Source organism: Musa acuminata, chromosome BXJ1-1 (genome assembly GCF_036884655.1).
Source record: "Musa acuminata AAA Group cultivar baxijiao chromosome BXJ1-1, Cavendish_Baxijiao_AAA, whole genome shotgun sequence".
Classification (NCBI taxonomy): Eukaryota; Viridiplantae; Streptophyta; class Magnoliopsida; order Zingiberales; family Musaceae; genus Musa; species Musa acuminata.
In genome coordinates, this window is record NC_088327.1 from 18,514,469 (window position 1) to 18,580,000 (window position 65,532).

At 36.8% G+C, this 65,532-nt stretch overlaps 5 protein-coding genes across 7 annotated transcripts; 3 read left to right on the forward strand and 2 right to left on the reverse strand.

Annotated features, from left to right (window-relative positions):
- Nucleotides 1-36,379: 36,379 nt before the first annotated feature.
- LOC135676658 (acidic endochitinase-like) lies at nucleotides 36,380-37,697 on the forward strand. The gene has a single exon (XM_065188073.1). It carries the CDS (start codon nucleotides 36,588-36,590, stop codon nucleotides 37,557-37,559), a length of 972 nt encoding a protein of 323 aa, XP_065044145.1. The 5' UTR covers nucleotides 36,380-36,587; the 3' UTR covers nucleotides 37,560-37,697.
- Nucleotides 37,698-39,322: 1,625 nt separating this feature from the next.
- LOC135587357 (sialyltransferase-like protein 1) lies at nucleotides 39,323-40,849 on the reverse strand. Its single transcript, XM_065078664.1, has one exon. The coding sequence runs from the start codon at nucleotides 40,607-40,609 to the stop codon at nucleotides 39,437-39,439; it is 1,173 nt and encodes a 390-aa protein (XP_064934736.1). The 5' UTR covers nucleotides 40,610-40,849; the 3' UTR covers nucleotides 39,323-39,436.
- A 2,198-nt stretch (nucleotides 40,850-43,047) lies between these two features.
- On the forward strand, nucleotides 43,048-49,674 carry LOC103973811 (nifU-like protein 4, mitochondrial). 2 transcript variants are annotated; one of them, XM_009388472.3, is made up of 7 exons: nucleotides 43,048-43,255; nucleotides 43,348-43,406; nucleotides 45,120-45,281; nucleotides 47,954-48,129; nucleotides 48,567-48,670; nucleotides 48,773-48,884; nucleotides 49,411-49,674. In XM_009388472.3, exons 2-7 carry the CDS (start codon nucleotides 43,355-43,357, stop codon nucleotides 49,474-49,476), a joined length of 672 nt encoding a protein of 223 aa, XP_009386747.1. In that variant the 5' UTR covers nucleotides 43,048-43,255; nucleotides 43,348-43,354; the 3' UTR covers nucleotides 49,477-49,674. The 2 variants fall into 2 exon arrangements, with proteins under 2 accessions (XP_009386747.1, XP_009386746.2); XM_009388471.3 differs by having other exon boundaries at nucleotides 43,052-43,255; nucleotides 43,348-43,580.
- Nucleotides 49,675-50,668: 994 nt separating this feature from the next.
- LOC103973810 (uncharacterized) lies at nucleotides 50,669-54,616 on the reverse strand. The gene is made up of 5 exons (XM_009388470.3): nucleotides 54,226-54,616; nucleotides 54,016-54,122; nucleotides 52,364-52,868; nucleotides 51,780-51,895; nucleotides 50,669-51,191 (listed from the first exon to the last, which is right to left on the reverse strand). The coding sequence occupies exons 1-5, from the start codon at nucleotides 54,448-54,450 to the stop codon at nucleotides 50,987-50,989; spliced, it is 1,158 nt and encodes a 385-aa protein (XP_009386745.2). The 5' UTR covers nucleotides 54,451-54,616; the 3' UTR covers nucleotides 50,669-50,986.
- Nucleotides 54,617-55,282: 666 nt separating this feature from the next.
- On the forward strand, nucleotides 55,283-57,287 carry LOC135587362 (GDSL esterase/lipase At5g03610-like). Of its 2 annotated transcripts, none has more exons than XM_065078678.1 (5): nucleotides 55,283-55,349; nucleotides 55,434-55,646; nucleotides 56,173-56,453; nucleotides 56,541-56,832; nucleotides 56,928-57,287. In XM_065078678.1, exons 1-5 carry the CDS (start codon nucleotides 55,301-55,303, stop codon nucleotides 57,146-57,148), a joined length of 1,056 nt encoding a protein of 351 aa, XP_064934750.1. In that variant the 5' UTR covers nucleotides 55,283-55,300; the 3' UTR covers nucleotides 57,149-57,287. The 2 variants fall into 2 exon arrangements, with proteins under 2 accessions (XP_064934750.1, XP_064934745.1); XM_065078673.1 differs by having other exon boundaries at nucleotides 56,916-57,284.
- Nucleotides 57,288-65,532: the final 8,245 nt, after the last annotated feature.

The following is a 65,532-nucleotide window of genomic DNA, read 5'->3' on the forward strand; positions in this document are numbered from 1 at the left end:
CACTTTACCGCTGCACTAATTCACCCCCCCCCCCCTCCTCTTAGTGCCGCTCCGATCCTAACACATTGTTTATTATGTTGCATAGAGTTTATCATGGTTCCTTTAGGAACCCAAATCAGTTTGTTCGGGTTAATTTTCTTGAATGGACAATGATACGTTTTATGTCCATGTTTATAACAAAAGTTGCATTTACTTTGGTGCCGAACATATAAGATAGGGCCTTTTATGAAGGTGGTTGGATTTTAGTGAGGACTTCTCACAAATCCGATTCCACTTCTTTTGGGAACGTGACCCTTATTTGTAAGGATCATGTTCAAAGACTTGCTACCAACCTCGAACTTCTTCAAGGCGTCCTTAAGTAGCAAGTTCTCCTTTTAGAGAGTTTCTAGATCATGACATTTTTCACATTGAGCTAAACTATCATGATATTCGATTTTTAATTTATCAAAATTGCTAACAAGATTATCATGCTTATTTTTCAGCAATTTATATTTTCTACTAATTGTTTTACATTCATCAAATAAGTCATGGAAGGCATTTAATAATTCATCAAATGATAAATCTGCATCAATTAAATTTGTTACCTCCTCTCCGATGGCCATTAAGGCGTAATGAGCAACTTGCTCGGTGTTGGACTCCTCTTCTTCGGACGCGCTCGAGTCATCCCACGTTGCTTTAAGCGCCTTCTTCTTTGATGTTCTCTTCTTGGCTTGGAGACAATCACTTTTGTAGTGTCCCAGCTTTTTGCACTCATAGCAAATTACTTGATCCTTTTTTGGTTCAAATTTATTTTTTGTGTCATTTTTAAACTTATTTTTCTTAATGAATTTTTTGAATTTCCTTGTTAGAAGTACCAAGTCATCGTCACAGTCCTCATCACTTGAGTTTTCTCTCAAGTAGTCATCTAAAGTTCTAAGTGTCATATCCTTCCTGTTCTTTGGAAGGATGTCTTCTTCCTCTTCATAAGCCTTGCTAGTCATTTCATAGGTCATTAATGACCCGATTAGTTTCTTCAAGAGGGAAGTGTTAGGATCGGAGCGGCACTAAGAGGGGGGGGTGAATTAGTGCAGCGGATTAAAACTTCGATTTTAACAAAATCTTTCGTACGTTAAGAATGAAACTTGAGAAATTTAACTTGAAGGCGTATTCTTAAAGTTGCGCAGCAAGAGTAATAAGGAACTAAAGCAGTAAGAAGATTTGCAGTAATGTAAATGACAATAATAAAAAGCAAACCAGAGATTACGCCGATTTTTAGAGTGGTTCGGTCAAATGACCTACTCCACTTGCGAGGCCCCTCTTCGATGAGGCTCCCACCTTCCACTAGCAAGTCTCTTGAAATGGAAGGGTAAACACCCCTCTTACAACCTTTTACAAGCAGCTCAACCTCTTACAAATTTTCAATAAGAAAGAAGGAGGAGAACTCTCTAGCAAATTGAAAACAAGACTTGCTAAGACTTTCTAAGACTTTTCTCTCAATCAAAATGCTTCTAAAAAGTTGTAACCTCAGCTGAGATTTGAGGGGTATTTATAGGCCTCAAGAGGATTCAAATTTTGGGCTCCAAAATTTGAATTCTCTTAGGGTTCCCGGTGCTGGCGGTTCCACCGCCCAGCCAGGCGGTGCCACCGCCCAGCGTTCGGGTGCTGGGCGGTGCCACCGCCCAGCCAAGGAGGTGTCACCGCCCAGCACTCGGGTGCTGGGCGGTGCCACCGCCCAGCCAGGCGGTTCCACCGCCTGACTTTCCGATTCATTGGTTTGGCTTATTTTTCGCCCAAACCAAATCTGATTTTGGCCCCAGTTGGCCCCTAACCAGGATATAGGATTATCTCTTAATCCTAATCCTAATTACAGGTGAACTACATAAAAAAAACATCCTAAGCAAGTTTTTTAACCGCGAACGTCGAGTCTTGTTCCGGCGAGCTTTTCCGACGAACTCTTCCGACGGACTCCCTGCAAGCTCCCAATCTTTATGATGACTTTAACGAGTAGCCGAGCCTTCTTGGTGATCTCCGCGAGCCTCCGACGATTTCTTCGGCGAACTTCCAACACGTTCCCGATTTCTTCTCGGACGGTTCCGGCAGCATCTCCGATGATTCTCCGGTCTCTTAAACGTCTATCAAACTCGACTCCGGTATCCTTGCTTTATGTTTTCTGATTATCGTAGTTAATCCTGCACACTTAACTCAATAATATGGATTAGATCAATTAACCCACCAATTGATTATATCATCAAAATCCGAGATTCAACAATCTCCCCCTTTTTGATGATGACAATCAATTGATGACGGAGTTAAACATAACTCCCCCTATCTATATGCCATATTATGAGAAGATAAAACACTTGAATTTCATCATTGAATTCAAGTATAAACCTATAAGCTCTAACCGTAGAACTTATCGTTATTCTCATTAAGCATAATGTAAATGCGAAACTTTGATGAAAATCTTTTTCAAGTCGAAAGATAAGAGACAAATTTTACTATTGACAAGAGATAAAGATTTTCAACTTGAATTGCATGATTATACATTTTAGACATGCATTCAATATGATCAATCAATCTTACAATATTTTCAAGGATTTTGCAAGGCATATAAGATAATCATCGATCGATCACTTTTCTCAAGGATTTTGCAATTCATATTTTGTCATGCTATTAAGAATGATATAAGTCATCACTTTTCTCCCCCTTTGTCATCAACAAAAAGGAAAATGAGACTTGAAGCACATATTTTGTCATACAACGATTTTATCATTGAAAATTAAGTATGCAAAAATATTTACGCAGAGTTCATTTTAGAGGAAAATTCAGCATGCATTCATATTATCTAATCTCTTCTTCCTATGAATAACAGAAATTGTAGATGTATAAGAGAGAGATTGGGATAAAAAAAAAATTCAAGTAGTAATTTCACGAAGTCAAGATCATAATTCGAATACAAACTCATTCAAATCGTCAAATTCATGAAAATCTCAACATTACTTTTTAATCATCACATAAGGCATTTAAAGAATTTTTGAAACATAGGAGAATGATTAATTTAAGCATACAATGTTTCAATCAAATTCAAGTCATGAATGCCAATACTTTCATATTTGTAAGTATCAATTCATGAATGCCAAAAGATATTATTTGTGATTCCAATTTTGCAAGATCAAGATTATGATTTAGATAAAACTTATTTAAATCAAATCGCTAACTTGAAATTCATTATCAAGTCATCAAAGTCGATTTCGAGATTTCACAACATGTCATATGGAATGAGAGATGGAAAGAAGATGAAAAACTTTACGGAAAATCCAATCAAACAAGTTTATTGTTTAGGGACAATTTAACATACCTAATTCCCTTCTAATGAATTCAAATTGGTCTTCATTCAAGGCTTTTGTGAATATATCCGCTAATTGATGCTTTGTGTCAATGAATTCTAGAACAATATTATTGTTAAGGACATGATCGCGTATGAAATGATGCCTAACGTCGATGTGCTTAGTTCTAGAATGCTGAATTGGATTTTTAGTAAGACATATGGCACTAGTATTATCACATTTTATGGGAATATTTTTAAAGTGAATTCCATAGTCTTCTAATGTATTTTTCATCCAAATGACTTGTGCACAACATGCACTTGCAGCTATGTATTCGGCTTCTGCCGTAGATAGTGCAACTGAATTTTGTTTCTTGGAAGTCCAAGAAACAAGTGCATGTCCTAAAAATTGGCATGTTCCGGATGTACTTTTTCTATCTATTCTGCATCCGCCAAAATCGGCATCCGCATAGGCTATTAAATCAAAATTTTCAGATTTTGGATACCACAATCCTAAATTTGAAGTTCCTTTAAGATACCTAAATATTCTTTTAACACTCTTAAGATGAGATAATTTAGGATTAGATTGAAACCTAGCGCAAAGTCCTACACTAAACATAATATCCGGTCTAGTCGCAGTGAGGTAGAGTAGACTACCTATCATTCCCCTATATGTTTTTTGATCGAAACTTTCACCATTTTCATCCATATCTAACTTAGTCGCAGTACTCATAGGGGTGTTTATTGCTTTTGAATTATCCATGTTAAATCGTTTTAACAATTCTAATGTATATTTGGATTGGTTAAGAAATATACCATCACTAAGTTGTTTGATTTGTAATCCCAAAAAGAAAGTTAATTCACCCATTAAACTCATTTCAAATTCAAGACTCATACATTTGGCAAATGATTCACATAGTGATTCATCCGAAGAGCCAAACACAATATCGTCAACATAAATTTGCACAATAAGAAAATTATTTTCAAAATGTTTAATAAACAATGTAGTATCAACCTTGCCTTTGGTAAAATTATTTAAAATAAGAAAGGAACTAAGCCTTTCATACCAAGCTCTAGGAGCTTGTTTTAAGCCATAGAGAGCTTTAGTCAATTTGAATACATGATTAGGAAGAAGAGAATTTTCAAATCCGGGAGGTTGTTCGACAAATACTTCTTCGGAAATAAAACCATTCAAGAAAGCACTTTTAACATCCATTTGAAATAGTTTAAAATTATTACTACTAGCATAGGCAAGGAGCATCCTTATGGCTTCTAATCGAGCCACGGGAGCGAAGGTTTCTTCGTAATCGATACCTTCTTCTTGGTTGAAACCTTTGGCCACTAATCTAGCCTTGTTTCTAACCACAATACCATTTTCGTCTTGCTTGTTTCTAAAGACCCACTTAGTACCTATGACTAAGTGGTCACTTGGTCTAGGAACAAGCTTCCATACCTCATTCCTCTCAAATTGGTTCAATTCTTCTTGCATTGCAATGATCCAAAAATCATCTTTTAAGGCTTCGTCAATGCATTTAGGTTCAATTTGAGAAAGGAAGGCGGCGTTAGCACAAAAATTTTTGAAAGAAGAACGAGTTTGAACCCCTTTTGATGTATCTCCTATAATTTGCTCTTTTGGATGAGCATCTACATACTTCCATTCTTTTGGTAAAGAAATTTCGGAAGAAGATGCATTCAAATGGCTATTTTGAGGAGAGGGTTCATTTAAATTCAAATTATCAAAACCAAGATCATCATCAAAATCATTTTTCTTTAAATCGGAAATTTCATTAAAAACTACATGAATAGACTCTTCAATTACTAAAGTTCTTTTATTAAAAACCCGAAAAGCTTTAGAAACGGAAGAGTAACCAAGAAAGATGCCTTCATCGGATTTAGCATCAAATTTTCCTAAAGCATCCCTTTCATTTAAAATAAAGCATTTACAACCAAAAACTTTAAAATAGGAGATGTTTGGTTTTTTGTTATTCCATAATTCATAGGGAGTTTTGGATAAGGATGGTCTTATTAGGACTCTATTCATGATGTAGCAAGCCGTATTTACAGCTTCGGCCCAAAAGTACTTAGGTAAACTTTGTTCATTCAACATAGTTCTTGCCATTTCTTGTAGGTTTCTATTTTTCCTTTCAACTACTCCATTTTGTTGAGGATTTCTTGGAGTTGAGAAGTTGTGATTGTACCCATTACTTTCGCAAAAATTTTGAAAGTCACGGTTTTGGAATTCACCACCGTGATCACTCCGAATTGATGAAATCATGAAGCCTTTTTCGTTTTGAGTGAGTTTACAAAATTTAGAGAAACACTTGAAGCAATCACTTTTGTGAGCTAAGAAATAGGTCCAAGTGTATCTAGAGTAGTCATCCACAATCACAAAAGCATATTTGCTTCCACCTAGACTTGTTGTATCAATTGGTCCAAATAAGTCCAAATGGATCAATTGTAATGGTCTAGTAGTGCTAATTTGATTTTTTGGTTTGAAGCTTGTTTTTATTTGTTTGCCTAGTTGACATGCATCGCATACTTTGTCCTTAATAAACTTTAAATTTGGAATTCCTCGTACTAATTCTTGAGATGAGATCTTAGATATTGTTTTCATGCTTGCATGGCCTAATCTCCTATGCCAAAGCCAAGCATCATCATTTACGACGGAGAAGCACATTTCATTACTTAGTTCATCAAGATTGATGGTATAGACATTATTTTGTTTTAAAGCAATCATAGTCATGTTATGATTTGGTTTTTCAATAATGCACATATTTGATTCAAACCTAACGATATAACCTTTATCGCATAGTTGACTTATACTTAAGAGATTGTGTTTCAATCCATCAACTAGTAAAACATCATCAATGGAAAAACTAAATTTGTTACCAATAGTTCCCTTGCCAATGATTTTGCCTTTGTTGTTGTCTCCGAAGGTGACGTACCCTTCTTCTTTGCTAGTGAGCATAGAGAAATGAGATGGATCTCCAGTCATATGTCTTGAGCATCCACTATCGAGATACCATCTCTTGCTCCTAGCTTGTGGGTTTTTCTACAAAAGAGGATGATTTTTAGGTACCCATTTGATTTTGGGTGCCTCAAAAATTGACCCACTAACTTTGTTATTTATTATCGAATCCTTTATAGTTCCTTTAGGAACCCATATTAATTTTTGTGAACTCATTTTCCTAAAAGGACATTTGTAGGCAATATGTCCGGATTTGCAACAGAAGTTGCATTGCATATAAGAGGAAACATGTAATGTAGGTCCTTTTATGAAAGTGGTAGGATTTTGATGTAATCCTTTTACAAATCCAATTCCATTTCTATTTGCGATGTGACCCTTGTGTGCAAGGATCATATCTAATCCTTTGCTACCAACCTTAAACTTGTTTAAGGTTTCTTTAAGAAGCAAATTTTCATTTTTTATTGCTTCTAAATGCTCACACTTAGAGCATGGAGGAGTTTGAATATTATCAAACTTATCTTGTAGCAAAGCATGCTCTTTCTTTAAGATACTTAACTTCTTGCTAACAGTTCTACATTCATCAAATAATTCATGAAAAGCGATAGAGAGTTCTTCAAAAGATAAATCTTCATTAAGTAAATCACATACCTCTTCTCCTAAAGCCATTAGCGCGTAATGAGCAACTTGCTCGGTGTTGGACTCCTCTTCTTCGGATGCGCTTGAATCATCCCACGTTGCCTTGAACGCCTTCTTCTTTGATGTCCTCTTTTTGGCTTGAGGACAATCGTTCTTGTAGTGTCCCGGTTTTTTGCATTCATAGCAAATCACTTGGTCCTTCTTTTGTTCAAATTTATTTTTTGTATTATTTTTAAATCTGTTCTTTCTTAAATATTTTTTAAACTTTTGAGTCAAAAGTGCAATGTCATTGTCACTGTCCTCATCACTTGATGTTCCTTTCAAGTGGTCTTCTTGTGATTTGAGTGCCATATCCTTCCTGTTCTTTGGAAGGGGGTTCTCGAGCTCGTCATGAGCTTGACATGTCATTTCGTAGGTCATTAGAGACCCAATGAGTTCTTCAAGAGGGAATGCTTTAAGGTCTTTGGCCTCTTGAATGGCCGTAACTTTTGGATCCCAACTTTTAGGGAGGGATCTTAAGATTTTAGTTACTAGTTCAAAGTTAGTAAAATCTTTACCAAGAGCTTTGAGTCCATTGATGACATCCATAAACCGGGTGTACATGTCTCCGATGGACTCACTTGGTTTCATTCGGAAAAGTTCGTAAGAGTGCACAAGGATGTTGATTTTGGACTCTTTCACTCGGCTAGTGCCTTCATGAGTGACCTCAAGAGTTCTCCAAATATCAAAAGCCGAATCACAGATTGAAACACGATTAAATTCGTTTTTGTCTAGTGCACAAAACAAGGCATTCATAGCCTTTGCATTTAAAGCAAAAACCTTCTTCTCCGATTCATTCCATTCGCTCATCGGAAGAGAAGATTTTTGAAATCCATTCTCGACAATAGACCAAAGCTCAAAGTCCATAGAAATGAGGAAGATTCTCATGCGAGTCTTCCAATATGTGTAATCCGACCCATTAAACAAAGGTGGTCGTGCAATAGAATGGCCCTCTTGCATGCCGGAGTAAGCCATCTCTCTTGGGTATTAAACCAAATATGAGAGATAACCTTGCTCTGATACCACTTGTTAGGATCGGAGCGGCACTAAGAGGGGGGGGTGAATTAGTGCAGCGGATTAAAACTTCGATTTTAACAAAATCTTTCGTACGTTAAGAATGAAACTTGAGAAATTTAACTTGAAGGCGTATTCTTAAAGTTGCGCAGCAAGAGTAATAAGGAACTAAAGCAGTAAGAAGATTTGCAGTAATGTAAATGACAATAATAAAAAGCAAACCAGAGATTACGCCGATTTTTAGAGTGGTTCGGTCAAATGACCTACTCCACTTGCGAGGCCCCTCTTCGATGAGGCTCCCACCTTCCACTAGCAAGTCTCTTGAAATGGAAGGGTAAACACCCCTCTTACAACCTTTTACAAGCAGCTCAACCTCTTACAAATTTTCAATAAGAAAGAAGGAGGAGAACTCTCTAGCAAATTGAAAACAAGACTTGCTAAGACTTTCTAAGACTTTTCTCTCAATCAAAATGCTTCTAAAAAGTTGTAACCTCAGCTGAGATTTGAGGGGTATTTATAGGCCTCAAGAGGATTCAAATTTTGGGCTCCAAAATTTGAATTCTCTTAGGGTTCCCGGTGCTGGCGGTTCCACCGCCCAGCCAGGCGGTGCCACCGCCCAGCGTTCGGGTGCTGGGCGGTGCCACCGCCCAGCCAAGGAGGTGTCACCGCCCAGCACTCGGGTGCTGGGCGGTGCCACCGCCCAGCCAGGCGGTTCCACCGCCTGACTTTCCGATTCATTGGTTTGGCTTATTTTTCGCCCAAACCAAATCTGATTTTGGCCCCAGTTGGCCCCTAACCAGGATATAGGATTATCTCTTAATCCTAATCCTAATTACAGGTGAACTACATAAAAAAAACATCCTAAGCAAGTTTTTTAACCGCGAACGTCGAGTCTTGTTCCGGCGAGCTTTTCCGACGAACTCTTCCGACGGACTCCCTGCAAGCTCCCAATCTTTATGATGACTTTAACGAGTAGCCGAGCCTTCTTGGTGATCTCCGCGAGCCTCCGACGATTTCTTCGGCGAACTTCCAACACGTTCCCGATTTCTTCTCGGACGGTTCCGGCAGCATCTCCGATGATTCTCCGGTCTCTTAAACGTCTATCAAACTCGACTCCGGTATCCTTGCTTTATGTTTTCTGATTATCGTAGTTAATCCTGCACACTTAACTCAATAATATGGATTAGATCAATTAACCCACCAATTGATTATATCATCAAAATCCGAGATTCAACAGGAAGTTATTTAAATCTTTAGCCTCTTGAATAGCAGTGACTTTAGGGTCCCAACTCTTAGGAAGGGATCTTAAAATCATATTTACAAGCTCAAAATCCGAAAAAATTTTGTCGAGTCCTTTTAGACCATTGACGACATCCGTGAAACGGGTGTACATATCGCCAATAGTCGGTTTCATTCAGAAAAGTTCAAAAGAATATATCAAAAGATTGATTTTTGACTATTTCACTCTACTTGTGCCTTCGTGAGTTACTTCGAGTATATGCCAAATATCAAACGCGGTTTCACAAACCGAAACATGATTGAACTCATTTTTATCAAACGCACAAAATAAGGCATTCATAGCCTTTGCATTAAGAGCAAAAGTCTTCTACTCCAATTCATTCCAATCGATCATTGGAAGAGAAGACTTCGAAAATTCATTTTCAACAAGATTCCAAAGTTCGAAATCCATTAAAATAAGGAAGATCCTTATTCAGGTCTTCCAATAGGTGTAGTCCGTCCCATGGAACATGGGTGGACGTGTAATAGAGTGGCCCTCTTAGTTTCTAGCGTATGCCATCTCTCTTAGGTTTTAATCCATTTGAGAGTTAACCCCGCTCATATACCAATTGTTAGGATCAAGAGCACTAAGAGGGGGGGGGATAGTGAATTAGTGTAGCGGAAAACTTTCGACGATTTAAAACGACATTCGTATGATAAAAATGATTTCGGTAAGAAAGCTGATTCAGAGATCACTTTAACTTGTGATCAAGCGAGATGCAGTTAAAGTAAAGATATAGAGGCAGATTGCAGTTAAGATAGAGAACAAAATGTAATTGCAAACCAAAATACGATATTTGTACGATAAAAGTGATTTCGGTATGAAAGCCAATTCGAAAGTTGCTTTAACTTAGATTAGGAGAAGTGCAGTTAAAGTAAAGCTATGGAGGCAGTTTGCGGTTAAGATAAAGAACAGAAAGTACATGCAAACCGAGATTTAGAGTGGTTCGGTCAATCTTGACCTACATCCACTTTTGGCTTCCTCCTCCGATAAGGTCACCGATGTCCACTAGAGGCCTTCCTTCAATAGACGAAGGCCAACCACCCTTTTACATTTTCACTCCTTTTGACGGGCTTAGGAGACAACCCTTACAAACTTTTCTCTCCTCTCTTGAAAGATCAAAACTTGGAAGAAAAGAGGGAGGAGAACTTCTAGCCTTTACAACACTTTTGAGCTCTAAAAATCATAGAGTAAGCGGTACCCTTTCATGTAGGAAAGGGTGGGGTATATATAGGCCCCAAACTGGTTTGAATTTGGAGCTCAAAAATATCTTTTCTCGGATTTTCGGGGTTCTGGCAGTACTACCTCCTGACTGGGGCGGTACAACCGCTTGGCAACTCGGAGACTAAGCCTCTGGGCGGTGCCACCTCCTGACAGGGGCGGCTGCACCGCCCAGTCTCGCTCGGAGACTGAGCCCAGGTGGTGCCATCGCCTGACTGGGGCGGTTGCACCGCCTAGTCTCGCTCGGAGACTGAGCCCAGGCGGTTGCACCGCCCAGCTTTCATGGAAGACTATCTCCTGGGCGGTGCCACCGCCGACCCTGGCGGTGCCACCGCCTAGTAGGAATTCTGGTCCGAATGAGTTGATCCATTCGGCCCAATTTGGGTCTATCAAGGGCCCAATTGCCCCCAGATTAAGTTAATGGGATCACCTCCTATTCCTAACTTAATCTACATGCTAAGTACGATATTTCTTAAGACATTTACTATAACTTGCTCTGGTGCGTCAATCGCTTCTTCCGGCGAGCTTCCGACGAACTTCCGGCGAACATCCGATGAACCTTCGACGATGCTCCGGTGGACTTCCGACAAACTCCTGGACTTACGACGATTCACTTGGCGAGTTCTAATGAGCTTCTTTGGTAAGCTCCTAGACTTCTCGGATTTGTTCCCGTAGAACCTCCGACGATCGTCCGGACTTCCGTCGAACTCTCGAACCCCCAACGTGATCATGGTCTTGACTCCGGTGCAACTTCTGTTGCATGTCTTACTTCCATCGTAGTTAATCCTGCACACTTATCTCAACATATGGATTAGATAACAAATGACAATTGACTTAATCATCAAAATCCGAGATTCAACAACCCCCCCTCCTCTTAGTGTCGACCCTGATCCTAACAATTGGTATCAGAGCCACGGTTTTCTACTTTGGGTTAACACCCAAATAGAAATGGCTCATTTCGGCTTTCAAGAGGGTCAATCTCTCATTCGTCCTCCCTTTTTCAATAGGACGGACTATACTTATTGGAAAACTCGAATGAGAGTTTTCATGCTTTCATTGAATCTTGATTTATGGAACATAATCGAAAACGGATTTGAAATGTCTTCTCTTCCAGTGAACCATTAGAATGATTTCGAGAAGAAGATGTTTTCTCTAAATGCAAAGGCTATGAATGCCTTATTTTGCGCCTTAGATAAAAATGAGTCTAATCGTGTTTCTACTTGCGAAATGGCTTTCGATATTTGGCGCACTCTTGAAATCATGCATGAAGGAACTAGCAAAGTTAAAGATTCAAAAATTAACTTTTTAATACATGATTTCGAGCTTTTTCGAATAAAGCCAACCGAAACCATTGTTGACATGTACACTCGTTTTACAGATGTCGTCAATGGTTTAAGAGCTCTTGGCAAATGTTTTTTGGATTTTGAAATCGTAAACAAGATTTTGTGTTCTCTTAATAAAACTTGGGACTCTAAAGTAACGACCATACAATAGGCCAATGATTTGAACCATTTTCCACTCGAAGAACTAATAGGGTCCTTGATAACCTATAAAATGATGTACAATGCATGTAAAGAACTTGAGAACCACCTTCCAAAGAATATGAAGGATTTTGAACTTAGAACATTTGAAGACCACTCGAGCATAAGCTCAAGTGATGGTGAACATGAAGTCCTCACTAAGAAATTTAAAAAGTTAGTGAAACAAAAACTTAAGAACAAAAAGAATGAAACTACTTGCTTTGAACGCAAGAAGAAGAACAAAAATTGGGATGAATCGAGTTCCTCTGAAGACAAAGAGAAAATCAAGAAAGGCGAGGTGGCATTCAACGATGAGATAATCGAAACCCCCTTAATTTATTTTGAAATTACTTGATGTTTTCCATGATGTATTTTTATTTAGTTTAAGAAAGTTAAATATTCTTGAAAATTATATGTTTAATAAAAAAATGCAAAAATCATGATCATGATAGTAATTTTAAAAATGATAATAAAAATTACATATTTAATAAAAAATTGATTTTAATTAAAAATACCTTATGAAATCATGCTATATGTGATTAAGAAGTAATAATGTGTATCATGTTATTTTCCATTGTTATTTCTCGATTTTGATTAAATGAAATCATGTTTGATTTGAAGTAATGCATAATGATGATATGAAAATATTAAATGTTTTGATACCATGATTGACGATTTTATGCATGAGATTTTAAAGTTATACATGATGATTTTTGTGATTTATTGGTCTTGATGATTTTTATGACGAAATTCATTTTTTGATCATAAACGTTGATACATGTTTTTATTTGGCATAAAAGAAAAGAACATGCATCACATGAATTAAAACAACTAAAAAGTAAAAAGGTTTCTCCTTGAAAAAATTATTTTTCTGACTTTATCGATTTTTCCAAAAAGGAGATTAATGAATCTATTTATATCATCTTTATGAATCTCTTGAACCATGAAATTGATTTTGATGGTTTGAATTTAATGGGTTTTATCGAAATCACGATCTTGATTTCTCGAGATTTATTACATGAAATCTTTTATATAAATCAAGATTTTTCATGATCTCCTAAGAATTCTTTACGTTATTTATTTAAGAGGAGATGTGTCAAAATGAATCATGTTTTTGGTTTTCACATGATCTCATCTTTTATGACATGATTTTCTATCTTTGTATAACTCCTTGTATTCATCACCCAATTAATTTCTCTTGATGAGATGAGATGAATGAGATGATATAAAATTATGCATGAAATACTCTTGATATTATTTTGATGCATGCAAATATGAAGTTATGATCATACATGGTAGGATGCAATTTGACAAATTAATACCATCATGATATGAAACATTTATGATTTGCAATGATGCATGCAATACTTGTGCTTTTTAATTATGATGTGATGTATTGCATATGATGTGAATTATGATTTAAAATGAATTGTTGTCAAAATGATGTATCATAAATGTTGATTTAATGTTTTGTATCATGAATGCTCTAAATGATGATTGTTTGGTATCATGATCAAAATGTTAATAAATACTTAAAAATTTTAATGTTTTAGTATCATGTATGATATGCTCATAATGATGATTGATTTTTCGGTATCGTGCATAGAAAATGAAATGTAGTGTTATTGAATTTGTGCATGTTGTAAATTGACACTATGATGATGCACAAATAAGAATGTTATTTACCTTTGTCATAATTTAGAAATTGATGTAAAGGGTCTTCCCTTCTTTTTGCCAATGACAAAGGGGGAGAAAGAGTTGCTAATAAGCACATCTCAAAGAGAAAGATGCTAGCTTGCACAATTCAAGAATGAAGCAAAATTTTACTAGCTTGCACTTGGCAAAGGAAGCAAAAAATAGCACTTCTCAAAAGAGAAGAAAGAACTTACTATCTTGAACATCATAAAAATTTGCTATCTTGCATGATGTAAAATTTGCTAGAATTGCTAGCTTGTGATCTAAAGAGAAGAAAAGAGTTGTTATCTCAAAAGAAGCAAAAGTGCTATCTTGTCTATCTCAAGAAAAGCAAATATGCCAACTTGCACATCCTTAAATTTGCTAGCTAGTATGTTGCTATCTTACTACCTTGCATATCGATGATGATAGCAAAATTGCATGATGATAGAACTTGAAGATTTATTATGCAACTATTTGAACTCCTATCTTTTAAACACATGAGAATTGTACTTCTTCTTTTTGTTGATGACAAAGGGGGAGAAGTATGTTGTTGGTATGTCATGATTTGATCATGACATGTTGCTTAGATTTTTTAATCCAAGAGTTTCTATCAATATGGCATATTGATAGTGGGAGTTTGTTTAAACTCCGAGAGTTAAGGTTAACTCCGTCGTCGATTAGTTGTCATCATCAAAAAGGGGGAGATTGTTGAATCTCGGATTTTGATGATGAAACCAATCGATATGTGTTTATATTTTAATCTGCGTTTTGAGTGATGCATGATGCTTCAATCAGGATGAGACAATTAAAGCAAGAAAATCATGTTGGGCTGGAGGAACATGTCAGAAGATTGGACATCGGGCCGGTGGATCAGTCGACGTATCGACAGAAGGCTTCGAGCCGTGGATTCAGGCATCAGGCCAAGAAGAGCGGGTATTGCGCCAAGGATATCGGAGTTGCGGAGTCAACTAGCCGATTGGGCAATAGGCCGCAAGAGAGGACGATGCGTCGAAGAATCGGACGAAGCGTCGAGGGACCAATGACATGTCGGACAACTTGATTAGATGCTTAGGATTAATTGTCTAAATTGAAGTTTATTTTATATGTGCAGGATTAACTACAATAGTAAGACATGAAGCAAAATGAAGTCCTGGAGTAAAGATCGAGATCACGTTGGGAGTTCGAGAGTTCGTCGGAAGTCCGGACGTTCGTCGAAAGTTCTGCGGGAACCAGCCAAGAAGTCACGGAGCTTGCCAAAGAAGCTCGTCAGAACTCACCAAGAAGAAAGTCGTGAAGTCCAAGAGCTTGCCGGGAGTCCGTCGGAACATTGCCGAGAGTTCGTCAGAGGTTCGCCGGAAGATCGCCGGAAGCTCGTCGGAAGAATTGACATAAGGATTTGTTTAGCTTAGAATGTCTTAGGAATCATAGTTAGCACGTAATTGGCATTGGATTTGGCCCAACCTAATTAGGGTCCAGCTAGGTCCATGTAAGAATTGTGTTGGGCCCAATAAGAGGCCCAAACAATGTCCCAAGAAGACTCATCATCGTGGCACAGTCTTCGAGACAATGTCATGCGGTGGTACCGCCAATCTGGGTGGTTGTACCACCCCTAGTAGGGTGCCAGGCGATGGTACCGCCCAGCACAGCCTCCCAAGCGGTGGTACCGCCAGACCTAAGTCGTGGTACCGCCCAGGACAGTGTCAACCAAACTGACACTAGGCGGTGGTACTGCCCAGCGCAGGCGATGGTACCGCCCATGCCCGGGGAACCCGGGATGAGATGTTTTTAGGCTCCAAGTTTGAATCAACTTGAAGCCTATAAATACCCCTCGCATCCCTGGTTAAAGCACACAAGTATTGAGAGTAAAAAAGTATAGAAACGCTGCTGCAATCTTGTGTGAGCTCCTCTCAAAGTTCTATGTGTTAGAATAGATTGAGAGAGGAATGAGTGGGGGTGTAAGGGTTATCTCCTAAACCCGGTAAAAGGAGAATTGAGTTATAAAAGGGTGGTTGGCCTTCGCCTATTGAAGGAAAGCCTCTAGTGGATGCCGGTGACCTCGTCGGAGGAGGAAGCCGAAAGTGGATGTAAGTCATGTTGACCGAACCACTCTAAATTGTCGTGCTCTCCGGTTTGTATTTACTTCCTGTCATTTACATACTGCAAACTAAATCTTTACTTGCCTACTGCTTTCACTATATATTCGAACGAGAATGAGATTTCAAGTTATCTTCCGAGTTCGATTTTTAAGTTAAGTTTTTGAAATCGGTCTTTCGTCGGAAACAGTTTTTTATCGTACGGAAGTTTTAAATCGAGACGTTATTTTACCGCTACACTAATTCACCCCCCCTTCTTAGTCCCGACCCTGATCCTAACAGTAACCTCGCTCAGGTATCGAAGGATCTATAAAAGAACAAATTGATTAGTTTTGAAAATCAACGATGGTCAAGTTCGATGTCTCACAAAGATAGCAACCTTACAACCAATTCAACAAACACCTAGTGTGCAAAAAAGAAAAAAGAGGAAGAAGAAAACAATCACTTTAGAAAGCAAACAGACAATTGTAAGTTCATAAACGATTGCTCAATTGGGTGTCGGGTGTGTGGGCAAATTCCCATAGGCTTTACGTGTAAACTTATGAATCCAATCAATACCCAACAATACCTCAGACCCTCATCAAGTCCTGTGCCACCCATGTGGTTCTAGGGTGCTGAGATGATTGACATTTTACATCGCACTATAGTCTATAGAAAATAAATCATGACACATAAACACTATGTCATTTTGGATAGTTTTGCTTATTCTAGCAATTGTTTTGCAATTCTATAAACCATTTATGTTCATCATTTTCAAATAAAAACACATAAAAATAAAACAAATGGATGATGTTTGGCAATATACTTGTTGTGGCACCCTACTTGATCCGTAGTCATCTCCGTAATAGTTTTCTTTTGTTAGCATGACAATATAAAAGTTCAAAATTAAAATATTAAATTATAATTAACACATATAAATTGGACATACTATCTTATTGAATGTCATCCGATACCTTCTCATAATATGAAATAAATTATAATACATAAAAATATATTTCTTAAAGTCCAATGAAACTTTCTACTTAGCTTGGGTTGAATGAAATAAATTTTCTACTTAGCTTGAATGAAATTTTATTATAATACATAATACATGAAATTTTCTTAAAGTCCAATATGAAATTTTCTTAAAGTCCAAATAAATCACAATATTAAATTCTTGAGGTGCTAATGAAATTTTCTATTCAGAAATATGAAATCGATCTATCTATCAAAATTTATTTGATAGCTTGGGTTGAACATCAAAGTCCCTACTTATTAATATTATTTTTATATTAAAAATAATAATAAACAAAATAATTAAATAATATTATAAATACATAATTTAGTAAGAAATGATAAAACGACATTACCTAAAAACATGTCTATAATAATTGTATTATTGTAAATATACGAATCATAGTGACTAAATTGCAAAAGTACAAAAGAAAAAGAAAAAAAAGGGTTTTTTTTCGGCCCTACTGCCTTTCTCCTCGCATTACCGCCTCTCCCTTGTACAAGAGGCTTCAGTGAGGTGAAATCGGGCAGAAGACAAGGGGGAAGGAAGAAAAGAAGAATAAAAAGAGGGAGAGGAAGAAGGAAAGAGAGAAGATAGGGAGGCATTGGCTATAAGAACAGAAGAGGCAGAGAAGAACAGAAGAAAAGGAAAATGGAAAGGGAACAAGGAAGGAAGAATAGAAAGGAAGTGGAGAGAAAGAAAAGAGAAAAGGAAGAAATAGAGGATTGGGTGTGAGAATGGAGAAGAGAAAGAAGAGAAATAGAATCTTGATGTTCTCATGCATTCCCATTAATTATATTTATATTTTAGATTATAGATTGATATATTTTGATGTTCTTAATTAATCAGATATTTATATTGTGAAGGGAATAATAATAATAAATGACAATGTTGGAAAAATAAGAAATGGAGAGAAAAGATCAAAATATGCTTATATCAAGGATATGCGGGATATGTATTTGATGATTTTGTCTAACCTATTTTTGAAAATATTGATGTATATGTTTAGAAATTATAGATGCATGTGATTTACATAATTTATATTTTTTATTCAAAAATATTATAAAATATTTAAATATATATAATTTAGAGAAGTATCTGATTTGAAATTTTTTTAAAAGCATTTATGGTTTTATGTTAAATATTTATTTAACATTATATTTAAAAATATTTTAAAAATATTTGATTATTATTAATTTTAGATGATGTATAATTGCATTAGCTTTGAAATGATATGTAAAAGGATTTGTTAAAACACCTTGTCTTATAAGAAGGTCATTGATATATTGTTTTTGCCGATAGTTGTATAATATTTAGACTATGATATATTGTATTTGCTGATAGTTGTATAATATTTAGACTATGGTATATTGTTGTATGACATATTGTTTTTGCCGATAGTTGTATAATAGTTGTTAAAACACCTTGTCTTATAAGAAGGTCATATCTAGTCAATATGACTATGATTTAGACCCTACCAACGAGGGTTATGCATTGATATTTATTCAAAAACTAGTTTTTTCTCGATTCTGACATAGGGTGATATGTGTTATATATACTATGAAAGTTATAGTCATTCATGTACTATGACTTCTATTATATCCACATTAGTTATATTTATGTTTATGAATCATTAACTATATTTTATGCTTATTTATTAAAAATTAACGATAGTTTTTGTACTACAATGTTTTATGCTATGATATGTGAAATTAGTTACATCTATTCTTTCGTTTTGAAAAATATATGTTACTTTGAAAAGTATTATATAACAAATTAAGATTTGAAATGTACATGAAATAAAGGTTTTGTAAATTGTATAAATGAGGAAAGATTGTTAGGATCAAGAGCGGCACTAAGAGGGGGGGGTGAATTAGTGCGACGGAAAACTTTCACGATTTCAAAAAACTTGTTTCGATTAAAACTGATTCCGATGAGAATGGTTTCGATTCAATTCGTTTCGGAAAGAATTTGAACTTGAAAGCTTTCGTGAATAGTGCAAGAGAAGACTAAGGTGATTTGCAGTAATGTAAATTGCACAAATGAAAAACGTCGATTTCGTAAAGTGTTCGTACGATTAAAGCTGATCTCGAAAGGTGTTTACTTGAAAGCGTATGTAAACATAGTTAAAGCACAGTAAGGAGGAAAGCTATTTGTGATACTAGCTATGAAGTTAAAATCGATGAGAGATTGACTCATACTCCATTTTTATAAAGATCAAGATATATATGTGAAACAAATCTTTACAAGTAAAAACACTAAAATCCATATTTCAAAAATGAATTTACAAGCAAGAATCATTTTATCAAATCCATTTCTCAAAAAATATTTTTCACATGATAAGTATATGAGAGATGTTTTTGCTAGTTGATTCCATATGTCAAAAATCAATGATAAGAATCAAACTCGATATAACATATGCTTATTAAGTTTGGAAAAGGATATTGTATTGAGAAAATTCGATTGTTAGGATACCACTAGTTAAGAGAATCCGAAAATGAAATTAACACTTTCATGCATTCGGACAAGACTATACTATAGATTTTCAAATACAATCATGAAAACAAAACATGCTCATTGTTATGGAAATTTTTGTATCCAAAACACATAATTTCCAACATGTAATTTTAGGCATGTAATGGCAATCAAGTGATTCATTCAATCGATAAAGTCTGAAAAATGATTTTAACAAGTTTATGCATTCGGACACATTAACATTCCTAATTCTCTTCTAATGAAATCAAATTGTTCTTCGCTTAGAGGTTTTATAAAAATATTAGCTAGTTGATGCTTAGTATCAATGAACTTTATGATTACATCATGATTAGTGACATAATCTCGTATGAAGTGATGTCTAATATCAATATGTTTTGTTCTTGAGTGTTGAATGAGATTCTTTGTTAAACATATTGTACTTGTGTTATCACATTTAATGGAAATGTTTTTAAGATGGACTTTATAATCTTCTAAGGTGTTTTTCATCCACACAACTTGTGCACAGCATGCACTAGCTGCAATATACTCAGCTTCAGTTATTGATAGTGCAACCGAGTTTTGTTTATTATATGACTAGGAAACAAGGGAATGTCCCAAAAATTGACATGATCTTGATGTGCTTTTTCTATCTAATCTACACCCAGCAAAATCTGCATCAGCATACGCAATTAACTCAAAATTCTCGGATTTTGGATACCATAATCCTATATTTGTGGTACCTTTAAGATATCTAAGTATTATTTTAATCGCTTTAAAATGAGATATCTTAGGGTTTGATTGAAACCTAGCATAAAGTCCTACACTGAACATGATATATAGTCTAGTTGTAGTGAGGTAAAGTAAACTTCCTATCATACCCCTATAAGTTTTTTGATCGAAGCTTTCTCCACTTTCATCAACTTCTAACTTAGTGAAGGTGCTCATAGGAGTGTTAATAGCTTTTGAGCTATTCATATTAAATATTTTTAACAGATCTAAGGCATATTTAGTTTGAATAATAAAGATGTCATTGCTTAGTTGCTTAATTTGTAAGCCTAAGAGAAAGGTTAATTCTCACATTAAACTCATTTCAAATTCGAGACTCATGGTTTCAGCAAAAGATTCACAAAAAGATTCATTCGTAGAACCGAAGATAATGTCATCAACATAAATATGAACAATGAGAAAATTATTTTCAAAATTTTTGATAAATAATGTAGTATCGACCTTGCCTTTTGTGAAATTATTTTCAATAAGAAAAGTACTAAGTCTATCATACCAAGCCCTTAGGGCTTGTTTTAAACCATAGAGAACTTTAGTTAATTTAAATACATGATTAGGGAGACTATTATTTTCAAATCCGGGAGGTTGTTCAACATAAACTTCTTCAGAAATAAAGCCATTAAGAAAAGCGCTTTTGACATCCATTTGAAACAACTTAAAATTATTATTACTAGCATAGGCAAGGAGCATCCTTATGACTTCTAATCTAGCTATAGGAGCGAAGGTTTCTTCGTAATCGATACCTTCTTTTTGGTTGAAACCTTTGGCCACTAATCTAGCCTTGTTTCTAACCACGATACCAGATTCATCTTGCTTGTTTCTAAAGACTCATTTAGTACCAATAACTAAATAGTCATTTGGCCTAGGAACAAGCTTCCACACCTCATTTCTCTCAAATTGATTTAACTCATCTTGCATTGCGATAATCTATGAATCATCTTTCATGGCTTCGTCAATACATTTAGGTTCAATTTGGGAAAAAAAGCGGCGTTGGCACAAAAATTTTTAAGAGAAGAACGTGTTTGAACCCCCTTAGATGTGTCTCCTAGGATTAGCTCTTTAGGATGAGCATCTACATACTTCCAATCCTTGGGCAAGGGTGTTTCGGAAGTGGATGCATCCAAGTTGCTAGTTAGAGGGGGGGTTTCATTTAAATTCAAAGAATCAAAATTTACATCATCATCAAAATCATTTTTCTTGATTTCAAAAATCTCATTGAAAACAATATGAATGGATTCTTCTATAATTAAAGTTCTTTTATTGAAGATACGAAAAACTTTAGAAACCGAAGAATAACCAAGAAAAATTCCTTCATCGGATTTAGCATCAAATTTTCCTAAGGCATCTTTTTCATTCAAGATAAAACACTTACACCCAAAAACTTTAAAATATGAAACATTAGGGTTTTTATTATTCCATAACTTATAGGGAGTTTTGGTGAGCAAGGGTCTTACTAGAACTCTATTCAAAATATAGCAAGTAGTGTTTATGACTTCAGCCCAAAAGTATTTAGGTAGGCTATGTTCATTCAAAATGGTGTTAGGATCGAGAGCACTAAGAGGGGGGGGGGTGAATTAGTGCAGCGAAAATCTTTCTGCGATTAAAACGAAACTGCGTTCGTTTGATAAAAACGATTTCGATGTAAAAGCCGATTCTAAGATTACTTTAACATAAGATTAAGCAAGATGACGTTAAAGTAAATCTACGAAGGCAGTTTGTAGTTTATGATGAAAATTAGAATGCAAGCGCAAACTGAAGTGCGACGTTCGTACGATAAAACCGGTTTACGTCTAAATGCCAATTTTGAAGATACTGAACTTTGAGATATGTTTTATAAATGCGCAGAAGGCAGTTTGCAGTTATGATTGAAATCAAAACGTAAACGTAAACTGAAATGTAATGATCGTACGAAAAAGCCGATTTACGTCTAAACGTAGATTCGGAAAGCTCTGAACTTAGAAACTCGTTCGTAAAAGCGCAGAAGGCAGTAGCTATTTAGGAGGTTTGCAGTAAAGATAAAATGCTCAAAGTAAATGCAAACCGAGATTTAGAGTGGTTCGGTCAATCTTGACCTACTCCACTTTTGGCTTCCTCCACCGACGAGATCACCGACGTCAACTAGAGGCCTTCCTTCAATAGGCGAAGGCCAACCACCCTTTTACAGTTTCACTTCTTTTGACGGGCTTAGGAGACAACCCTTACAAAAATTTTCTCTCCTCTCTTTACAACTCAAAACTTTGAAGAACAGAGGGAAGAGAACTTTTGGCCTTTACAACAATTTTGAGCTCTAAGAATCACAGAAAAAGATCAAGATTTCGGTGTATGTCTGTGCTCTTTCAGTGCTGAATGGGTGGGGTATTTATAGGCCCCAACCCAGTTCAAATTTGGAGCTCAAAACTGTCAATTCCCGGAATTCCGGGATCAGGCGGTTGCACCTCCTGACTGGAGCGGTTGCACCGCCTGGCAGAGCTCGAAGACTAAGCCTCTGGGCAGTGCCACCTCTGTCAGGGGCGGTTGCACCTCCTGCCAGAGCTCGAAGACTGAGCTCAAGCGGTTGCACCTCCTGACTGAGGCGGTTGCACCGCTTGGCAAAGCTCGAAGATTGAGCTCAGGCGGTGCCACCTCCTGCCAGGGGTGGTTGCACCTCCTGCCAGAGCTCGAAGACTGAGCTCAGGCGGTGCTACCTCCTGTCAGGAGAGGTTGCACCGCCCAGTCTCGCTTGGAGACTGAGCCCAGGCGGTTGCACCTCCTGGCTGGGGCGGTTGCACCGCCCAGTCTCCCTGGGAGACTTAGCCTAGGCGGTTGCACCTCCTGGCTTGGGCGGTTGCACCTCCCACAACAATCAGGGTCCGAATGGGTAGATCCATTTGGCCCAAAATGGGTTTTTCAGGGGCCCAATTGCCCCAAGATTAAGCTAATGGGATCACCTCCCATTTCCAACTTAATCATTGTGCTAACTACGATAAATCCTAAGATAATTTCTGCAGCTTGCTCCGGTGCATCAATCGCTTCTTCCGGCGAGTTTCCGACGAACTTCCGTCGATCATCCGATGAACCCTCGGTGATTCTCCTGCGGACTTCCGGCAAACTCCTAGACTTGCGACGATACACTTGGCGAGTTCCGACGAGCTTCTTTGGCAAGCTTATGGACTTCTCGGATTTGTTCCCGCAGAACCTCCGACGATAGTCCGAACTTCCGTCGAGCTCTCGAACTCCCAACGTGATCATTATCATGACTCCGGTGTAACTCCTGCTGCATGTCTTACTTTCATCGTAGTTAATCCTGCACACGTAAACAAAACTTCGATCGAGATAATTAATCCTAAGCAATTAACCAAGTTGTCCGACATGTAATTGGTCCCTTGACGCTTCGTCCGATTCTTCGGCACATCGTCCTCTCCTACAGCCTATTGCCCAATCGGCCAGTTGACTCTGCAACTCCGATATCCTTGGCACAATACCCGCTTTTCTTGGCCCGATGCCCGAGTCCATGGCCCGAAGCCTTCTGTCGATACGTCGACCGATCCACCGGCCCGACGTCCAATCTTCTAACATGTTCCTCCGGCACAACATGATTTTCCTACTTTAATTGTCTCATCCTGATCGAAGCATCCTGCGTCACTCAAAATATAGATTAAATTATAAACATATATCAAGTAGTTTCATCATCAAAATACGAGATTCAACAAATGGTTCTTGTCATTTCTTGTAAATTTCTATTCTTTCTTTCTACTATTCTATTTTGTTGAAGATTTCTCGGAGTAGAGAAGTTGTGGTTGTACCCATTAGATTCACAAAATTCTTGGAAATTATGGTTTTGAAATTCACCACCATGATCACTTCGAATTGATGAAATCATAAAATCCTTTTCATTTTGAACAAGTTTACAAAACTTGGTGAAATATCTAAAGCATTCATTTTTGTGTTTCAAGAAATAAGTCCATGTGTATCTACTATAGTCATCTACAATGATGAGGCGTATTTGCTACCTCCTAGGCTTGATATAGAGATTGGTCCGAACAAGTTCATATGGATTAATTATAAGGGCCTAGAGGTGCTTATTTGATTCTTAGATTTGAAACTACCCTTAATTTATTTTTCTAATTGACAAGCATCACACACATCATCTTTGATGAACTTGATATGAGGAATTCCTCGTACAAGTTATTTGGATGATATTTGAGTGATTAGTTTCATGCTAGCATGGCCTAATCTCCTATGCCAAAGCCAAGCATCCTCATTCAAAACCGAGAAACACATTTCATTGCAAAGATCATTAATGTCAATGGTGTATACATTATTCTGTTTTAATGCAATCATAGATGTGTTTTTGTGTGATTTTTCAATGATGCAAGCATTAGATTCGAATTTGACGATATATCCTTCATCACATAATTGACTAATGCTCAAGAGGTTATGTTTTAAACTATCAACTAACACAACATCTTCAATAAAGAAGTTGAATTTGCTACCTATGGTTCCTTTGCCAATGATTTTACCCTTGTTGTTGTCTCCGAAGGTGACATAGCCTTCGTCTATGCTAGTGAGCTTAGAGAATTAAGATGGATCTCCGGTCATATGCCTTGACCATCCACTATCAAGGTACCATCTCTTGCTCCTAGCTTGTGATGGTGTATGTCTCTACAAGAAAGGATAATTTTTAGGTACCCATTTACTTTTGGGTGCCTCAAAAACTGATCTACATTGTTTATCATGTTGCATAGAGTTTATCATGGTTCTTTTAGGAACCCAAATTAATTTGTTCAGACTAATTTTCTTGAATGGACACTGATGCATTTTTTTGTCCATATTTGCAACAAAAATTACATTTGCTTTGGTGTCGAACATGTAAGATGGGACCTTTTATGAAGGTGGTTGGATTTTGGTGAGGACTTCTCACAAATCCGATTCCACTTCTTTTGGGAACGTGACCCTTGTTTGCAAGGATCATGTTCAAAGACTTGCTACCAACCTCGAATTTCTTCAAGATATCCTTAAGTAGCAAGTTTTCCTTTTGGAGAGTTTTTAGATTATGACATTTTTCACATTGAGCTAAACTATCATGATATTTAGTTTTTAATTTATCAAAATTACTAACAAGATTATCATGCTTATTTTTTAGTAATTTATATTTTCTACTAATAGTTTTATATTCATCAAATAAGTCATGGAAGGCATTTAATAATTCATCAAATGATAAATCTGCATCAATTAAATTTGTTAACTCTTCTCCGATGGCCATTAAGGCGTAATGAGCAACTTGCTCGGTGTTGGACTCCTCTTCTTCAGACATGCTCGAGTCATCCCACGTTGCTTTGAGCGCCTTCTTCTTTGATATTCTCTTCTTGGCTTGGAGACAATCACTTTTGTAGTGTCCTGGCTTTTTGCACTCGTAGCAAATAACTTGGTCCTTTTTGGGTTCAAGTTTATTTTTTGTGTCACTTTTAAACTTGTTTCTCTTAATAAATTTTTTGAATTTCCTTGTTAGAAGTGCCAAGTCATCGTCACAGTCCTCATCACTTGAGTTTTCTCTCAAGTGGTCATCTAAAGTTCTAAGTGTCATATCCTTCCTGTTCTTTGGAAGGATGTCTTCTTGCTCTTCATGAGCCTTGCAAGTCATTTCATAGGTCATTAATGAGCCGATTAGTTCTTCAAGAGGGAAGTTGTTTAAATCTTTAGCCTCTTGAATAGCAGTGACTTTAGGGTCCCAACTCTTAGGAAGGGATCTTAGAATCTTATTTACGAGCTCAAAATCTGAAAAACTTTTGCCGAGTCCTTTTAGACCATTGACGACATCCGTGAAACGGGTGTACATGTCGCCAATAGTCTCGCTTGGTTTCATTCAGAAAAGTTTAAAATAATGTATCAAAAGATTGATTTTTTACTCTTTCACTCTACTTGTGCCTTCGTGAGTCACTTCGAGTGTATGCCAAATATCAAACGCAGTTTCACAAACTGAAACACGATTGAATTCATTTTTATCAAGCGCACAAAATAAGGAATTCATAGCCTTTGCATTAAGAGCGAAAGTCTTCTTTTCCAATTCATTCCAATCGATTATTGGAAGAGAAGACTTCGAAAATCCATTTTCGACAAGATTCCAAAGTTCAAAATCCATTGAAATAAGGAAGATCCTCATTCGGGTCTTCCAATAGGTATAGTCCGTCCCATTGAACATGGGTGGACGTGTAATAGAGTGGCCCTCTTGGTTTTTGGCGTAAGCCATCACTCTTGGGTTTTAATCCGTTTGAGAGTTAACCCCACTCTGATACCAATTGTTAGGATCAAGAGCACTAAGAGGGGGGGGGGGTGAATTAGTGCAGCGGAAAACTTTCGACGATTAAAATTGCATTTGTACGTTGAAATCCGATTCCGACGTAAAAGTCATTTCGTGCAGATAATAACTTTGAAAGCTTACGGAAACGTATTCGAAGTAAAGTAAGGAAGGCAGTTTGCAGTTAAGATAGAAATCAGAATATAAGCGCAAACTGAAATATGATGTTCGTACGATAAATCTGATTTCCGTCTTAACGCCAATTCGAAAAATACTTAACTATGAAACATGTTCATAAATGAGCAGAAGGCAGTGAGCTACTGAGGAGGTTTGCAGTAAAGATAAGATGCTCAAAGTAAATACAAACCGAGATTTAGAGTGGTTCGGTCAATCTTGACCTACATCCACTTTTGGCTTCCTCCACCAACGAGGTCACCGACATCCACTGGAGGCCTTCCTTCAATAGGCGAAGGTCATCCACCCTTTTATAGTTTCACTCCTTTTGATGGGCTTAGGAGACAACCCTTACAAACTTTTCTCTCCTCTCTTGAAAGAACAAAACTTGGAAAAAGAGGGAGGAGAACTTCTAGCCTTTACAACAATTTTGAGCTCTAAAATTCACAGAATAAGATTGGATTTTCATGCCCTTTCATGCAAGAAAGGGTGGGGTATATATAGGCCCCAAACTAGTTTGAATTTGGAGCTCAAAAATGTCTTTTTCCGGATTTCCGGGGTCCTAGCGGTACCACCTCCTGACTGGGGCGGTACAACCACCTAACAGCTCGAAGACTGAGCCTCTGGGCGGTGCCACCGCCTAACAGGAGCAGTTGCACTGCCCAGTCTCGCTCGGAGATTGAGCCCTGGCAATGCCACCGCCTAGCTGGGGCGGTTGCACCGCTTGGAAAAGCTCGGAGACCGAGCTCAAGCGGTTCTATCGCCTATCAGGGGCAGTTGCACCGCCTAGTCTCGCTCGAAGACTGAGCCCAAGTAGTGCCACCGTTTGCCTGGGGCAGTTGCACCGCCCAGCTTTCCTGGGAGACCCTCTCCTGGGCGGTGCCACCGCCGACCCTGGCGGTGCCACCGCCTAGCAGGAATTCTGGTCCGAATGGGTTGATCCATTCGGCCCAATTTGGGTCTGTCAAGGGCCCAATTGCCCCCAGATTAAGTTAATGGGATCACCTCCCATTCCTAACTTAATCTACATGCTAACTATGACATTTCTTAAGACATTTACTACAACTTACTCCGGTGCGTCAATCGCTTCTTCTGGCGAGCTTTCGGTGAACTTCCGGCGAACATCCGACGAACCTTCGGCGATGCTCCGACGGACTTCCGGCAAACTCCTAGACTTGCGACGATCCACTTGGCGAGTTCTGACAAGCTTCTTTTGGCAAGCTCCTGGACTTCTCGGATTTGTTCCTGCAAAACCTCCGACGATCGTCCGGACTTCTGTCGAACTCTCGAACTCCCAACGTGATCATAATCTTGACTCCAGCGCAACTCCTGCTGCATATTTTACTTTCATCGTAGTTAATCCTGTATACTTATCTCAACATATAGATTAGATAACAAATGACAATTGACTTCATCATCAAAATCCGAGATTCAACATTCATGGGTTGAATTGGGTGCTCAATTCGGTCCAATTCAGCCCTGTTAAGGGCCCAATTGGTCCTAAATTAAGTTAGTGGGATTACTTCCCAATCCTAACTTAATTTACGCTATGACTATGATAATTAAGATAATTTATAATGCTTCTTGTTCCGGTGCGTCAATTGCTCTTCCGACGAGCTTTTGGCGTACTTCCGGTGAACATCCGATGAACTCTCGATAATGTTCCAACGGACTCTCAGTAAGCTCCTGGACTTTACAATGATCTTCTTGGTGAGTTCCGACAAGCATCTATGGCAAGCTCCTGGACTTCTCAGTTGGTTCCCGTAGAACTTTCGACGAACGTCTGGACTTTCGTCGAACTCTCAAACTCATAATGAGATCTCGATTTTGACTCCGGCATAACACCTGCTTTATGTCTTACTGTCATCGTAGTCAATATATAGATTAGATCAAACAACTTATAATTGACTTTATCATTAAAATCCGAGATTCAACAAAAATATGATATTCAAATATTTTATGTTAATAAGTCATGATTTTAAAATACATATGAATTTAAATTTTTTGTATGAGCATAAGAAAAGTATTTGATATCCATACATATTTAAAGCATATTTTGAATGCATAAAGAATTTATATGTTGTAATAAAAGTGAATATTTATGATAAGTTTTGACTAACATGTGAGTTATAGTGCTTATTGAATTGTGGTTTACTCGTATGATTACTTTATATATATGTTATCTAGATTGGGATGTTGTGACCTTTAAGGAGTTGTTGAATCTATTGAATGTCCTATGAGAGGATTAATTATGGATTGAGTTATGTTATTAATGTCCTATAGATTGATTAATTATGAATTGAATTATATAATAATTATATTGTGAGAGTTATTTGTTATGGTTCTGGCCTTGCATTCAGGACAACCAATAGGATTGCGATGTTGTACCATCCTTGACTTCGCTGGGTTGGTGGTATTACAAGAATGCTCGGAACAATTGATGCAATGGACTTACAGTTTTTGATGCAATGACAATGGAATGTATCGATCACATCTCCATTCATGAAGATATCCTAATCCAATAATATCCAAAAAGACATCTACGAAAGGTGGACTTTCTTGTCATCCAAAAAGATATAATGACCAGAAATACTATTCATTTACAACTTAGATTATCATCACGTTTTCTTTCCTCATCTTTAGAAATCCCATCCTTCTTGTACATTTGAAGAAAAACATCATTTAACAAGTTAGCATATGAAATCAAAGAAATAAGTAAGTGTACATATGTCATGATACCTCAATTGCTTCATAGTGCCGTATTCGATTTTCTTCATCCATAATCTCAATTTATCCGACCGCATCACTTGGTTGTTTCTCGTCATTATTTTTGGTCTTCTTGGTGCTTTTCTTCCCGAGTGTATTTTGCTTTCTTTTCTTAAGAAGATAGCAATTTCGATATAATTTTTTTATTAATTAAGTCGTAAGGTTCTTTCTTCTTACACTTGGATCTATTGTTCTTTGGCCTTTCGACCTTAATGAAGATGGGGAATATTGTTTCCCGGTGATCTCTATTCCCATTTTTCTAATAAGATTACAAATCTACTTATTCGTTCATCCTTCTCATCACAGCATGAACACTCTTTGACTTGTACCTATCCCACAAATAGCCTTTTCAATCCTATCAGCCTCCTCCTCCTCCTCCTCCTCCTCCTCCTCCTCCTCGTCTATAGTTTTGCCCTCCTCCATTACAGTCAGCCTCTTCCTCTACGGTCCTCACTATCTCCTCTTGCAAACCACACACAATACGAAAATGATATTAACTATAATAGGCAATGAAGTCCATGATATGCACTGAATTGAGATGTCAATCTTAGTAGTGACAGTGTTATTATCAGCCAAAAGAGCTGCCTCTATATCTAATAGACGTAATTCTACAATTATCTAGGAAACAATACTAAACATAAGTTTAGAAATAAATAAGCCTAAATAAAGTACATCCAAAAGAGATTAATACTATTTACATATGCCGATGACACTTTTAACAACATCTTATTAATGGTCTCTACGTGGCATGAACTAACCATCCAAACATTTGAGAGATTGGATCAAATAATAGTTCATGTTCACAGAATCATCCTGTGAAACATAACAAACTAGAATCATTTAACCGCAAATTCATTAGGCAAGATGATAAAATATAATAAGACATACATTTATACTTATCATGAGGATGGCTAAGCACCCTTTTAATAGTCCATGACTAACCTCTCTCCTCTTTGCACCCTATTAATTAGATCAAATATAATAGGCACGCTTTAATATAAAAGATTGTATAGCATTTGCCCAATTGTAGTTGTCCAAAGTTGATTAGTTATCAACCATTGACAACAAAGAATAAGGCAAGACATAGGAACCTTGACAAAATAAACTGTAAACGAATATATATATATATATATATATATATATATATATATATATATATATATATATATATATATATATATATATATATATATATATATATAATGTACAAATGACCAAAATTGTTTATCGAATTAGTGTCTTCGGCAGCATAGAGTTCGATCATCAACTTCTCAAGCTGATTCCTAGTAGATGGTTGTCTTGAAAAGTACTGGTCAAACATATACCCTGATGGCTCTGCCTTCAGATTTAATATTTCTATTTTGTTTGATGCATAGCAACAAGGCTACATCATCGACTAAAAATCTCATATGAATCCCATTAATAAGAAAAACCTCCCGGTGATCCCACTGCTTGATGATACATGCTAAAATCTCAAGTGAGAATGCCGTATTTGATATTGTATGAAATGAAAAAAATAAAATTAGCTTTAATACTTCTTAAAGTACATTATTCAAGGATAGCCACTTCATTTCGCCTCTAGATCATGATAAGAGTCATCAAAAAATATTCGTATAATATTTCTCTTTTTCTAATTGTTTATAAGGACTTGTTTGTAATATAACGACATATTTTGAAATGTTTATAAACACTTATTTATAAATATAGATAATTACAAGGATTAAATTATAAAATATATAAAATAAAAAACTTCCCATCACCTCTTACGTAGAGAAAAGAGGAAGAGAGAGAGAAGAAGAAAACTAAGGAAGAGGAGAAGAAGTGACTTGGACTTAAGGTTTTAGCTCAAATCCCCTTAATTGAGATTTAATCATTCTCAGGCAACTATTCTAATACCTTCCTATAATAATTTTAATCTCTGCTTTTATCTTGATCATGAGAAATTTGAAGAGTTTGAGCCTTACACCTAATATCAATGTTGTTCAGAGATAAAGTTGTGAATCTGAAATTTTTAAGATTTATGACCAATCTATCTTGTTTTAGAAGCTAGACTTGTAGATATTTCTTTCTATACTTGATTGAAAGATTTGGAGTTCAGATACTTACTCAAACTTCTATTTCAATTATCCTATAGATTTTATATGACAAAGACGATAATTTCTGACCTTTTAATATAAATTGGTTATAACTTTTTGTTACAAACTCTAATTAGTGCAATACTTACTTCATTGGAAACTAAACTTATACTTATTTCTTTCTATAAATTATTTGAAAGATTTAGAATATAAATACCTATATGAACATTTGTTTCAATTGACCCTATAGATTCTACAAACTAAGAATGATAATTGTAACTCCCTCTTGGAAACTTTAAATCTTATAAAACTTAATTCATCTTAAATTAGAGTGATATAGTTTCAAATGGCATCTTTCTTAAATAAATTAGAGTATAATTAATTATTCAAATAATTTATGCAATGTGATTCATATATTTTGTCCTCATGAATTTTGTCATTCTACCTATTCTTATTTCTTTCTCTTTGAAATTGAATTCAGCTAGAGTTCTTTCACCAATTGAGCCTTATATGATTACTTTAAATACTTGTTACTTTTGTTCTTAATTTTTATTATATTTAAATATATTATATGAAAGTTAATATTTATATCATATTATTTTATATAGACACATGTATATTTTTGTTGTTTCACATGTGCTTCCTATGCATATTAAAAGTTCTTGCACACAATGTCTTTTTGTACTCTACTATTTATAGAATAATATGAACTTTTATTAGAAAACGAGAAAGTGAGTTATGTTTAGAGGTCGCTATGCTCTTATAGGCCCCTTATAACTTTATCCAAATGTGAGTTGATAGAACTCTCAAACATGGGAGACTTATGTTAATGGTCATTCAAAACCATCTTATGTTATGATCCAACTTTATAGTTTGTGTTTTTTGATATGTTATCCAAAGTATTATTTATATATTTTTATGTGTCTTTTGGATAAGAAAATGAATGCAATATCAAATATGATACTTCAACTTATGTTTCTTATTTGATTTACTCTTAAATGTTTGTTACGTCATTGATATGCTCCTAAATGTTCTTACGCTATTGATATGTATTTAAATATTTCATACGTCATTGATATGCCCTGAAATATTTCTTATATTATTGATATGCTCCTAAATATTTCTTATGACATTTATATGCACCTAAATATTTATTATGTCATTGATATACTCCAAAATATTCTTTACTCCATTGTTATGAATAAAGTATAATTCTAATAAAATGATATTTATGATTTTGTATCTAATAAAATAATATCTATGAATTCTTATATTCTTGCCTTGCATCTTGATATTAAGGCCATATGAACTATTATCTCTCATCATAAATATGTTAGCTGCTTATTGAGTTTTGTAGCTCATCCTGTTGTTATATAAATTTTTTATAAATATAAGTTTTGTAGCTCACCTTGACATTCACTGGAATATTAGAATTGGGTTGAGATAATATTATATTATAATATTATAATTTTGAACTTTAATATTATGATGCTAACAGAAGAAAAATATTACAGAGATGACTACAGATCAACTAGGGTGCCTCAATAAGTATATTGCCAAACATAATCCATTTGCTTTGTTTTTGCATGTTTTTGTTTGAAAATTATGTACAAGAATAGTTCAACTACAAAATGATTACTCACTAAAATAGGTAAAACTATCCAAAATGACATAGTTTTTATATATCATGACTTATTTTTTATAGGCTGTAGTGCGATGTAAAATATCAATCATCTCAGCACTCTAGAATCACATGGGTGGCACAGGACTTGATAAGGGTATGAGGTAGTGCTAAGAGGATCTCTTAGCTCTTATTCTAATAAAACAATTGCGAGTAGCCATTATTAAGAAATCTTATTGATAAACAAACCATTATAACAAAATTGATTATCATAAAACATATGTTATTCTATCATACAACAGTTTAACATAAGTTGTAACTAAGTGATATCGTAATGCAATAACAAAAACACTATAAAGAGTGTTAAAGAGCCATGAAAAAGTGTAAATCATCTAAATGACTCCTAACCGTAGCCAATATAAACTACAAGTGTATTTGAATAGCTAAATATTTTGGACATCTCACTAAAACCATTATAAAGAGTTTAGAAAAATATTATATATCACCCTAGTGACATCTAACCTAAGACAAAACAAACTAAAAGCCTGTATAATATATTTGAATAGCTATACAGTGTTTTTGAAAAGTTATACAATGTTTTGGATATTTCACCAAAAATACTGTAATGAGTTAAGGAAAATATTGTAAATCACCCTCTACCCTCAGTCAAAATATACTAAAAGTCCGTACAATTGATTGGAATAGCTATACAGTATTTTTGAAAAGCTATATAATATTTTGGACATCTCACCAAAAACACTATAAAGAGTTAAATGAATACACTGTAAATCACCTTAATGATTTTGAACCTCAGTCAAAATAAACTAAAAGCCTGTTCAAAGTATTTAAATAGCTATACAGTATTTTTTTATATTGTTTTTGAATAACTATATAATATTTTTGAATAGCTATATAGTGTTTTGAATACCTCACCAAAAATAATATAAAGAGTTACATAAAATATTGTAAATCACTCTAATGACTCTGAACCTCAGTCAAAACATAATATATTTAAATATATAATATTTTTTAATAGTTATATAATATTTTTAAATAGTTATATAGTGTTTTTGAATAGTTATACAGTGTTTTGGACACCTCACTAAAAACATTGTAAAGTGATGAGGGAAACATTATAAATCACTCTAATGACTCCTAACTTCAACTAAAACAAACTAAAAGTCTGTACATTATATTTGAATAGCTATATAGTATTTTTTTTAATAGCTATATATTATTTTTGAATTACTATATAATGTTTTGGGCACCTCACAAAAACACTATAAAGAGTTAAGAAAAATATTATAAATCATCGAATGACTCCTAATATCAGCCAAAACAAAATAAAAGCCAAAAGGATGTATTTGAATAGCTATACAATATATTTAAAGAGCTATATAGTATATTTAAATAGCTATACAATGTTTTGAACACCTCGTCAAAAACACTATAAAGAGTTAAGGAAAACATTATAAATCGCCCGAATAACACCAAACGCTAGCTAAAACAAATTATAGGCCTGTAGAGTATATTTGAATAGCTATATAGTGTTTTTTAATAGCTAACTATAAACCCCGTAAAGTGTTAAGGAAAAGATTGTAAATCACCCTAATAACTCACAATCTCTGTCAAAACAATCAACTAGCTTGTACAGTGTATTGAAATAATTATACAATACTTTTTAATTGATTTATAGTATTTTTTAATAGCTATATAGTGTTTTGGATACATCAACAAAAACACTATAAAGACTGAATCAAAACATCATATTTCACCATAATGACTTTAAACCTCATCAATACAAATTAGAAGCCTACAAATTTGATGTTCAAATACTCTACAATCAACGATATATTAAGAGATATATTATTTTTTAATAATTATACAAAGTTTTGCTCATGATAATAAAAAACACTATAAATCATCCTATTGACTCCTACCCTCAACCAAAACAAACTAAGACTACAAATTAGTATTGTCATGTTCTACGACCATTGATATTATAATATCACGCTATCACTAGCTTTACGATGGTCTTTAAATAACTATACAATGTTTTACCAATGACAAACAAAATACTATTAATCACCCAAATTACTGGTACCATCAACTAAAATCAAATAAAAGCCTACCATGTGGTACCATGATGTTACATTAGCAACTATATCATAAGACACAAGATCATGTCATTTATAGTGTGTGTATATATATATATATATATATATATATATATATATATATATATATATATTCCGTTGTGACAATAATAACACTATAAACACTACAAAAATTTATAAACTAACCAAATTACTACTAACGTCTGACAATGCCAAGATACAACAACAAATTCAATGGGGGAGATGGCACATTACCTATGAAATCAATGGGAATAGGAACACAAACAGCCAACACAATGTTTCACCACTGGTAGAATCAAACAATATTCGATCAAGTGTTCTTAAAAAAGGCAAAGGTTATTTTAGGGTATTTTCACACTGATCTATAGTTTTTTCACATCCAACGACAGGAATATAGAGGCTCTCGGAGATTAGAGTTTCGAGGACTTCACAGTTTTAGGCATTAGAAGATAGGAAGGGGAGTTAGGGTTTATGGGTTTTTTGGATTTTGGGAGAGAGAGAGAGAGAAAGATGATAGGATAAAGGATTTAGGCTATCGTTGGAGAGGGAAAACCTAAGAAAAATGATAAATAAACCTAAACAAAACAAACTATGATACTAGAGCTCCTTTGACAAGAGAGGAGAAATGCCTGTTTGATTTCCTCCTTCGAGAGAAGAGGAGATGAGAGTCAGTTTCGTTGAAAATGATCGATATAACTTTGACCATTTATATTTCAGTTAACTACAAATGGAGCAACTAGTTAAGAGGATCTCAGAGCTCTTATTCTAGTAAAACATTTGCGAGTAGCCATTATTAAGAAATCTTACTGACAAACAAACCATTATAACAAAATTGATTATCATAAAACATATGTTATTCTAAAATACAACAGTTTAACAGACAAATGACCCATCATTCTTGGTCGGAGAAACCCCGTAGCACTTCGATTATTGCAGCCACACTTTACTTTTGGCTTTTTTTGTGGATAAAGCACCCGTGAGCTATGTCCAAAATTGTCCATCCAATTTCACGGCCGTCCATTTGGACCATCGCGTGCGTCTTCTTTTTGTGACTGATGTCTTAACAAAGGCATCGCAAATTTCATGGCCGTCCATTTGAAACGCTACGCAAATTATTATGTTTATTACTGTACCGAGGGACTCGTGCGTTAAATCTGTCTTTAGGTCAAGATATTGTGATCCGGACGTGAAGTGAGCGAGTCATGATCCAGGTCATGTCACCTATTGATTGACCGAACACGTATCCCTTATCCAAAGCCAGTCTTCTCAACTCTTCTAGCATATCCGTCTCTTTTTTTTTATTATTTTTGGATGAATTTAAATCAAAACAGGTACAAAATAACACGCTGAGACAATCTGACATGCCAGTCTCTGGAAACCATTAATTCGCGCATCCACATACGTCATCGGTTTCATCACCCACTTTTTCCTATATAACCATGTCGCATGGCTTTGTTGATGACACACCACCACAAGCTTGCCTTTGGTTGTGCCTAACAGAGAGAGAGAGACAGACCGATAGCCTCCTCATTCACTATGGCGATCCGATCGCCAACTTCGCTGCTGTTATTTGCGTTCCTGATGCTTGCGCTCACGGGAAGACTGCAGGCCCGGCCCAGCTCATGCATTGGCGTCTACTGGGGACAAAACACCGACGAGGGAAGCTTAGCAGATGCTTGTGCCACAGGCAACTACGATTACGTGAACATCGCCACCCTTTTCAAGTTTGGCATGGGCCAAACTCCAGAGATCAACCTCGCCGGCCACTGTGACCCTCGGAACAACGGCTGCGCGCGCTTGAGCAGCGAAATCCAGTCCTGCCAGGAGCGTGGCGTCAAGGTGATGCTCTCCATCGGAGGTGGCGGGTCTTATGGCCTGAGTTCCACCGAAGACGCCAAGGAAGTAGCGTCATACCTCTGGCACAGTTTCTTGGGTGGTTCTGCTGCTCGCTACTCGAGACCCCTCGGGGATGCGGAACTGGATGGCATAGACTTCAACATCGCCGGAGGGAGAACAGAACACTATGATGAACTTGCCGCTTTCCTCAAGGCCTACAACGAGCAGGAGGCCGGAACGAAGAAAGTTCACTTGAGTGCTGCTCCGCAGTGTCCTTTCCCGGATTACTGGCTTGGCAACGCACTCAGAACAGATCTCTTCGACTTCGTGTGGGTGCAGTTCTTCAACAACCCTTCGTGCCATTTCTCCCAGAACGCTATCAATCTTGCAAATGCGTTCGACAATTGGGTCATGTCCATCCCTGCGCAAAAGCTGTTCCTTGGGCTTCCTGCTGCTCCTGAGGCTGCTCCAAGTGGTGGCTACATTCCACCCCATGAGCTCATATCTCAAGTTCTTCCGATCCTAAAGGATTCCGACAAGTACGCAGGAATCATGCTGTGGAATAGATACCACGACAGACTCTCCGGCTACAGTTCTCAAGTCAAGTCCCACGTGTGTCCAGCGCGTGGGTTCTCCAACATCTTATCTATGCCGGTGAAGTCTTCCAAGTAAACCTGAACGTCGTAGATGATCGGTGGTGTCGAAAACTCCGATCATCATGAGTCCCCCATCCTATCCGTGTGTGCTACGTATGGTGTTTCGCTTGTACTATATGTGGTCTTTTCAATAATATAATAAGGGGGTTTTGCACATCTTTATTTTGAAAGATTAAAAAAACAGCATAATTCAAGCTTCATTAGAAAAAAATTCAAGAAACCTTAAAAATAAATTTTAAAGATTAAATGACCACTTTTTATATTTTTGAGTTATAATATAATAAGGGAGGGTTTTACATATCTATATTTCGAAAGATTAAAAAAACAGTATAATTCAAGCTTTGTTGTTTTCAAAAAAATAAAATTTTCAAGAAACCTTAAAAATAAATCATAAAGATCTAAATGACCACTTTTTCTATTTTTAAGTCCTCAAAATAGATATTTTTTACTATTTTCAACCCTTAAAAATGTCGAATTTATATTTTTTCTAATTTTGATCAATTTAAGATGAATTCAAATGATCATTTTCTGTATTTTTTAAGTCCTTAAATAGGTACTTTCACTATTTTAGTATTTAAAAAACTGAGTTAATAATCACTTTGGATCAAAAACCATGGCTAAGAAGAAAAGAAGAAACTTTGAAGTTATAAGAAAGATGTTATTGTAGAAACATTAGTTATACCATTTTGGCATTTTATTCAAAATTAGTGTAACCCAAATCGAGAATCAAGTTTCAGTTTTTCAAAAAAATATTATATTTTCAGAACCTTCGGAAATGATTTACGTAGATGATCATTTTTTTCTATTTTAATTTTTAAAATATGTTACATTGTTTTTTTACTTATTTCAATTTAAATTATATCAAGACCATAAAAATGTGGGTTTGAGTATGGAATTAATATATATTCTAATATGAAAATACTAAATAAGGTATTCTAATATGAAAATGCTTATTTCAATTTAAGATGAATTTATAATTATTTTATGTCAAAAATCACTTAATAATTATCATAAATGGTCATTTAAAGCTTTGAGAAAAAAAAATTCTTTTGGAGACCTGAGTTATGCTATTTTTTAATAAGATTATACTATTCAAAAATAGTGTAACTCATATTTCAATGTTTTTCGAAAATTTCTAAATTTACAATAAACCTTGAAAATCACATGGAACTAAATGATCATCTGTTTTATTTCTGAGCCTTTAAACGAGGTATTTTCACTTGATTTAAATTGTTTTTGACTTATTTTAATTAGAATTCTGTCAAGATCATTAAAATAAGGGTTTGAGTATGGAATTACTAGGTATTCTAATATTAAAAATACTACATGAGATATTTATAAATAATGATTATTTATTATTTATTATTTATTTAAAATATTAGTTATAAAAATGATATTTTATTTTTTTAATTTCGTTATGTTGACTTTATGTCTAATTAATATTTAATATTTTATTTGGTTTTTTGATATTTTATTATCATTTACTTGAGATATTCAAATAATATTATTATATTATATTTTACTTTATATTCAATAATGTGAAATTTATTTTATTCTTTTTGTCATACTTTTATTATTTTTATAATATTTTTTATATTTATAATTTAATATTAATTTTAATATTTTTTTTTATTAATATAAAACTAATATATATTAATATTATTGAATTATATTTTTTTATCTTGTTCGGAATCAAGATTTGAGTCTATCTTGAACCGGTTCAAATTGAATGAATTGGTTTAATTGAGTATGTTTGAAAAGGGAGGAAAGGAAGGAAAAGGATAAAACGTGATTTGAGCAGCACTTTTATCATATGTAAAATGAGAACACTCTCCGACTATATATATATATATATATATATGCAATTTGTATCATCACATTGAAACAATGATCTCAGTGGTAGAATACTATCGGGGGAAACTTAATGCCGGAGTCTTGAAGAAACGGTATTACCTGCGGCTGCTCAGCCAGGTCGCGGTACAAGTCATACTCCGCCTCGTAATCATGCAAGTCCAGCTCCGCCTTCTGGTTGGTGTGGTAATGGTGCTTCGCCTCCGGCAACTTCCCGAATCCGAAGACGCCAACTCTGTCGCAGATTCCCAACGCCAGCATCACCGCCTGCATGCCCGATGAGTAATGGAACGTCCTCGGGTCGTGGGCCTTCGCCCACTCCTCCGGCGCCTTCCCGGTCGTCTCCACAAATCTCTTCAGCGAGTAGTACTTGACGATGCGGGCGCAGAGCATATCGAACCGCGCGTCCGTGATGAGGAGCGGCGCCTTGTGGGAGGAGTTGCAGGCGGCGTAGTCGAGGAAATGGGCGGCTTGGCAGATGTACATGACCATGGCGACGTTCTCGCCGTATGGATGGCAGAAACAGTCGTGCCGTCGAGCGCACAGGTGGAGTATGTTGCTGTTGACGAAGGAAAGGCCGGTCTTTGAGCCCACCTTGTGGCCGTACCCTTTGATGCGGGCGTTGTTGAGACGGATCACAAGCTCGTGGCCGTCGATCAGCTCGCCGTGGTCGTTGTTCAGAAGGATCCCGCTGTTGCCAACCACCGCGCAGGAGCCATAACGCTCTGCCTCGGTGTCGAGGCGGCCGTGGTGGCGATCGATGGGGCGCTTGATGTGCTCGACTAGCTCCGACATGATCCCGGGATGGAATCGGCGGCGCCGGAACCAGTCACGAAGGGGGCGGCGGAAGTCGGGCAAGGCCCTGTAGTCCTTGGGGGCGCGGAGCCGCTGGGAAAACCGCATCTCGTGCCGCCGCAGCACATCGAGGTGGTTCTCCCGCCGCCAGTCCGAATTGGTCCGGGGCCGCCCCCCGGCGCCGTCGCCGCCGTGGCCGAATAGGAAGGTCCCGTCAAGGAGGTCGTCGACGTCCTTCTGCAGCTCCGTCTCCCGTTGCTCCACAGCAGCCAGCCTGAGGAGCGTCGCGTTGACCGGTGGCGCCTCCGGAGGCTGCCGCTCGCGGCGCCTGCCGTCCTGGAGCACAGCCCGGAAGCCAAGGACTGAAAACACCCCGATCAGGATCAACAAACGGAACAACACACGCAGAGTTCCCTTCATCCTCGCCACTAAATCGGCGGATCTAAGTAGAGCTCTGCGTTCGCGGCCAAGAACGCATCTTTACATCCAGATGCGCAATTCCCCCAGTCGGGGCAACAAAAGAAGCCAACTTTGGGGCGGAGACGGGAGAGATTTCGCGGGCCGAGCTACGACTGAGGATTCTGGATCGCCATGGATGGGGGATTTCCGCATCTTCCAGCTCCAAACCGCACGGGAGAGGTTGGGATTGCTCGATGGGGTTGATTCAACTATACAAGGCTGGCCAAAGGATTGGCTGGAGTTACACTTATCCAGCGTCCTACATTACCTCAGCTTCACCTTTCTTCTGATTGGGAGCAACGTGGGACCGTTGTCTGACCAGCCTCCACATCAGTAGAATTCTCTAACGAGAAGACAGGTGAGTTTTAGGGTTAATTTCTAATTAGGTAAGAAGATATTTTCTTCGATTTGTATTAGGTAGAACAAGGACAGCTTTGGGAAAAAAAATAAGAACAGTCACAAGTCGAAGAATGTTTCTTTTTTGTTTGTTTCGCGTGATGGAGATGGAAAGATGGTTGACTGATTAATCTTTCTTTTTTTATATACTTTTTTTCTCCTCACTTATGGTGGCCCAAATAAAAAAAAGTTCCTATTGTCAACTTATTGTTTTGCATGATATATGGGTTATTTATTCTAGTTTTTGGCATTGTCTTTGGGAAAAATGGAAGAACTTAAGGCTCTCATAGATAACATTTGAATATCTATATTAATCTTTTTTTTCCAAAACAAAAATCAGATTTTATTATTGTAGCAGTTAGTCTCTTATTATTATAATCCGTGCCAGAGCACAAAATAGACCTCAGTGGACATCAATATATGGTGTCGATGAAGATAAAAGTTTCCTTTCACTTTCTATAAATCAAATATTTTCATGGCTGTGACGACCAGCAACCATCAAACTTTATGGTTGCTATTGTGTCTAACAAATATAACCTTAGAGCTTAACAACGAAATCGTAATTACCATTTTGGCATCAAATAGATGGCACTATAAAGGAAAAATGAATATTAACTACGGAGTAATTACAAATTTGTCACTAAAACATTTAATGGGGAAATGATTAGGATATGGAATGATGGGAGACTTGTTTGATTTCTTTCTTTCCTGTGCTGTTCAGTTCTTTGATTGTGCTTGATGAGGACCTGACGGTAGACTGAGAACCAAAGGAAGAGATTGATGATGGAAGAATTAAGTGCTTGTGGCTGTTTACCTAGCGATGAAGAAGCTGGCATGCATGGTGGACTTTGACTTGTATCGTCTTCAGTGCACTTGCATGTTAATAATGGAACTGTTCCTTTGCTGATTCAACAGTTGATTTCTGACTAAGCTGCGTAGGAAAAGTTGGATCCGATTGTTACTCTCATAATATCATGTGATTGAAAAATGATAGCTATAGGACTAAATGTAAGCTCATATGTATAAGAAGTCTAATTTAATCGAAAAGGAGGATACTCATAATATTATCTTGGTAGTTGAGAGATGTTGAATGTTTGTTTTGTGATTGATATGTACGAATATCGAAGTCACATAGATTTTTCGACTTAACTCTCCAATACTCAAGTTAATGACGAATGATAAAACAAAAAAAATAATATTTAATAAATAATAATAATAATAATAATAATAATAATAATAATAATAATAATAATAATCATGACTTGACTTGATGATCTCTTATAATAGATTTTAATCAGAGGAAATATTCTATAGGAGGTGAAATATTCCCGTCCTTTCATTTAATAATATCGATAGAATATTATTATAATATTTTTTATTTTTAATTGATGTTCATGTGACTTAATTGTTAATCTAGACTTACCTTCTCTTACTAATTGTGCTATTACATCATGATTAAGTATTTTTTTAATTATTATATAAAATTTATTGATCATTAATTTACCAATATATTAAATAAAATATAAAAAAAATATATTTTTATTATATATTTAGAGACCAACATTTCAAGAATGTTAGTTAGCCTTACTATTATTATTTTTTAAAAACATATCCCCACAAAAAATATACATAGAGCAAATAAAGAATAGCCACTTCTTTTGTCGACAAAGTGTTAATGATTCTAATATGTCATTATAATTGTAATTAAGTATCTAATTGTTGAATTTAATCTATATTATATCAATATGACTTGTTACCTAAGTTTATACATAAACCTATCCAAATTTAATTAATAAATAATTGAAGCTAATTTAAACTGAGTAAGATAGTCAATAAATCCTCGATTAATGATCATTACTTGCGAACTTGTATCGAATTGAGACCTAATTATCCAACTAAACACTTGCATTCGGGACTTAATCCAACATGTGACATGTTCTAATATGTTATAAGACGACACGCGTCGAGGCATCGAAGGTATTAACCGGCCATAAAAGGTCAGTCTTGTCATCCGTATCGATCACCCTACGTTCGCTTCCTTCGAGCCCTAATCGCGTCTGACGCACCAATTTGCCTCATCCCAGTGCGTCGCCCGCCTCCCGCACGGTCCTCTCCGCCATCCCAAGGGCGCCGATCGCATCTCCCTGGGCCTACAACGATCTTTGTCCCCTCGGTGGCGCTCGCAGCTCTTTAGGAAGCTCGCATCGAAAGGTATCACAATCTCGCCCGACCTCACATCAAATGAGCTCGATATTTCGTTCAATATTTTCTTGATTCGAATTTGTGAATATTTGTTGGTGAAGCGATAAGATGAAAGGGATGAAGGGCTTTGCAGGGCTGGTAGCAAGAAGCTATTTTTCGGGTAGGACTCCAAAGCCTAATCCAAGCTTGTTCAGAGGGAGTAGCGGATGCTATCTCCATTCTTCTTGTCGTGCAATCTCTTCTTCATCTTTTTCTCTTTCTCTTCGGAACCAGTGGCCCTTTGTTCGAAATCCATCGGAGTCATGGGTCTCGGCTCCGTGGATCGGGCTTGGAGGTGAGGTTTTCTTCTGATGTGTTGTGCGCTCATTCGTCCACAATGTTTCCGCTGTTACAAGAACTTGATTGCTTTCATCTACTTTTCACCCTTATTTCACGTGAATTATGGCTATGAAATTATAAGAAATTGAAATTAACATCAAACGTGGTTGAACTTAAAACTGAACAAAGCAAGTACACAAAATGTCTAGACAACTTTCTAAGTTCGCTTTGAACAAAATAAAAGAACCCGGACCTCTATTATTTTCAAAATAAAAAAAATTTCAAGGTTCAGCTGAACACCTGGCTAAACTACTTTAAGATATATAAATTACCTATATTTTAGAATTATTTTTTCTCACTCATGCATGATCATGATAAATAGTTGCTAATTGCCTGTATCTAGTTTGCAAAATTAGAATGTTTCCATTTTAAAGAAACAGCTTGCTGTTTACGAAGTTGAGTTGTGATGAACTGTTCTCTTAGTTGCAATACTGAAGTCATTATGCTTTTTCTTCTTGTTTTAGGCTTCTAACTTAACGCATTTCTATGCTGACACCCTTTGAAATGGTGAAAATTTATATGGAAATGATCAGATTGAGTTCTGAGAATATGTATTTTTGGTTGGATGGCTATGATATCGGACATATATCTGTGATAAGGATACCATAATCTTTTTGTTGTTACAATACAAAGCATCCCACATATTTTCTGCTACAAGTTTCTTTTGTAGTCTTAGTGGCCAAGCTAATTCATTTGAATAAGCAAAGTTTCTTATCTTGGTGACCAAGTGCTCCACATAGCACCTACAAGCAGTCAATGTGACAACATTGGTAATATGACTGTGTTATTGATCATCAAGATCTCTTGAATGGGTCACCTAGGGGGAATAGTTTGAGGGGTTTGAACTTTTTAAATGCCTCAAAATTTGGCAGGCCTGTCTTCTAGCTTGCAAGAAAAGATAACGTGTGATCACACTTTCTTTGGTGTCTTATTATACTTCATTATTCTCCTATCAAATTCAGTGACACTTGTATGCCTTGTGGAATTCAACAGCATCTTCAACAATTAAAGATGTCATCCCCTGGGTCTAACTGGTCTTTGAGGCACACGGAATTTTCTGTTAATGGTCAGCTGTGAGTGTAATACTTACAGTGTCAACAATATGCATTTCTATTTAAGTGGCTTGCAACTGACGTGGTTTGTAGAGTCAGGTACTTCTGCAGTTGTCTTGCATAAGACCTAATTACAACAAAGTTGGCTTGATATATTCAACAAAGTTCAGGATTGTGCCTAATAACAAATTTATAATCATGTGGTCATGTGTAATCCATGTTTGATTACCTTACTGCTTTAGTTACCAATGCATAAAGAATCTTATTCTGTAACATTTAAGTTCATTAATGCCCATGTATAATGGGCTTTATGTAATGCTGATGTCACATATATGATTGTGTTGCAAATGATGATGAGGTCACTGCATATTGTAAGTCCAGGTGATTGGTGTCTTTCACAAAGTATTGTGGGAGACTTAATTTTCTGACCATTTTTTGTACAGAACAGAGGAGGGGCATGTTTATTCAAACACAGTCGACACCCAATCCACTGTCTCTCATGTTTTACCCAGGAAAATCAGTAATGGAAGTTGGAAGCGCTGATTTTCCCAATGCTCGTACAGCTATGACTTCACCACTGGCTAAATCTTTATTTGGCATTGATGGTATAGTTTTTTTTTTCCATTGAGCTCTTGCTTTTTCTTAGACTTAAAATTGTCAGTTTGCTTTAAAATGTCAATGCGCTTGTTCTCGTATTGCAACTCCCTGCTGACAGTTGCTTTACGTTAAGTTTCTAGAAATTTTTCTGATGGTTGCTGAATTAACTTACCACTCTCTTGTGTCGATAACTTATCTCTTAATGTCAATATAAGTCCTCTATGCTCAATAAATATCATGTGGGGTCTTTTGCCGCTGTTAATGTCTTATGCTTATATGTATTTTGTTAATATATACATGCTACTTTTCTTAACTTATGTCCTTCTATGAATGCTGAAAACTGACTTCCATCACTAATTACTAGGAAAATATCAATTATTGCAATTTAGGTTGTGGTTAGGAGAATATTCTAAGACAATCAAGTGTTTTATTTTGACTTAAATATGTTCTTTACAAAGGAAGCCTGAGCCATTGACAGAATGTTGGACACTTTGAAATGCTTTTGGTGTTCTTGTCGGCCGTTGACAATTGGAAACTTCCTGCCACATGTTGGGTAGCTTAAAATAAAACTTATTTAAATATATTTAGGACTTTTAATTTATCGAGGATTTTTGTTGTACACTTTTAAAATTTCTTTTGTTGAAGTATTTGTGAAGTAGTTGCTTATATAATTTGTTGTTATGCTTCAGAAGCATAGTTTATCTATTATATATAAGGCATACAATTACAAAAGCATATGAAATGTGCACATAGCAGTTGCTGTGACTATGAATTATCTTTTATGAGATTTAGGTGATGTCTTATCCATATCATATTGTCCATGTCCAGTTTCCTTGTCCATGCTTTATAGGTGATCGGAAATCCAATGTGGTACAACTTTCTCATCCCCGACAGAAGGGTGAGGCCCCCTGATTATTGGTCTGTAGATGCCTTTATGCTTTCATACAATCTGGAATAATTAAATATACATATCTGTCTGGCACATATCTGTAGTGCAGTCTGCTAAATGTGTCCAAAATTCTTGCCAATGGCTTGCATTACCATTTGACTGTCAGGATTCTATTCTTTTCTTTTGTAAAGCTTTGTTGGTATTAACTATTCATAATATCTTCTGTGGTACAAAGGTCGTGGACTTTTTTCTTTTTTTATCTTGAAACCAGAAAATATTAAGGGCTATGATTAAAGAACACTTCTGTCATCTCTACAGAAAGTAGCACAAAATTCATACTGGAGATGACTTGCGAATAAACATTATGACCTGGTGGCCCCTTGGAGGTTTGCAATGTCCGACACTTAGATAATGGAAGAATAATGTGTTATCAGATGCAATTCTTATGCATTTGTGGGTGCATATAACAATTATCATACCTTAGTTGATGCATGAGCAGTTTACAAGGCTTCCACTATCTAAGTACCCATATGACATTTATTCCTTCAGTAACTACAAAAGGTTTGTACTATTAAAATGTCTGTGTGGCATGTATTGCTTCAATGGGTAGACACAAATGTTAATGCATGACTATCAAGTTAAGTTTAAATTTTCATGCATGAATATCATTGGACTGAAACTGGGCACTCTAGACTGAGACCTAATCAATGAGTTTGACATTCATGGATGGAGTTAGGGCTTTTCGGATGTAGCTTGATATTGATTAATGAGGTGATTCTGGAGCTTGATTTGGGTCTATGGGTTTACAGGTAGGTTCTGGTTTTACAAAAGGTTCTATTGGGTATTGGTGATTTGGAGATAAGTAGTCCATCGACACCTCTAGTCATGATTGCAAGTTAGTGTAAGACAATATAAGCTGAAAACTGAAATTTGTAATAATGATCTTTTTAGAAATTCTTGTAGTCAAATTAATTGGTGGGCTGGTATATGTATACCCTATGCCAAATATTTGGGAGTTAAAGGTTATTGAAATTAGAAAAAAGAATAAAGTTTATTGCGAAACATATTAGTATTCTTTATATGAAATTGAGAAAAGCCGAAACAAGAATTTTTCTGTAAATGGTCAGGTTGATTCTAATAATTTGTATGAGTCATTCTCTAAGCTGTACTATCAATGTCTCCTGTGAGGGACTGCAAAGCTCTTGCTCCTTTTTGGAAGACTATTTACCATTTTTCATTCTCAAGAATCCTCAATTTTAGAATCTTGATTCCTTGAGTAGATAATCTTATCACATTAGGACATTTCAGTGATTTAAGTATACCTTTCTGTTGATGCAATTTAAAGCTATGTGCATTATAGTACCAGCAGGAATATTTCATTCTAGGAAGAACAGAAGTTTTGCTTCATTAAGTTTTATAAAGTTTGCCAATTCACAAGGCTTCTGCCAATACGAGATCTGAGAAGAACAATGTGCCCAATCTTACCCTTGCAAGTAGAAAGGTTGTTTCCATTGTTAGAACTCTGGTTATATAGAACACAAAAGGGCAACCTTATTATGGCACTAAGAATCTTCTTCTATTAAGTTTTTGAAGGAGTCATGAAAAAAAAAGGTTTTATTATGCTTAAGTTCCTTCAATATTGGATCCACATGTCCGTATCTTGCTGGCTTTTTAATCTATATGCTTACTAGTACTGTTCCATCTCTCTTACAAAATACTGAGTGCATTACACTTGGTATGAAATACTGAGTGTGTTACAACTGAAATTTTATGAAACTATGGGTAACCCAGGAGTCACAAGGGTATTCTTTGGATCAGACTTTGTCACTGTAACAAAGTCAGAAGATGCTTCATGGGATTTTCTGAAGCCTGAAATTTTTGCTGCAATAATGGACTTTTATTCATCTGGGAAACCACTTTTCCTCGAGTCAAATGTTGCAGCTTCTATGGACACAGCAATTCATGAGGTTTATACTCTCTTGTTACAGATTTTTTTTATCATTACAGTTATAGAAACTTGATTGTATGCGATGACCAGAATTTTCATGCAAATTTCATTTTGGTTCTTTTTGGACTAAAAGAATCTAGTTGAACTAGTCTTAAGATTGGTTGTAATTGAAAAACAAATATCCTGGACAAGTAAATGAATTGATAAGTTCATGGTGTAATATCAATAGAGGTTCATATATTTAGAACCTGCTGGCTTCCAGTAGCTTTTCTCCATGAGGAGAAAAAAGTTCAGCTCAGTGCATATTAGGTCTCTATCCTGGAAGTAGAGTTCAGTATTGGGATTATAGTGAACTTCAATATTGCTAATATAATTTGAATGTTTGCATCTTGGAACTTATTATATGATCAGTTTGCTGTACTTTGTGGCCTTCTGAAACTAAATAATATTTTGTAGGACGATTCAGAGATTGTTGCGATGATCAAAGAATTGTTAGAGACACGAATTCGACCTGCAGTGCAAGATGATGGTGGGGATATCGAATACTGTGGATTTGATCCGTATGACTCTTCTTCCCTGTTCATTCTCATCAGATATAAACTAGAGTTTCACATCCTGTTAATTCAGCAGGGACCTAATATTACTTGATGTTTACTTTTCAGTGAAACTGGGATAGTCAAGCTAAGAATGCAAGGTGCCTGCAGTGGCTGCCCGAGCTCATCTGTGACTTTGAAGTCAGGCATTGAGAACATGCTCATGCATTATGTTCCAGAGGTAATATTAAGATGTATGGTTGTTTATTTTATATTCTAGGATGAGGCAGAAAAATTTCTTTTCAAATTTGAGATCTTTGGAGGCAATCTCTCATCCCAAGAAGTTTTAAGAATGAGCTAGCTTTATTGAATCAGACACTAGTACATAACAGTGCCATATTGGTTGTTCAGAAACACCATAGATCTATTAGATGCTGCTATCAATTTCTTTTGATGTTAAATTTTATTTCTAAGATATCGATTTATGGTGCTTGGTAATCTCTAAATAAACTGGCTTATAATGTCTTTATTAATATACTATAACTCTCTGTTTTCGTTGTGTGGGCATATGGAAATAGTGGTTGACCGATTGCTGCACAAGACATGTCTGCATCTGAGATCTTATAGGCAACATATGTACTATTCGTCCAGTTGCTTAGAATAGAACCGAACATATGATTTAGTCTTTGAGTTCTACTTTGCCATGTCTCAGAGTAACAAATATTTGCTAAAATAAACCTGTTCTTGTGTTAAAATGTCGACTGCAGGTCAAAGGGGTTGAACAGGAGCTGGATATGGTTGCTGATGCTCCATTGAGCAGTCAATTGGAATGAAGTGTTACGGTAGTAGCGTAATTATCTAATCTTGGTTACCTTTTGTGGTTTCCGAGCTGAGTAAATTTGGAGTTGTATTGGAATGAGTAAGTGGTCGACAGCAGCAGTTTGTTGGCTTAATCCTTTGAACCAAAAGGCAAATAAATCAAAGCAATGTATGACCCCGTCACTCATCTATGATCCCGTGCTTATTTTCGACATTTCTTTGTTGACAGTGGAGAATACGAGAGTAAAACAGTGCCACAGAAGAAAAGAAAGATAGAAACAAACATGCATATTTCAGTTGGCCTTTATCGCTCCCAAGTGGCAGACGCAACCCCAAGTAAAAGATATTGCTCGGGGGTCGGTAAATAAAACTCCTTTTCTTTTCCTTTTTAGTTGATCTGATGGTGGATGCAAGCAGATGTTTAATATGCAAATGAACAAAAAGGGGCATCATTGTAATCTTCCATGTTCATTTACTGTTGTTGGATGATGTGGCCTTTCCTAATTTTAATGCGTGGTGCACATGTCGAAATCTCGTCACAGTAGTTCACTAGCAATCCTAAGGTTTAGAGGCGTAACGCTGGCAAAACCAAGGCTTAAAGTTTTGGTGGCATATATCAGTTTGGGTAGTCCATGATACTTCTCACCACCTTTTTATCACCATTGGTGATCGAGACCTTGAACAAACCACTCTCTCCTTCCTCGGCTTTGCGTGTTTCATCTTTGTTGGACAGACTGAGCTATATTGACCTGAATGAATAAACATTTTAAAATATATGTAACTTTAAGTCGAGGCATAAATCCACAAATCATTTCATGTAAACAACTAAAAGATTTAGAAACATTAAAAAAAAAACATTTTTCGGTAAAACAACACCATCTCCAAAATTCATGAGGGCAAGCTATAGCACCTGCTGCTTTGATTCGTCTTTTTACAGAAGCCATGAAAGCCAAGAAACCCATTTGGCTCTTTTGACACTGAGCCACGAAAGAAAGAGTAGGAGCAGAAAGTCTACCAAACACGTCAACAGAAATATGCCACAACTACACAAATATGACACAAAACATTGCAAAAGAAAAGCTCAAACATCACCCCTTCTAACTTGATCCTGGTGGATCTAGTAGCAACATAAAGCTTCAAGTAGCCAAAGGTGGTCTAAAATACCTGCTAAATTCTGATTATTACCTAAAAAAATTCAATATTAAATGTCATTGGAAAACTTGATTGCAACACCAATCCAGTGCTCATTATCAGGAGAGTTTTGATGAGGAAGCTTATAATCCCAACCCGAGTGAAACCAGATGACTCATTCTCACATTCTAAAGTGGTTTTAGGATTCCTAGGCTTGACCGAGTACTGGAAGTTTATCTAATACCTTCCTAAACCATTTGATCATGTCTATAGGAAGTAATAGGAAACCTTCTGGTGTATTTAATTGATCACTCTCGAACAAAACCATCAGAGCGAATGCTATCATGCATAGGACCTTGTCCTGATGAAACATGAAGCATAGTGAAACATCATTTAAACGTTTGCTACACTAACAATATATGCATTCCATGCATCTTGTTGCTGGAAGGATGCCACCATTTCGTACTTGACATCTCGGCTGATGGTAAATTCCTCCGAGTTCTGATTGTCCGTGGTGTCTGGCATTTTTCGGATCCAAACATGTATGGATTGGAATCCAGCCTCCTCCAAGCAATCCTTGATTTCTGGTAGTGACCACCTGTAACGACAGAGAATTTGACCACTTCAACTCTCATATCTGTTTCTTAAGCAGCGAAAAATGGATTTTAACCATAATGTTTAAAATAAAACTATCAAATACAGTTTGCACGTTGGAATGAGGTGCTTTATGAAAAGCAAATTTGATGAGTCATGGCTGAAGCTTCAGATATCTCTTGTGTGCAAGTGCTTGAAGCCTTGCATTTAGTTCAAGTTGGAGCATTAACATGTTATCAAACTATGTTTGCCTGTAGTTTTCTCATGCACCTATGGTACATGTCCACATGAAGTGTGGAGAAGTTAATTGCATAAATTTGGTCATGAAGTGATGTGAATGGTGTTCCAACCCTTGGTTTGATTAAGTTAAGCTACTTTGTTTTCTTGCAAAAAAAAAAGGGCATGAAGCCAGATCAAGATTCAGGATAAGATGTTTCTGTGACAACATTTTTGTAGCAGCAGATCGGAACTTGCAAAAGAAATATTATCCAAGCAATAATGCTGCTAAAAAAAAGACCAAGAATAACAATAGCAGCATAGATGCATAGAAAACATCATGATATATTGGTTGGATATCAAAGATGAAACTTACAAGCGCCAGTCATATGAAAATGCATGCCGTATTATCTGTTGCTTTCCAAGATGAAAGTGGAGGCTAATTTTTGTCCTGCGGTTTATGATATCAAATTCTGCTTGCTCCCATACATACTGCAATCACAACAAAATACATAAGCCACATAGAAAGGAGATAAGCTCAAACTTTGAGTGTCATCAAAAAATTTATAGCGACTATAAGCCAAAATTTTGATATAGAAGTGCAAAAGTTTAGTTCCTTTAATACTTTTGTAAGTCAAGACACAATCACTGAGACAATGTTAAACTGCATTTTGTTCCAAACAACTTCCATGTCAATTACATTCTCATCCAACCATTTTAAAGGCAACATCGATTAAGTTCTCATCAATTTCTATTGCATGAAGGAACAAGCAACACAAGGTCAAGATCAGCTTGTTATTAGGTGTCCCAAATAGGAGATTCAGATATCTGCAAATTCTGCTTACTTACTAGCCAAACCTCCTTTTGTAGAGCATAGTTTGGTCATGCATAAAGTAATGCTCATGATGCAGGTACACCCACAAAAAATATGCTTCTGATGACATCAAGAACAGAACTTACTGTAAAGTTAGAGAACCTTCTACGAAGATGCAACTTGCACTCTGATGACACACCTCCATATAGATCCATCACAAAAATGCCACCCTTCTTCGATAGTGCATTAAAAGCATGCTTGAAGTACAAAACTAAGTCTTTGCGCTTTTGGAGGCAACAACAGCTGTAATTGAATGCACAGACAATGTCTCTATTTGGCAGTGCATCAATTTTCACGGATGCATAGGTGAAGCATCCTTGAACTTCAGAATCATCTCTCTCATTTGTTGTGACAGCTTCTGAAGCACCATTTTTGTCAGATAAAGCTAGATCTTTCACAAGATCTTCAACTTGGTGTTTCACAAGGCAAGCTTCCTGAGGGCACAACACATTACCGTGGAGAAGAGAGATCCTAGAACACCCGTCACCTCCAACCTTATTTAGATTGTTCTCCAAGCACCAGTTAAGTGCTTCAAGGTCCAAATCAACACCAATTGCAGTTCGTCTTGGGTCACTGCGGAGCCACTCACAACTGCCAAATACAGGAAGGAAAGCAAAATTTTTCATCAAAGTCAGCAGATAAGAATCTAACAGATAAAACAAGGAGAATCTAACAGCTGAACAATTTCATTCTATTTTGTAGACAACAATAATAACACCAACAAATTTAGATGCCAAATTTGTTAGTGATTCAAAAATATACAAGAAAAGGTGAAAGGAAGTAAAGAAATATACTAAATGTGTACAGTGACCTCAAGAGCACTTCTTGTATTTGTTATCCAACTATCTTTGGTGTTATATTTTGTAAATCATTATTCTAATGAATTTAATAATTGATGTTGCCTTCCTCATCTATTTCTACAATGATCATTAATTCAAACTTCATTAATCGACTCTTACTTGATGGTTCTAAGTTAATCACATCAAAAGAACAATGGCATAAAGCTTGTCCTCCGAAACTTCCAAAGCAAATGAACTGAAAATTAGGAGCATCAAACAAGGAAACAAGACTCTATTCAAGAACAATTACCAAGTGGTAGCAAAAATGGGCCACCTACTTCTTATAAGCACTACTCCAGAAATATAGATATCAAATTTTGAGCAAGCAACATGAGTAGGATATTTGTATGAAGAGTGAAATCCCCAACAATCTCAGTGAAATCCAAGTGGATTAGAATATATCAAGATGAAGAATTCTCATCACCTCTTGCAATTGTTCATGCCTGTTGTCTCTTTTGTATCCAGATGATGATGTAGAAAAACAAGCCAAATAATTTTTGACCTTATTTTCATTGGTAGGATTAGAAACATAAATTAACTTCCAGCTACAGATTACTTCTCTCGGTTATAGCCGGGCTCCTACTGAAACTACTACACTTGGATTCACTAAACCTCCTAAAAAGATGCAGGAATTCTCTGACAGATGGGTCACCGAAGTAACTAATGAAAGGTGGATTTCTTCATTAAGTTCTAACTTAACTGTACATTATTCACATCGATTCAAGATTCTGATAGAAAATTTTCACTTGTTTGCTTCCCAAAATCAAATGCTGTCACCAAAGAACATTGCTACAAGAGCAACTATACACCTTTGAACCTAACCAAATTTCAGTGGCACTGAAGAACCAAAAAGAGGAAAAAAGACAACAAGTTTCGAGCACAAATATTTGCATTTATACCTCAGAAGGGCAGTGCCGCAGAAATCTTCTTGCAAATGGAGCGGAAACCGCCCACCGACATACATCAAGAAGAACTTTTGCATGTAGCTGATATCTCCCTTGGGCGACTGCTCCGACACATCATCATCAAAGATAAAAGAAATCCAACTTTAATAGAACCCATAAACCCTAACCAGAAAGCTTTCCCGGATAATAGAGGTTTGATTTCACCTGGACCGACAGCTGATAGAGATGGAATTTGGACGGAGCAGCCGCCGCCCACGCTCTTCCTCCATCATCATCTTCTTCTTCTCCCGATTCGCTCTCTTGGTGTTCTCGATCATTGGTCGGCGGCGGGACGTCGTAAGCTGAGGAGGGCAAGATGTCCTCCTCGTCACTAGCGTCGCCACCCCGACGTCCTTGCGGCTCCCGGTGCTTCTTCCCGCGCTTTCCCATTCCTCAGGTTTTCGTTCTCACTGTAGGGTTTCCGCTGTCGGACCTCTACTAGAGCCGTCTTCCGGTCTTCGCCGCCGTCTCACATCAAAACCGGACCCGATCGGTTTGGGTTTCTCTCTGAGCCCTTAAGGCCGCAGCACGGCGGACTCTTCTAACCACGCCCAAGAAGTCTGTCCAAAAGACTGAACCAGCCCCGGAATTATCCAGGGTTCGGTGCCACCCAAGACTTTGTGCGGGACCCAGTTTTCAGTTGACACCACACCCTTGTGTGTTCCAGGGGTGGACTCAGTGTGCAGCCGACCATAGGAAACATACTCGTGTCACCGATCAAGACACGACCGCATGATGTGGCGTGGCACCCTACAGCCCCTCTTCGCCACGTAATTGTGTAGTGAGTCGTGACTCAAGTGGCTCTAGTCATTACGTAGGTGAGAGACGTACCTCGAATAGTCACCACGTAGGTAATACATATACACATATATGACCGATAGGAACGACACGTCAATTATTCGTCACGATACAACGACCTTTGTAATGCGAATCGATATGTGGTGTCAGAGCGTACAATTTCCAACGTGTAATTTTAAGTTTGCAGATTGCATGTGTATTAATTACTATATATATATATATATATACATATATATATATATACATATATATATATATACATATATATATATAGAGAGAGAGAGAGAGAGAGAGAGAGAGGGGGGAGAACATACCGGAGAATTTAACATTCAAATGGGTCCCACTTTACAGGTGGACAAAACCTAGTCCAGTCCCTATAAATACTCTCTCATGTCTTACTACTGCTCCTTTCTCTCTGCATCTGATCTCATCATCTTCTTCCATGGAGAGGGTCATCCTTTGTGCCTTCTCATTGGTCTTCCTCATGATGGGTAAGGCTGCCTTCGGCTCACCTCAGTTTGGTTTGCTTCTCACGCTCATCGGTGTTCAGTTCTACGAGACTCCTCATGTTGCAGGGACTACGATTACTGGTAGTGATACTGGCAAGCAGGAGGAATACCGAGCTCGTAAGCTGTTCGTCTTCGGCGACTCATACGCCGACACAGGAAACCTGGGGAAGAAGCTGGGGAGGAACATCGCGCGTTCCTGGTTTGAGCCTTACGGCATGACCTTTCCCAAGAAGCCCGCCGGCCGGTTCTCCGACGGGAAGGTCCTCACCGACTACGTTGGTCAGTCTGTTCTTTCCTTAGAGTACTAAGCTTTTGTCTTATAGATTAACTCTCTCTCTTTCTACAAAGATCTGCTTTGCTTTTTCATCTATCCACACCACGTGTAACTCTCTCTCTCTCTCTCTCTCTCTCTTTATCTATCTATCTATTTCTAATACCGACGTTTATATCGGTCCCTGTGATTCTTCTCTTTAGCGTAGTCTAAAGTAGCTTACATCTTTACAAAAGGAACTCTCGCTTTGGCGATCTTTTTACCAACTCACTGTCTCATGACTCGATATTATTCTCCTCTCAATCAGTGGTTGCAGTTGATATGCCTTCATGCATTATTACTTCCCTTCAACACCTTGTAATCTATTGTTTCTTTTGGTTTACGCATCATGAGGCCACCACCACAGTGTGTCCATTGAATATAAAAGTACGCATCCGATTCCATAGCTTTGCTAGATTGCAAGCATATGTGTCTGAGCTCGTTTCTGGCAAAAGAACTGCAGTAATATGTAGTTGTTTCCACATGGTGTGGCAGCTTCTCTTATCAGAATCAGTTCTCCCATCCCCTATAAGATCAGAAGAGTCGGTGACAAGCTGATGCTGCTACAAAATGGCATGAACTTTGCCGTCTCCGGCTCTGGCATCTTCGACACGGGGAACTTCCAGAGAAACCTATCCGCTCAGATCGATGAGTTCCAGTCTCAGATCGACGCTGGCGTCTTCTCAGAACATGACATCAAGTTTTCTGTTGCGTTGATCGTTGCGTCCGGGAATGACTACATGCACTTCTCTCAACTCGATCCGAACTATTTGCTGGTGAGTATCCGAGAAGGAAACATGACGACGTTTCCATACGAAAGAAAGAACGACAACCATGACGACGTTCTTCCCATGCTTTTGCAGCATCTCCATCGGTTCATGGATCGTCTGTTCGCGCAGCTGAAGGCAGACCTGAAGCGCTTTGATCGCATCGGGGTTCCGAAAGTGGTCGTCACCAACCTGCACCCGATCCAATGCATCCCGTACTACACCCGGCAGACGAACTACACGATTTGTCCCGCGAACATATCGGCGGCAGTGGCAGACCATAACCGCAGGGTTGATCGACTGGTGGAGGAATTGGATGGAGGTAGTAAGACAACAACCTTCTTGTCTCTTGACGTGAACACGGCCTTCTCAAACGTACTCCGTCAAGGTAATCAGCTACGCTATCTTCTCCTGATATAACAAAGTGAGAGATGTATTGCAAGAATCAGAAGTAGTTCTTTACTTGTCCAGTGAATGGAGCAGAGTCGATCAAGTACTTGTTGGTGCCATGTTGCGAGAGTAGCTCCGGCACAGCAGCCTGCAGTCAGGTAGATGCCCAGGGGAACAAGTTGTATAGGGTGTGCCGCCACCCGGAGGAACACTTCTACTGGGACTCAGCACACCCGACTCAGGCCGGATGGGCTGCAGCCTTCCAGTACCTCGAGCCCTCGCTACGCAGCTTCCTCCTCCCCTGTCCTGTTTGAGATCTCATGTTGCAGAGATCAGCTTCCATTGTTTCCATTTTCTCGTCTCTTGTCAGGACGCTCGCTTGTCAGTGGAGGTCAATTCTCAGTCATCGATCGCAGGTCTAATTAGCCTATCGTTAATTTGATTAAGGAGAAAGACTATTTGCGTCATCGTTAACTCCATATTTGCATCTTCTAATGAGCAGAAACTCTGAATCTAATTCGGACGGGAATCAAACATGTGTTGTCTGTATTTGCAGCTCGATCAGAATTCATATCCACGCATGCCATGTGTCTATTAATACATGCATGCAGATAAGAATAATACGAATGATGATCCAAATCTATAATTCTTATGACAAATTTCATGTGTTGGTAGTAGAAAATGGAAACCCTAACTCGTTTCTCTCCAAACAAATCTATTGGCAAGGAAAGGAAGAGTACAACTATGGCTTTTATATAGCATATGAACATATATTAATTCTCGACTACCATATAGTTGCAGTAAGCTTTTCATGAGAATTTACAAAAAAACCTAGAAAAATATACTTGGAGAAAAATATAGATTCTTTAATATAATAATAATAACAAATATAAAATAAAACTTTAACCTTTTTCAACATCCTCTTATATAGATTTTGGAAGAATATTTCTAAAAAACCTTAAGAGTATACAGGTTCTTTTTCCTATATATCTGTCTCTTACCAAGATGAGATGGATAAATTATTTATAGAATAATAAGACTCTAAGATTGTGTTGAAAATATATTTATATTTTTAATATGCATTTAGAGAAGGAAGCTTGAGTGAATGTATAGTTGTGAAATGCTCTGAGTATTTGATAAATAATAGATAAAAATTATATTTTAAATGTGATGTGATTGTTGCTTAGTAAAATTATGTTTCAAAAGTCTATTGAATATTATGTGATAAATTTATCCTTCTAATATTTTAAATATTTATTAAAAATGAACATATATTTTTAATTTAAAATAATAAGTAAATAAACTAAAATCAATCAATCAATGTATATAATCTTACAAAAGAATTTCATATAATCTTACAAAAGAAATAGCATCTAAACCAAATACGATTTAAAAATATTAAATTTTAAGTCACATTTAAAATATGTATTGAGTTATCAATACACATTTCATATGTTCCTAAATACACCCTAAATTTGTTATTCTTGGAATAAGCTATTTCACTTGTTAGGAATGATGGAACAATGACATCAAAACAGAATTGAATAATTTAATAAGCTTAGTCTTCCCAATTTTAGTGGTGAGCCTGATTCAATTGTAGCAAAACAATGGATGATGTAGATAGAGAAAATATTGTTGAATCTCGTATTTTGATGATGAAACTACTTGATATATGTTTATGATTTAATCTACATTTTGAGTGACGCAGGATGCTTTGATCAGGATGAGACAATTAAAGCAGGAAAATCATGTTGTGCCGGAGGAACATGTCAGAAGATTGGACGTCGGGCCGGTAGATCGGTCGACGTATCGATAGAAGGCTTCGGGCAGTGGACTCGGGCATCGGGCCAAGAAGAGCGGTTATTGTGCCAAGGATATCGGAGTTGCGGAGTCAACTGGCCGATTGGGCAATAGGCCGCAGGAGAGGACGATGCGCCGAAAAATCAGACGAAGCGTCGAGGGACCAATGACATGCCGGACAACTTGGTTAATTGCTTAGGATTAATTGTCTCGATCGAAGTTTTGCTTTAATTGTGCAGGATTAACTATGATAACGATGAAGACATAAAGTGAAACAAAGTGTCGGAGTCAAGCGCGAAGGATTTGTTGCAAGTTCGAGAGTTCGACGGAAGTCCGAAGGTTCATCGGGAATGCTATCGGAACTAGCCGAGAATGAGTTGGGAGCTTGCCGAAGGATTTTCGGAAGCTCGCCGGAAGGTTCGTTGGAAGTTCGCGGAGCTCGCCGAGAAAGATCGGAGCTTGCCGAAGAAGCTCGTTGGAACTCGCTAAGAACAAATCGTGAAGTCTAGGAGCTTGCCGGGAGTCCGCAGAATGGTTTCCGAGAGTTCATCGGAAGATCGCCGGAAGTTTGCCGGAAGCTCGCCAGAAGAAGTCTTGACTTGCGGACTTTGTAATAGCTTAGAAAATGTCTTTAAAATCATAGTTAGTACATTAATTAGGGTTAGGATTAGGTGTTAATCCTATAACCCAAGTAGGGGCCAATTAGGCCCAAGTTCGGACTGGTTTGGGCCAAGTTTGGAGCCAAACCAAGTGAGCTGAAATAGTGAAAGAGGTGGCACCGCCCCAGCCAGGAGGTGGCACCGCCTGGGCTAAGCCTCCCAGCGAGACTGGGCGGTGCAACCTCCCCAGCCAGGAGGTGGCACCGCCTGAGCTCAGTCTTCGAGCAAGACTGGGCGGTGCAACCTCCCTGACAAAGAGGTGGCATCGCCTGAGCTCGGTCTTCGAGCTCTAGCAAAAGAGGTGCAACCGCCTCAGTCAAGAGGTGGCACCGCTTGGGCTCAGTCTTCGAGCTCTGCCAGGCGGTGCAACCTCTCCAGTCAGGAGGTGCAACCGCCTGATCCCGGAATTCCGGGATTTGATCGTTTTGAGCTCCAAATTTGAATTGGGTTGGGGCCTATAAATACCCCACCCATTCAGCACTGAGATAGCAAGAACTTACCCGAAATCTTGATCTTTTCAGTGGTTCTTAGAGCTCAAAACTGCTAGTTTTCCTCCTCCTTCTGTTCTTCAAGTTTGAGTTGTAAAGAGAGGAGAGAAAACATCTGTAAGGGTTGTCTCCTAAGCCCGTCAAAAGGAGTGAATCTGTAAGAGGGTAGTTGGCCTTCGCCTATTGAAGGAAGGCCTCTAGTTGACGTCGGTAACCTCATCGGTGGAGGAAGCCAAAAGTGGAGTAGGTCAAGACTGACCGAACCACTCTAAATCTCTGGTTTGCGTTTATTTTGAGCACTTTATCATTACTGCAAACCTCCTACATAGCTACTGCTCTCTGCGCTTTTACGAACGAGTTCTGTGCAGTTTACGTTCATGTCTTAATTCCATTTACAAACTGCAAACTGCTCTCTGCGCTTTTACGAACGAATTCTGTGCAGTTTACGTTTACGTCTTGATTCCATCTACAAACTGCAAACTGTCTTCTGCGCTTTTTTACGAACAAGGTTCTGTGCAGTTTACGTTTACGTCTTGATTTCATTTACAACTGCAAACTGTCTTCTGTGCTTTTATGAACAAGGTTCTGTGCAGTTTACGTTTACGTCTTGATTTCATTTAGAACTGCAAACTGTCATCTACGTTTAGACGCAAATTGCGTTTAGACGCAAACTGCGTTTAGACGTAAACTGCGCTTAGACGCAAACTGCGTTTAGACGCAAACTGCGTTTAGACGTAAACTGCGCTTAGACGCAAACTGTGTTTAGACGCAAACTGCGCTTAGACGCAAATTGTGTTTAGACGCAAACCGTGTTTAGACGCAAACTGCGCTTAGACGCAATCTGCGCTTAGATGCAAACTGCACTTAGATACAAACTGTGAATCAGCTTTTGCATCATAATAGTTTCTATCGAACGAACGCAGCTTTCGGTTTTAATCGCTGTAAAATTTCCGCTGCACTAATTCACCCCCCCCTCTTAGTGCTCTCGATCCTAACAAATATTTGATGTCGTAAATTGCCCTGATGATTATAAGGTTTCTCTTGCTGCCTTTATGTTGGAAGGAGAGGTTGAGCACTAGTGGAGAATGATTAAAAGGATTTCTGATATTTATAGTTTGTATGATTGAATTATTAATACACATAGATAGAAAAGTATTGGCTTATAAAAGTATTACGAAGCTTGTACTTTCCATAAGCACAAAGTGATGACTCGAATACTAAATATAGCTGCTAGGTTGAAAGGTGAAATTGCAACTTGAAAATGGGCTGAAGATAGTGCACCAGTGGTAGTACCACTGGTCTGGCGGTGGCATCGCTAGAGCATACTGCCCATAGGCGGTAGCACCGCCCAGCTGACAGTACCATCACCTGCAACTATGCCCGATAAAAGGGCTTTTAGGGCTAGCAGTAGAATTGCCCCCAAGCCTTCCTAGACCTCTTTCCCACACCTCTAAACCTTTCTCCATCTCTTTTTCTCCTTGCTCTTCCTCTAGAAACTCAAGAAAACCCTCATCTCTTGCAAATCTAAAGATCAATCTCAACATTTCAAGAGATCACTACAAGGGTAATCCTCATAAACTTTTCTAGTTCCATGGCATCTAGAAGATCCTTAAAGGACAAAGGTAAGAAGAGAGTAGATGAAACATATGATTCCACACTCTTTTGATTCCCCCCAACAAGCCCTTAAATTACCAACCTTTGAATCTAGAAATATTCATAAGGGAAAATATGTAGATCTAGGAGAAATGGATAATTTAGAACCAATTTAATGGTTTGCCAACTTAGATGTCCTTCCAATCCTCCTAATAAGTGAACCCATTTATCCTAGATTTGTTCGGTTGTTTTATAACAACTTACAAGTAGATGAAAATGATAGGGTGTCCACTTATCTCTTAGGGCATCACATACCTATCATGAATAGTATAATTTGTAACTTTATAGGAATTCCTGAGAATAAAAGAGGTTGTTACTTTAGAGGGCTATGGGATGAAGAATCAGTTGGGGTTACGTATTCTGAGGCATTATGAACTATCTTTGGTAACCCAAATCTTTCCATTGTTCAAAAAAGTTGTGAACATTTGCTACCCTTTAGCATAGAATTACTACATCACATAGTGATAAGTATCCTACTTCTAAAGCAACACTATCATGATGAAGTTAGTCAAATAGAATTAGAAACAGTGTATTGGATTATGAGAGGACACGATAACTATTTTGGATATCTGATAAAATAAAACATGATTGAACTATCAACAAAAGATATGATGCTTCATTATGGTGGTTTAATCACTAGACTAATGTGTGCACATAACATAGTTATTCCATTTGATGAAGAAACCTTAAAACTAGATCGATTCAATGTCATCAATGAAAACCTATTAAGGAGATTAAGATGCATAGTAAGAAATGAAATCTGGACTAGATTACCTAGAAAGATTGAACTTCCCCCACCTGAATCAGAACCAGAAATACTTATCTACAGGGAAAGTCATTATTCTTCTACCAGTCCCCTTGAGATAGTACCTCCAACAGAGCAAGCACCCTCTTCATCTACCGATCCAATAGTGACTCGATTGGATCGAATTGAACTACGTCAAGATCAAATTGAACTACGCTAAGATCAAATCTTAACTAGGATGCAGCAAATTCATCGATAACTGAATACTTTATTTAGACATTTTGATTTACCACTACCCAAATAGGTTATGTATTTCTTTTTGATGATAAAAGGGAGTAGAGAACTAAAAAGTACCATGATGAGTTGTACTCTTTGATATATTATACTTCTTACATTCTATAATGTACCCTTTGACGCCATGTGCTTTTCAATATTATGATGTACTTCTTGATGATGGTTTAATGCTTGCATCACTCTAAGAACTAGACTTGATAAATCTTTTGAAGGCATAAATTCCTTGATACATTCTTCAAATTTCTTAGTTGTCTTTTTAAATCAAGAACATTTTCTTTCTTGTGATATTTACAAAAGAAAAGTTTCAACATTTGGTATTTAAAACTTGATATATTGTTATTTATAAAGTTAGGGATGTTAAATTGTCCGAATACATGAGTTTGTTATATATCTTTTCCGAACTTTCTCGATTTTTTTTAAAAGCTTTCATGAAATTCGGATTATCAATTTACTTGGTATAAAATTTATTTCATACCATTGCTCTACCAACTTAATGATTTTTGATATATTTTTTAATGAGAAATAGATTTGATTTATGAAGTTTTATTCATGGATTTTTGATCCTACATTTGATGCTCCTTACTCTTCTCATGAAAGAAAAATTTTATGAATTTTTAGTATGTGATGATCACTTGCAAGAATGGGGATTTGATTTCGTATGGATATCTTGATTCTTTTCATAAATCCCTTCTCCTTGTTGAACTAGAAGCTTGATTTAATGAAACTCATTTATTTTCATTTGACTTGGTTAAAATCCTTTCATGAATTTGGTTCTTGATGAATTCCTTCCATACTCTTCTTCCTCTTCTTCTTATTTTTATGACAAAGGGAGAAAGAAATTTGCACATCTCAAGAAGAACCACAAAAAGCTTTTGCGCATCCAAAGTAAAAATGTTAGCTTATCCAAAAGTAGTTATCATGTAAAGTTTTTGCTTAACTTCTCATTTTTGCTAACTTGGATAAATTGGTGTGGAACTTGCTTGAATTATTTTTTACTATACTTTCATTGTTGAATGGTTCTCCTTTATGTTGATGACAAAGGGGGAGAAATATGGTAAATTGATGACAAATTAGCATTATGAATGATTGAGATAAATATATAAAATGTATCTTATCGTAAATGCTTGTATGTTTTATGAATGCTTGAAATATAATTAGAATCATCAAATACATCGCAACACATCGGAAATACTTGAAACATATCAAAATTATTTCATATGCATCATATGTGTTATAGATACTTGAAATATTTCATGAATGCTTGATAATTGTCTATCATTATGATAAGGTATCATGAGCATAACTTACTATTTACAATTGATATCATGCCTCAAAATGATGAATTGCCATCTTTTATCGAAAATTGTCATCTTGCTAAATTTTATATTTGAAATTCGTATCATACTTGAAAATGATAATTGTCTATCATCATTGGACTTGAAAATAGATGTCATGCCTTAACATCATTTTTATTAATAAATATATGGTATCATATTTTGAATTGGTAAATCATGATAAGTATCATGATATGCATGTTGATAAGTTTAAATGAATATAACTTATTAGTTTGATGTATGAATTCAAAGGCCTTGAATTTAACAGTGTCTTTTCTCAAGTATGGTATATTGATAGGGGGAGTTAAGATTAACTTTATCATCAATTGATTTCTATCATCAAAAAAGGAGAGATTGTTGAATCTCAGATTTTGAAGATGAAATCAATTGGTAAATTATTTGATCAATTCTATATGTTAAGAAAAGTATGCAAGATTAACTACGATAGCAATCAAGGCATAAAGCAAAATGAAGTGCTAGAGTTAAGATCAAGATTTCGTTGGGAGTTCAAGAGTTCGTCGGAAATTTGGACGTTTATCCAAAGTTTTACCGGAATTAACTGAGAAGTCCAAGAGCTTGACAAAGAAGCTCATCGGAACTCACCCATTGGAACATTAACGAGAGATCGTCGAAAGTTCGTCAGAAGATCGCTGAAAGAAACCTAGACTAACCGGACTTGATTTGCTTAGTATTTGCCTTATGAACCATAGTTAGCATATAATTAAGGTTAGATTTATGAGGTAATTCCACTAATTCTATTAGGGGCCAATTGGGCCCGCAATTAGACTAGTTTGGGCTAGATTTAAGGCCCAAGCAGGAGGAGAAATCAGAAGTGGATGTAGGTCACAACGATCGAACCACTATAAATTCCAGTGTGTTCATTCCTTACTGCTTAATCTCTTTACTGCATTCAACTTTACTTCATTACAAACTATCCAAATCCCCTCTTATCTACTGACTTAAGAAAAATAAACAGTTTTCATTAGAATCGAATTTTATCATATGAAGATTTTCAAATCGATGTAATTTTTTCGATGCACTAATTGACCCCCTCCCTATTTTAGTGCCACTCTTGATCCTAACAATATGTACATGTGGTATATGATGTGGACAGATGATCATGGATCGTGTGATGTGATTATTATTATTATTGAGGCCTATGAGCCTCTAATTTATTTCTTATTTATTGTTGGGCCTACATGCCTATGATTAAGTTGTAATTACATCAGAAGGCCCAACAGGAGCATGGAAATGATAGTGGAACCTACGAGACTAAGATGAATGATCGTAATGTATGAAGATGCACCAAGATGCTGATGGAACCGACGATGACGAGATGGATGATCACTAGGCATGGAGATGCACCATTACATACATTGATCTTGATGTGAGTGATCAAGCTCACTAGCTCGGGCTTGATCATATTAGGATATGGTCCATGATCATTTGGTGTGATTACCCATATGATGTGTGATTGATTATATACCTACTAGATATGTATATATATTTGTATACATATATATATATATATATATATATATATATATATATATATATATATATATATGTATACGATATATATATATATATATGTATACAATATATATATATATATGTATACAATATATATATATATATATATATGTATATAATATATATATATATATGTATACAATATATATATATATTGTATACATATATATGTATATATTATATACATATATA

Bases quoted from the DNA above. Each gene is read 5' to 3' on its own strand.
- LOC103973811 (XM_009388471.3), top strand. From the start codon at position 43,355: ATGAAAGGGATGAAGGGCTTTGCAGGGCTGGTAGCAAGAAGCTATTTT. The intron at 48,130-48,566 runs GTTTATACTCTC...AATATTTTGTAG, and splicing joins TGGACACAGCAATTCATGAG to GACGATTCAGAGATTGTTGC. The intron at 48,671-48,772 runs GTATGACTCTTC...TTTACTTTTCAG, and splicing joins GAATACTGTGGATTTGATCC to TGAAACTGGGATAGTCAAGC.
- LOC135587362 (XM_065078673.1), top strand. From the start codon at position 55,301: ATGGAGAGGGTCATCCTTTGTGCCTTCTCATTGGTCTTCCTCATGATG. The intron at 55,647-56,172 runs GTCAGTCTGTTC...ATGGTGTGGCAG, and splicing joins GGTCCTCACCGACTACGTTG to CTTCTCTTATCAGAATCAGT. The intron at 56,833-56,915 runs GTAATCAGCTAC...TTACTTGTCCAG, and splicing joins CTCAAACGTACTCCGTCAAG to TGAATGGAGCAGAGTCGATC.
- LOC135676658 (XM_065188073.1), top strand. From the start codon at position 36,588: ATGGCGATCCGATCGCCAACTTCGCTGCTGTTATTTGCGTTCCTGATG.
- LOC135587357 (XM_065078664.1), bottom strand. From the start codon at position 40,609: ATGAAGGGAACTCTGCGTGTGTTGTTCCGTTTGTTGATCCTGATCGGG.
- LOC103973810 (XM_009388470.3), bottom strand. From the start codon at position 54,450: ATGGGAAAGCGCGGGAAGAAGCACCGGGAGCCGCAAGGACGTCGGGGT. The intron at 52,869-54,015 runs GTATAAATGCAA...TGTATTTGGCAG, and splicing joins TGCGGCACTGCCCTTCTGAG to TTGTGAGTGGCTCCGCAGTG. The intron at 51,896-52,363 runs GTAAGTTCTGTT...TTGTGATTGCAG, and splicing joins GAAGGTTCTCTAACTTTACA to TATGTATGGGAGCAAGCAGA.